Source organism: Callorhinus ursinus, unplaced genomic scaffold (assembly GCF_003265705.2).
Source record: "Callorhinus ursinus isolate GAN/ISIS: 27379988/994484 unplaced genomic scaffold, GSC_fseal_2.0 scaffold16, whole genome shotgun sequence".
Taxonomy (NCBI): Eukaryota; Metazoa; Chordata; class Mammalia; order Carnivora; family Otariidae; genus Callorhinus; species Callorhinus ursinus.
In genome coordinates, this window is record NW_027397078.1 from 6,644,292 (window position 1) to 6,716,380 (window position 72,089).

Below are 72,089 nucleotides of genomic sequence, written 5' to 3' on the forward strand. Positions count from 1 at the left end.
GGGGGGAAGTGGGAGAGGGAGAAGCAGGCTTCCTGCCGAGCAGGGAGCCTGATGTGGGGCTCAATCCCAGGACCCTGGGATCACGACCTGAGCCGAAGGCAGACACTTAACGACTGAGCCACCCAGGTGCCCCTAGCCTGAATTTTTTTTTTTTTTAAGTAGGCTCCACACCCAGCATGGAGCCCAATATGGGGCTTAAACTCACGACCCTGAGATAAAACCCTGAGCTGAGATCAAGAGTCGGATGCTTAACTGACTAAACCACCCAGGCATCCCGGTAGGACTGAAATTTTTTAGCTTTGCATGAGAAGAGTTGTATCTTCAGAATCTTTTTTTTTTCCTTAATACCAGGAATTGCTGTACTTCTCCATAGAATTTGGCTTGGCTTTATTTTGTGGTCAACCCTGAGCCATGACGCTGATCAAGCTTGACTTTTTCATTTTCATGACTTAAGACAGCTTAAAAATAAATGTGAAACCCATACAGAGAAGTTGAATCACTATGTTGTATACCTGAACTAATGTAACATTGTGTGTTGACTATATTCAAATTTTAAAAATTGTTTTTAATTGAAACCCACATAGAGCAACAGCTTAGGAGTTTGTAATATGTAATTTTCCGTTAAGCTCATCCTGGATTGATTTTCCAAAATTATTTCTGTTCTTTTTTTTTCTTCCTTTCCTTCTCACCTCGATCTTAGTAATCTTATTTTATAAACTTTTTAAATAAATATAAATCAATGAATTAATATCACATCCAGTGTGCTCAGCACATGGATGTATGCATCAAAGATGTTCCATAAATACATGTTAAGTCTTGTTTCAATTAAAGTCATAAATACTCTTCTGAATGCAGTAAGCAATGACTACCTAATAGAAGACTTTTGGGGCCTTAAGGAAAATGTTCTGCTTAAAAGATTTGTGATCATGATACCTATCTATCTCTCTAATCTCTCTATCTATCTATGTATCTATCATCTATCATGTAGATGCCATTTTCAAAATTCTCTAATACTCTCTATTAATTTTGATACGTAGACACATCTTAACTAACATTATGTATAAATATAATGCTCTCTTTACAATTTTTTCCCCTCCCATTTCATGAAACGCTTTTATTCAAAGCCTTTATATGCACCTTCAGCATCACTTACTAACATTACTGGTCCTATCATTAAAGTCTTCTGTGAAAATTTATATTTTGGAAGTTGTCCAACATACTCAAAAGAGAAGCTTATAACCTTTCATGTACCTGTTGCCTGACTTCAACAATTATCGATATATAGACAACTTTATTTCATCTATATTTCTACCCATTTCCCTTCCCTGAAATAAAAGCCCTAAAAAATCCAATTTGAATTGGATGAACTTATAATGTATTTTATCTTAAAAATGTTAGGTCAAGGGGTCCCTGGCTGGCTCAGTTGATAGAGCGTGCGACTCTTGATCTTGGGGTCATGAGTTCAAGCCCTACATTGGGTCTGGAGCCTACTTAAAAAAAAATGTTAGGTCAATCTACATGAGACTGCTGATATTCTCTCATTTTAGACTTATAGAAAATGCAGTTTCATAGGGCTCAAAACCACATGGTTCATATGGTTCCTCCTCACTCTGTCCAAAAAGGGCAGAAAGAATGTCCAGTCTAATAGCAGTGAATGTTTCTGCTACTGGAATTGTGGTCTCTAAATATCATTTCTCATTCAAAGGAACAAGGGTTTTGGGAAAAGACATTTTGGAAAAGTGTCTAATTTTAGCTCTGGGGCAAAAAATGCGAGATAAGCTTGGAATTATCTTATCATACCCTAAAGCAAGGGTGTTGACAAAGGCTATCAGGTTAAAGGACTCTGGAGCCAATTTGATGGTTTTGATGATTCTTGCACACACATGAAGTCAAGAGTATTTCCTCTTCACATTTTTAGGATGATGGCAGGTTGGGTGATTTGACTTGACCCGGCTGATCAATAATAGCCTTTGTTGGTAATTTTCTCTTTCTCATTCTCTAGGAGAGCTACCTTTCTCTAGAAGATTGGTGAGTGACATTCCATTGATGAACTTTCTTTCAGCACATTCAACACTTAACTCCAGAGAAGATCAATGGGTTAGAGAAGGTTGTAATTTACATTTCTTGTCAAAGTAGAAACATGTCTATAAGACTATGGATGTGTTTAACTTTGGAGTTATCCATATAAAGAGATAAAGGTCTTTTAGTTTGGAGAAAAGCTAAAATAAAACTGGAAGGGGATCATTATCACAAATGACTGCCAAATGCCTCAGGACACCGGGAAGCTATTTGTGATTCTAGTAATTACTATAAGGGGAATTTAACAGATCCTTCTAAGATACTATCAAGCCCTTCAAAGGGAACTGAATAATTGTTTGCCTCTGGTAAGTCTGACTTCAATTGAAAATATAGGTAAAAATATTAGAAATGTGTGTGGATGCTCCTACCACATTGGATTCCTAGCCTTTGTATATCTTAGAACCAAGTGAAACAAAAATACATGAGGATGAATCCTGAGTTTCTCCTAGGCCACTTCTGGTCAGCAGACAGACGCAGAAAAATGAAGCCCTTCTCCATTCTTGCCAGCTGGGGTTTTCTGCAATGGGCATGGGACAAATTCTCTGGACATGAGAACGAATAAGCACTGGAGGCTTTTGCAATACAAAATGCTTTCCCTTAGGGAAGGCAGAAAGTGCCCTGCTGAGAGGTGTGGAGAGAACTAGACTAAACTGGCCATAAACCTCTTTCTATGCTAGAACTAAAAACTGACCATGTTTCCCACCACCACCACCACCCCCCCACCCCAGTGCAAATAGATCTTTGATTACTTTAGACTTTACCCTATATTCTACTCCCCATATAATCAGCTCTCTGTTAATGTTACCTTCTAAGTATTTCTACTACATCATTTTCTCCATTGTTGATCCTACTATCCAGAAAAACCTTATCAATTCACCTGGCTTATCCCTATAGCCTCCCAATTCTAGCTTCTTCCATTCCTTCCATTTTCACCCATCTCCACAGTCTTAGTTTTTTCTTCTTGGGAAACAAATCTGATCATGTCATTCTCTTGCTCCAATGCTAAATTAGTATGGGTTCAAACACCGAAATCTGGTTTTAAAATGCCTCCCCACAATTTAAATTCCCAACTTGCCCAGCTTTATTTCCTACATGCCCTTTCCCCCAGTCTTTCATCTCTAACCAGGATTCTCCTGGAAATATTTCCTAACTCTAATGACTATTAGTGCCTAAATCAGTATAACAAAAGACAAGAGTACTTCACATTTCATTATAACTGCACACCCTCAGGGTAAAATTAAAAATCCAAACTCTCAAACAGAGTTAAGGTCAAAAGAGTACCCAAAACCTAGTTCTTTCTGGATCCTTCTAGAAGACTAAGATTTATAAAGAACTTTAATAAAATTAAGATATCAGGTTATTAGAGGTAAATGACATAGACATTCAAGATACACCAGAACGATCTTTTTCCCTTTCACACTCTGAACTTGCTTGCCACAAAATAATTGCTCCAACTGGTCCCTCACCCCAAGTTTTCCTCCCCACACTTAATAACTTTCTGTCAAAGTCTCACTCTTCAAGGCCAAGTGCCAGTTCCACCTAGTCCAAGATCATCAGCAAAATTAGTATTGTCAGTCTTAACAGTCCCTTGGCATTTTGTTTGCACCAATGCACCACTCTGCTTTGTTTTACTTTTCTGCTTTTTATAATTCACCTGCCTATTATATGGAGAATGTTTAGAAAACACTTCTTATCTTGTATGGAACCGCAGTACCCATCACAGTTGTTTATACACTGTAGGCAATGATAAATGTGTTAAATCTAGTTGATTGCACTGAAGTGAAAGGAGGAGAAACCAAAGAAATATTTTGCTTACCTCCCCAATTTATCCACACCCCCTTTCCATGTTGATCATATGTGAGTGACTCCTGGTAGGAAAATATTTTTTGTCTTTTTACAGATAACTCATTACTGCCTCAATGTTAATAACTTGTAAAATGTGAGGCACATTAGATTAGTCTTTTGGAGTCATCCACCTGAATGGTTCCTGTTCTTAAAATTGCTGTGTAGAATCAAAAGTAGTTGGGAAGTAGAAAGTGGTTGCTATCCAGGAATTTATCATTGATCTCTGGAGACACGCTGCATGATCATTAAGTACATGGGCTTTTTAGGGTTAGACAGATGATTGAGATCTGGCTCTGTCCCTGACTATCTGGGTGACCTTGATTAAGTTATTTAACCTCTCTGGAAGGTTAGTTTCCTTGGAAAGAGACGGAGTTTAGGGTATAGGATGTTTATTTAGGAGGAGCTTGGGATCAACATCTGTGGAAGGAATGCAACAGAAGCAGGAATGGGCAAAAAGAGGTCTATTTGCAGTGCAAACCCAATAGCAGCTTCCACCAATCTCTTGAGGGGCTTTAGAGCTAGAATGATCCTATGGAGTTGACTCAAGTTGGATCAAGATGTCAGGCCTTTATGTTCCCATGGAATCATTGGAAGTGGGTAAATATTTAACAGCTGGCTCTCTGGGCTGGGGGGGGTGTATGGACAAATGACTGATCTGTAGTGTTTGCTGATTTACGTAACGTAAATATTCCCATCCATACCTATTTCAAGCTATCAACATGAAGTCACTGTACATGGTATTGGGAAGAGATGTATACGATGGTCTCTAGCAGTATCTTCAGGCTCTAGCACATACTGAAGGGATATGACCTTGGATAAGGAATTTATTTGTGAAGTTCAGAAAATGTGGGTAAGGGGCTACTTTCTACTTCCTATCTGAGCTTCAGCCTCTCTAGATCTCCTCCCCTATAGTGAAGCTCAAGTTTAATTCCTCCACAGGTCTAACATTCCCTGCAAGGGCTGGCCAAAAGTGTCTTTGAAGGCCATCTAACACAGACTAGCTGTTTCCTGCCCCAGAAGTGGGGTTTAGAAGATCCTGGGTCTTAAAACGGTTTGGGCTGTTCTTCCCATAAGGGGACATGGAACTAAAAAAATACTTTACTATCCTTCCTGTCTCCTACTGCAGCAAGAACAAAGCAGACATTGAAATCTCATAGACATTCCTGCCACACTGGCTTACAGTAATTTTTAGTTCTCTTCGCCATCTTCTGGAATCTACTTATTTTCCATCTCTGACTATAATAGTGAATCCCAAGGTCTTTAGCAGAGTTACTACATGTAGTAAAAAAAAAAAAGGGTGGGGGTCTTAAATCCCATGCCTTCTTCTCCGGGGCTCTAATTACATTCTTTCTCTCTGAATGGGTACTCTGTCACAAGCATTTTCCTTGAGGGCCAATGTCAAGCACAGAAAGCAATTCAGGAGTGGTAAGGGACTCATACTTTTTGCCCTTACTGAAGCAGAGGCAGAAGTGCATGCTATTGGGAACAGTGACTGGGCTCCCCTGGGAAGTCCTTAGTGGCTGAAGGTCAAGCTTTATAGTCCCAGGAACAACTGGTGTCTGGACCCAATGGAGGTAAAAACCATTTCACTTTTTGACTATAACTGCTCTCCCCCAGAGGAAAATAAATGACTAAATTAAAATATTTGACAATGGCTAGGTTTAACAGTTTCCAGAATTCTTTTAACAAAGAATTCTCTGTGGACATGTTCAGAAAAGTAAAATTGTATGTTATCTGGAATCTATAAAACTAAAATAAAAGTCAATATTCTTGAACTGTGAGCCAAGAACCATGGAAGAAGACCAAATACATCTGAGAAATATATTTTGGTCATCTAATAACCAAATAAATATTTCTTATAAATCAAATATCATAGTCACCTTGCCAAAAATTAAATAAAGTGCCTCTGCTAAAATAAACAAACAACAAAACGCAAAACAAAACAAAAACAAGTGAATATTCTTGGGTAGTAAACTTGAATGGAAGCATCGTACCCACATGTGGTCTATGACATTCAAAGCCAATACCAATATAATGATTCCCTGCCCCAGAGCGTCTCTGTTCCTCTTTGAAATAAAATGAATGGAATAGAATGTTAAAACAAAAAAAGGTCCTTAAAGATATTTTATAAACAAGAAACTGAGGCTTAGAGAAGTTAAATTACTTTTCTGAGTATATTTTACTTGGTAACTCATGGCAATCCTTGTGTATCTTGGAACTAATCACTGTTCCCTACCTCAAAAAGTTACTTTTTCAGAAAAACTTGGAAAGAATGGAGAAGTTTTGACTTTATTGCTGCCCTCATGCTATTAGCAAGACAAAAGAGACCTTTATTTCCAGTTCTCAAGATTCAGGTTTCACACCATTGGCTGAGAAAAAAACTATTCTTAGTAGCCAGCAATTAGAAGCAACCCAAATATCCATCAACAGAAGAATGGATACACACACTGATGTGCTCATCTGGTGAAATATTACTCTGCAGTGAAAATGAACAAACTACTCATAAATATAACAACATGAATGGATCTTGTGTACATGTTGAACCAAAGAATCTAGACGGCAAAGAGTACACATTATATTATTTCAATTACAAGAAGTTCTAGAACAGTTAAAAGTAATCTATGATGATACAAATCAGATTAATGGTGGTCTATTGGGAGAATTTTCTCAGGTGATAAAAATGTCCTATATCTAGTTTGGGGTTTTAATTATAGAGATGTATACAATTGTCAAAACTCATTAAAACCAGAGATCTGTGCAGTGTGTGTGTGCATGTGTCTCTATTTTAAATATAGATATTACAAATGATTGAATAGAGCCATGCAAATATTCAGAAGAAGCTTTCAGTCATTTTACAACATTATATCCACTTTGATGAAAAAAAACCAGGAAAATCAATTTATAGTTGAGTAATTTTCTGCTTCTAATCCTTGTTTTCAGCCTCTTGGCTCTCCATTTTATCTCCATATGTGCTTTTGGAATTTAAATGGCTTTCCAATAAAGACATTGTTTCTATCATGTGGATCAACAGATTTTTGTATATTTGCTTATTCCTCCAAAAGTAAAGAGTATTTTAGAATGTTTATTTTTATCCCCACCCCCACCCCATCGCATGTGTCTATTAGAAATGTGTTTAGCTACAAGTAATAGATAACTTGACTAAAATGGCTTAAAGCATAAACAAAGTTTTGTTTATTTAATAAAAAGCCTCGAGGTAGGTGGACGCAGAGGTGGTCTAGCATTTTAATGATTCTGGGAACCCAAGTTCTTTCCACCCTTCTGTTGTTAACAGGATGGTGGTTTTCATCCTCAAGCTTGCTGTTTCTCCTGGAGTGGGTCACATTGCTACCCGAGGCAGGGCTTCCTTAGCAAGAAAGGTGAAATGGCTTTTGGGTGGGCAGCCACTAGCATATGCCTTAAATTTAATGCCATATTTTTAAGAAAATATAAGCCATTACCATCTACCATATGCAAAAGGAAAATGTTGTCAACAATGACCTCATTGTAGCTACTCCAGTGAACACTGCTATGATTATAATTAGACTGAGCATAGTTGCTGACATGCTTCTAACCCATGAAGGCTCCCTCATGAAATTTCAGTCCAAATCACAGCTCATATGCTCTTTCCTGTTTGTTTTTTTCTCCTCGCCAGTCTTTTCCAAAAATTGCTTGGCTGAACTTACGCATTTGTCTTCTAGAAAACTTGAGAATTAGCTTGCCTCATTCTGTTTTCTTAAATTCCTGTAGGTATTTTGATTGGAATGGCGTTGCATTTACAAATTAGTGTTGGTAGAATTGAAAACTAATTTCACTCACATGTGGAATTTAAGAAAGAAAACAGATGAACATGGGGAAGGGAAGGAAAAATAAAATAAGATAAAAACAGAGAGGAAGGCAATCCATAAGAGATTCTTTTTTTTTTAAATTTTTTTTTTCGATTTTATTTATTTGAGAGAGAGAGACAGAGACAGTGAGAGAGCACAAGTGGGGAGGAGAGGAAGAAGCAGGCCCCCCACAGAGCAGGGAGCCCTATGCGGGACTCGATCCCAGGACCCCGGGATCATGACCTGAGCCGAAGGCAGACGCTTAACCGACTGAGCCACCCAGGCGCCCAATCCATAACAGATTCTTAACTATAGGGAACAAACTGAGGGTTGCTGGAGGGGCAGTGGGTGGGGGGGATGGGGTAACTGGGTGATGGACATTAAGGAGGGCACCTGATGTAATGAGCACTAGGTGTTACACGCAACTGATGAATCACTAAATTCTACCCCTGAAATTAATAATACATTATATGTTAACTAACTTGAATTTAAATAAAATTTTTAGCAAAGAAAAAGAAAGAAAATTGCATATAGTACCTAAAGTACTAGGTGAAAGCACTTCCTCTGCAGCTTGACGGATCTCCTTATAAAGCAAGAACCTAGAAGGGGCTGACGTTGTACAGGGGTGGCATGACCAGGGGTTAACAAGGATCAAATGGTTGTAGCATTTCGAATCAGTGGAAATATAAAGAAGAATGGAATTATAATACATATTTATCAGCAAAAGTATAAAGAGAGAGCCAGGAGATGACCTAGCATTAAATTTCCCACTATTCATAGTGACTCCTTAATTGGGAGTTTCCAAAATAAAATGGGAGTAATGAGATAGAGCCCTGAAGGAACATTATTTGGCACTACAGGAACATTATTATGCCACTAACACTGATCTGCTTCAATAAACTCTGTATTCAGACATCACCGGAAAGCACATGGTAACAAAAGTGAAGTCTTGCATCATCCATAAGAGATGTGTTCTTCTTTGCAATTGATCAGCATTCTGCTTTACAGTGAGTCCCAGAATAACTCAGCTCTGCTCTGTAGCTAAGATTTATTGTAAGAATTAAATTAGATATTGTGGAAAGTGCTCGATACATTGCCAGACGTACAGTGCGGGCTTAGTATATGGTAGCTATTACTATAAATGGTGAAATATGATGGTAGATAGTATTAGCTCCACTTTATAGATGTGGATAATGAGGCTCAGACCCCTTGAATAGCTTTTTCAAGGTGTTCCAGACAATATACACCTCCTTGACTCCTAAGATATACTATTCCTACTATTCTTTGCTGCCTGCATTATCTACCAGTATCTTTACTCTGGGGAAGCCATTTCTCAGGCTTTTTTTTTTTTTTTTGTGAAAGATGATCATATCAGGGTGACAATTTTCCCCCAAATATAGATAGATAGTGCGACCAGGATGCTCTTGAGAAAATGGGGCAAACTACTTGAATTTGAAAGGTTCCTAAAAATGTGTGATCTATGGACATGAAACTCATAATAAGCGTCTCCAGCTACACTTGTTTGATTTTTAGATTGTTGTAGAACCAGAGGTTGTTAAGCCTTGGAGATCACCTAGTCCATCCCCTTTAAGTGATAGAATGATGACATCTGAGCAGATGAGTAACTTGCCAGAGTTAGCATATTGGTGGATGTGGACTAAAATCCAGGCCTCCTGATTTCCTAGGCCAGTCTAGTACTTTGAATTAAATATGATGGGCAGAACATGTGAATTGTGCCCATATATGTATGAAAACTGTAAATTTTATAGTAAAATTGGGAATAATTATGCACCTTATTGCATTTGAAAATTATTTAAAACTTAGATTCAGGTGTTAAATTTTTTTCTGTTTGTAACTTCATGTCTTTGATATAGACAATTTAACTTGAAAAGTCGCTAGTGATGAAAATAAATGAGGCAATAAAGAATATTGAGAAGATAGTTTTTCAAGGTTACTTAAATTGTAATTTATATTTTTAATATACATAAGTATTATAATAAATGCCATTGTAAAAAATTAAAACAATGCAGAGGGACACAGAGCAAAGCCTTCCTGCATTCCTACTCTATTCCTCATTAATAGCCACTTAGAACAGTTTGATGGACATTTTTCCAGTTTTTAGTCAGCTAATTCATATGTATGAGATTTAGATATTTAGCTTGGTAGGTTAGCTATCTGAATCATTTTCTACTTGTTTCTTTCTTTTTTTTTAAGATTTTACCTATGTATTTGAGAGAGCAAGTGAGAGAGAGAAAGAGAGAGAACACTAGTGGGCGGAGAGGCAGAGGGAGAGAGAGAAGCAGACTCCCCACTCAGCAGGGAGCCCAATGCCCCAATGCGGGGCTCTATCCCAGGACCCTGGGATCATGACCTGAGCTGAAGGCAGATAGATGCTTAACCGACTGAGCCACCCAGGCGCCCCCTACTTGTTGCTTCAAAAGCAATATGTCTTGGTAAACTTCGTGTCAGTACAAAGAGATGTACTTCATTCTTTTTAACTGCTGTATATATATGTAATGGCATGAATATTCCAAAATGTATTTGATTATTCCCCTATTGATGATCATTTAGGTTGTTTCTAATTTTTTACAGTTATTATTCATCAGAACTGCTGCAATTAATTTCTGTCTATATGCTTCTTTGAAGCACCTTAATGTGTTTATGTACTGCTGAATTATTCTTCAAGATTGTTTTGCCAATTCACACAAATGTCAGTAGTATATGAGGAAGCCTGACTCCCCAAAATTGTGGTAAGTCTTGACGTTACTAATCCTTAGCGTTTACCTGATGGCCAAATAATGATATTTCTTGCTTCTATTCATTTGAATGTATGTAATTCAGTTATGTTAGTATAATATTTATATTCCTTTTTTTATCTTTTACTTTTGTGTATTGTGCTTTTCATGTTATTTTATACAATATCTTTATATGTTCTTGATATTAATCCATTATATGTAACAAATATCTTCTTCCAAGTACTTGTTTCTGGAGGGAAATGGAACTTTAATTTTCCTATGATAAAAGCAGTCATTCTTTTCCTTTTTTACATCTATATCTTTCCCACTTAAAAATTATAAAAATACATTTTACTTTTATGCTTTGGTTTTTTTTAGGTTTAGCTTTTTTACCCGTCTTGAATTTATTGTTTTTCTAGTCTTTTTAAATTTAAGTATAATTAACATGCAGTGTTACATTAGTTTCAGACGTACAATATAATGACTCAACACTTCTATACATTTCTTAGTCCTCATCACAGTAAGCACACTCTTAAACCTCTTTATCTATTTCGCCAATCCCCCAGCACCTTCCCTCTGGTAACCACCAGTCTGTTCTCTGTATTTAAGAGTCTGCTTTTTCGCTCATCTCTTTTTTGCTTAGCATTATACCCTCCAGGTCCATCTATGTTATTGTAAATGGCAAGATCTCATTTTTTTAATGGCTGAATCATATTCCACTGTATATCTATACCACATCTTCCTTACCCATTCATCTATCTGTGGACACTGGGGTTGCTTCCATATCATGGCTATTGTAAATAATGCTGCAGTAAAGATAGAGGACCTAAATATGAGACCCGAAGCCATAAAATTCCTAGAAGAAATCAAGGGCAGTAATTTCTCTGGCATTGGCCATAGAAACATTTTTCTAAATACATCTCCTCAGGCAAGGGAAACAAAAGCAAAATCAAACTATTGGGACTAGAGCAGAATAAAAAGCTTTTGCACAGCAAAGGAAATCATCAACAAAACAAAAAAGCAACCTACTGAATGGGAGAAGATACTTGCAAATGATATATCCAAAAAGGGGTTAATAACCAAAGTATATAAAGAACTTATGCAACTGGACACCAAAAATCCCCAAATAATCTGATTAAAAATGGACAAAGGACCTGAAGAGACATTTTTCCAAAGAAGACATGCAGATGGACAACAGGCCCATGATATGATGCTCAATATCACTAATCATCAGGGAAATGCAAATTAGAACCACAGTGAGATATCTCTTTATATCTGTCGGAATGGCTAAAATAAAAAACACAAGAAATACCAAGTGTTGGCAAGGATGTGGAGATAAAGGAAACCTCATGCACTGTTGATGGGAATGCAAACTGGAGCAGCCACTACGGAACACAGTAGGGAGAGTCCTCAAAAAATTAAAAATAGAATTACCATATGATCCAGTAATTGCACTACTGGATATTTACCCAAAGAAAATGAAAACAGTAATTCGAAAAGATATAGGCACCCTTGTGTTTATTGAATTTATTCTTGGCATACATAAATGTGGAGAATTATGTGGTTTAGTTAATAAAGTTATGGAATTATCTTACAAAGTAATAAGCATTCAGGAGAGAAGAACTCAATTGCCAAAACAAAAATAAGAAAACTTTCTCATTTTCCAGTCAGAGGGTCTCTCTTCATTTATTGGGGAAATAAGTCTGTCCACATTTGGTATGAGGATTTATATGTTTGCACATGTTTTTCCAATCTGTTTATGGTCTCCATTTCCCAACTTTTGCGTTAATTTGTATTTAACATATTTTGGCTTTTTTTTTTTAAGATTTTATTTATTTATTTGACAGAGAGAGACAGCGAGAGAGGGAACACAAGCAGGGGGAGTGGGAGAGGGAGAAGCAGGCTTCCCGCAGAGCAGGGAGCCCAATGTGGGGCTCGATCCCAGGACCCTGAGATCATGACCTGAGCCGAAGGCAGTCACTCAACCAACTGAACCACCCAGGTGCCCCTAACATATTTTGGCTTTTAATTGATTGTCTTTCCTGCATTTTATTGAATTGCCAATTTCTCTTTGTTCATTGTTCCCCTCCAACACGTCCTTTTTCTATATTTTGAATGAAATTTTAATGAACATAAAAATCTGTCTAAACCTAACTTTACATATATTATTTTGTATTTAAATATGAACATGCAGAGTTAATCATTAGCTACGACATCTATCTATATATGACAAAATCTTAGCATACTTTCACTTTCTACCCTCCATATAACCCCTCAACACATACACACACACACACACAAACACACTTCTCATATTCAGTTGAGGTTCTTTGGAGTTTTCAATCTAGACTAATATTAAATTTTGTGACATAATGCATCAGCAAATATTTAAATAGGAGTAAAATTTTGCCACTGTGCTTGACAAAATGAAAAATAAATCTCAGGAAAGGAAGATATTGATCTCAAGAAAAAGTAAAGATAGAGTAGATCTCCTTAAAGAAGTTTTTGTGAACTGCAAACTTTCTAACTCCTTGAATGTCCAAAACACTCTTTATCTTCACACTTGAAAAAATTATTTGTGCATGCAAATACATATATGTGAGTATATGCCATATATGTGTGCACAAATATGTACATGTATACACATGTACAAGAATGTTCTTAACAGCATTCTTCATGAAAGCCAAAAAGAGAAAACAACCCAAGTGTCCATCAACTGATGACTACATGAACAATATTTGGTATATCCCTACAGTGGAATACTATTTTAGCCATAAATAAAAATGATGTACTGAAACATGTTCCAATATGGATAGACCTTGAAAACATTATGCTAAGTGAAAGAAGCCAGGCACAGAAGGCCACATATTGTAGTCCACTCATATTAAATGTCTGGAATAGGCAAATCCACTGAGACAAAGTCGATCAGTGGTTTCCAGAAGATAGAAGGAGTGTGGAAGTGGGAGGCATCTCAACGTTTTATTTTGTGGTGCTGTAAATGTTTTGGAATTAGGTGCTGGTAATAGTTGCACAAAATTGTGAATATGCTAAAAATCACTGAATTGTACAGTTTTAAATGGTTAAAATGATGAATTTTATGTTAGGTGAATTTTATCTCAAAAAATCTTCAAAAATTGCAAAATTAGCATAATATACCACAATCAGTGAAATGGTACAAATATTCAAGCAAAAATTTAATAATCTCTCCACTCCTTCCATTCTTCTGCTTCTTGAGCCTAGAAACTAATGTGCACAGCCTGTTGGGAGTCCATTCACACTTTTTTATCCTGTCCACTCAAATAGAAGCATGTACATGTGTAAACACATAGTTTTCATTATATTATTTGTTTTAACATGGATAGAATCATACCATGTGCATTATATTACAGCTCATGGGCATCCTTCAAGTCAGTAAATATGGCCCCATCTCATTCTTTTTTGACAGCTGTGTACTATTCCCTAGTGTGCACATTAGTCAGCATTCTTCAGAGAAACAGAACCAGTAGGGTGTGTGTGTGTGTAAAGAGATTTTATTATAAGGAATTGGCTCACACAATTATGGAGGTTGACATGTTTCAAGGTCTGCATTTGGCAAGTTGGAGACCCAGGAGAGCCAATAATGTAGTTCTGCTCTACGTCCTAAGGCCTGAGCTCCCAGAGAGCTGATGGTATAAGTTCCAGTCTGAGTGGTAGCAGGTTTGAGACACAGAAAGAGCCAATGTTTCAGTATGGCCCAAAGGCAAGAAAGAGTCTATGTCCCAGCTCAAAGGCAGTCAGGCAGGAGGAGTTCCCTCTCACTCAGCCTTTTATTTCTATTCAGGCCTTCAACAATCAGATAAGGTCCATCCACGTTAGGAAGGGCAATCTGCTTTAGTCAAAAGTTTATTGACTATTGTTAATCTCATTCAGGAACATCCTCATAGATATACCCAGAATATTTGAGCAAATATCTGGGGACCCTGTGGCCCAGGCAAGTTGACATAAAATTAACCATGATAGCATGGATATACTACTACAATTCATTCAACTGTTCAATATTGTGGACATTCCAGTTCTTCCTAGATTTTTCACTACCACAAGTTTAGTGCAGGGAAACACACACACACACACACACACACACACGTGTGTGTGTGTGTGCAAAGCAAAAGTTTGCTTTTCCATAGACTAAATTCTAAAACTTCAGGCTTGCTAAATCAGGGATATGTACATTAAAAAAAAAACTTAAATAGATATTGACAGATTAGTTTCCAAAATTGTTGTAGCAATTCCCACATCCGTAAGACATTATTTTATGTTTAAAGATCTAAGTCATTGTTTTGACATTCTGATGAGTGAAATTAGATTTAATTTTGGGTTTAATTTGCCTTTTCTAGGTTGCATTTACAGTGTATTTTGCCATACTTTTCTCTTTTTGTTTTATAATGTCTTTAAATTCCTGGGTTTTTTTCCATTATGATTTCCAAATTCCTGACTTCCTTAGGAAAATAATCTTCTCCCACTATAAAATTATGCACATATTCTTCCAGGTTTTTTTTATTCTTTTTTAAATTTAAATTCTGAATTCATCTGTAATTAATTTTTATATGTGGTGTGAGGTGAGGATCTAGCCTTTTCACTCCAGATGGAAAGTCAGTTGTGCAAGCATGTTTACTCAAATAAATTCTCCATATTCTATTAAGTTGGAATAAGACCTTCATCAAATATAAAGTCTTAACTTTCATTTGGATCTATCTCTGAACTTTTAATTCTATTTCACTGATCTGTTTGTTTATTCCTCTCTCATTTCAACATGATTTTGAATATAGTAGCTTTGTAGATATCTGGTAAGGGGAGTTCCTTAGCCACTACTTTTTTTTGAAGATTTTATTTTTAAGCAATCTCTACACCCAATGTGGGACTCCAGCTCACAACCCAAGATCAAGAGTCACATGCTCTACTGACTGAGCCAGCCAGTCACCCCCCCAGCCACTATTTTTACTTTTCATAATTTACTTGAGCAATCTTCGCCTATTATTTTTCCAAGTAACTTGTAAAATAGTTTTTTTATCCTAGTCACATAAAAGCAATGTTAATTAGAATTTCAATAATACTCATCATTAAAAGATTATTTACAATTTTATATCATATGAATACATTGTGTCTTCCCTTTCTATGTTGTTTTACATTCCTCAATATGATTTTATAGATTTCTTCATGTGGTTTCTATACCTTTCTAATTAAATGTATTACTAGACAATTTCCATATTAAAATGGTAACTGCCAACATAGGTAAAAGGTATTGATTATTGTGTATATGTGTATTTTGTTTAGGCTTTCACCAATTATTTTAAATTCATTTTAGCAGTTTTAAAGTCTCTTGAGATTTCTCTATATAGGAACTAACCAACTACATCTCTCTATAGTTGTTGTAGAAATAGTTTCACTTCCTTAGTCATAGATTTTTTTCATGTTTAATAGTTTACCATGGGACTATATTACTTTTTAAGTCAAAAATAAAAGTTATTTCATGAAAAAAGCTAATTTTAAAGTTGATTTGTGCTAAAAATAAAAATCATTTGCTTTTTCAGAAAGAAATAAATGCAAGGATTAATACAAGACTTGAACTTCCAAATAAATAGGATCCCTGGCACCAGTAGGAACCATCACTATTGATTTGACTTACTGATTATGCTTATATTATTTAGAGTCAGTTTTCCAGATTTTAGTAATGGTGCCTTTGGTCAAATAAAAATGAAATAGATAAAAGGAAATGAACAAAGGGAAACAGATAATACAGACAAACCAATGAATTCTAGGTCGTATGAAATATATGTAATTGTCACAGCTACAGGAGAATACTCTAAGTTTATATTGCCATTCATTGCCTGATTCCTCATGATTAAAAGCATGCATTTGTGTGATAGTAGACATAGGGTTAGAAGTCCAGTTTGTTACTATGAAATAGAGTAAAATCAGCAGGTTTACTTGAGGAGTGAAAAGAAGATTCAGACTTATTTCATCTCTGTGTAAATGACTGACCATTTCCCATCCTCTCATTATCTAAAATCTTCGGTCATGATCATCATCATCATCATTATCATTATGTTTCTAGTGGTTAAGAGAAATCATCACACTGTACTTAAAGAAGGAAAGAACTATTCAGTTTACATTTGAGAATATTCTGAAGAAAAGCCTTCATAGCTTTGAATTTAATGGATTTACTTTAAATATGTAGTCTAAATAATTCTGGGTATACTAGACATACAAAACCAAAAAATGCTAACAATTAAAAGAATAACTCCATCTCACATATAAGCAAATGTTGGCCATTTTTTGTTGTTGAAGTATAATTGACATACAATGTTATATTAGTTTCAGGTGTGCAATATAGTGATTCAACAATCCTATATATTACTCACTGCTCACCACAGTAAGAGTAGTCACCATCTGTCATCAGTGTAACTTTATTACAATATTATTAACTATATTCCCTATGCTGTACTTTTCATCTCCATGACTTATTTTATTACTGAAATTTGTATCTCTTAATTCCCTTCATCTATTTTGCCCAGCCCCCCACCCACCTACCCTCTGGCAACCACCAGTTTGTTCTCTGTATTTGAGGGTCTCTTTGTTTTACTGTTTGCTTATTCGTGTGTTTTGTTTTTTAAATACCATTCACACAGAGAGAGGCAGTGGCCACTATTTTTATGATTTGAGAGACGTCTGAGACAATAGTTCCTAATATACAGAATGATATCTCCTTCCCCATCTCCCTTCCCTATTCCCTGAGAATAGACAGTCACAACTTTAAAAATGTCCCCTACCACAATGAGTTTGTAGTTTGACTGTTACATATCTTAAGTGGTAGATTCATAGCAGTTTTATCTTATTCAGCATTATGACTGATTGTGACAAGCTCCTCAAGAAAACATCCACACACTAACAGCCAAAAATATTAGTTTATCGTTCCTCTCTACCCACAAGGTGAAGAGTATCATGACCGTTGGCAGCAATGGATGACAGATATACCACAGGCTGACCGGGGCACAGCACCTGCTTGGGTCTTGGTTCTGCTTACACTTGGGCATTGCCAGATATATGAATCATCATGAATTCTACTAGGGTAGTTCCTAAGTATCATCAGGACAACAGTTTATACCTTAGGCAACCAAAGTATTCAATGATGGGACAACTATTTTTAGGGGATTGACATATTTCTCAGCTGTTACACAGTTGTTTCCAGTGGCACATTCTATTCTCATTGCTGCCATCAACTACATGACACTTCTCTGAGTTGAAATTCTAATATTCTTCATTCCCCAAGCATACTACATGAGCTCAGTATCCTGTTCCAAACATCCTTGAGACCCTTCACAAGAGCTGCAATTAATTTTAAGAACTTTTTCACATTTTAAAATCTCTTATGGGGTGCCTCGGTGGCTTAGTCAGTTAAGCATGTTTTTGATGCTCTTTTTGGCTCAGGTCATGATCCCGGGGTCCTGGGATCGAGCCCCACGCTGGGCTCCCTGCTCAGCAGGCAGTCTGCTTCTCCCTCTCCTTCTGCTCCTCCCCCGCCATGCATGCTCTCTCACTCACTCACTCACTCTCTCTCAAATAAATAAATAAAATCATTTTAAAAATCTCTTATGCCTATTTAAATGCTGGTAATTTCCTAGAAAGTTAAGTGTAACTTCGAAGGAAAATCGATAAGCAATAATCTCACATACAGGAAACTGAGAAATCAAGTACAGATGTCCAAGGAGAGATCATACAGGATTTCACAGGGTAGCACCATCTGGACAGAATCCCACAGTCTGGAGTCTGTTCTTCATATCTGCAGATCTGGCAAATTAATTTGTCAGTCTATTCTGTGCTGATCAGGGTCTTAGGGGCAGACTACAACTAACCAGACTTATAAGAGGCTGGTGTATAAATTGAATTCAAATAAATTGATTGCTAAAGGATAACCCATAAATTAGAGTGACCACATAATTTATTGTCTAAACTGTGACACTTTTAAGATCGAAAAAAAGGGCACTATTAATAATTAGGCTGGGACAAGAGGTATAAACTGTAATTGTCTGGGACAAAACAGGACATATGGTCACTTTATCCATAACTCACTCATCTCCGTGGTCCAGTGCATTTCCTACTTTGTATTAAGGTCTCTGGGAAGCTAAAATAATAATTTAAAAGTTGTGAGAGCAGCATGAAGTTAGAGCCGAAGGAGATGGATAGTTCTGCCATGGATAAATCTATTGTAGTGGGGCAGGCAATCATAGTGCATCAGAATCTATATGTTGACCATAATATAAACATGTCCCTCAGGTCCAGTGTGTCTCCCCCTTTGGACTTCGTTTTTTATGACTTCCGGCTAGGTCCACTTTCCCCCATCTATTCAGATGGGATCCAATGTGGTTGGTTAGAATTCAACTTTCTGAGTTATAAAAAACATTCCAGTCTTGCTTCCCTGAAGAGACACCCCAGTTGCCTGGACTTGAGTATTTTCCAAATCTTAGCCACATCCACATCAACCATAGCTTAATTAACAGCAACAGGTGTTTAATTTCATTAATTAAGTATTAGGAATAAAATTATCTTCTGAAAATGAAAGCAGGGAGAAGCAAATCCATAACAATATTTCTCTGCACTGATTTAGACAAGATTATATTAAAGCCATATGTAATTTATAGCTAAAATAAAACATATTAAATGAGATCAAAGGGTTTGTTACGGCAATTTAGGTTAGGGTAATTACCACCAAATTTACTGCAGGCTTGGTTGGTGATAAGTAAAGAAGATGTACGACAAATGGTTAAACAAGTGAACCTATAATTGGAGGAAACAAAGCTTTGGCTTTTGTAAGATGTAGATGAGAATAATAAGTTTAATCAGAACTTAGCTTAGATACCAATAGCGAGCAACCTGTAAGCATGTGTTATAAATGCATCAACAAATTAGTAAAAGCCAAATCAAATGCTATTTAGAAAATAGCACTTGGAAGACATTGTGGGAGAGCATCATAAGAAAAGAGGAGCAAATTTTGTCCAAGAAACACTGGGAATATTAAGAATGCAATGGAATGTGCTGGTTAGTAGAAAATTTTGCAAATGAATTCAGAGGAAAGAAAAATGGAAATTGTTTTCTTGGTCAGAGACACTGAAGCTTACAGAGGAAGTAGAATGACTGATCTCAGTAATCAAGAAGTTTGGACATACACTGATTGTGCTTTATCCCAGTAAATCATCTTTTGAAGCCAGTTTTGAAAGGCAATGCTTCTATTCCACTGGATCCTGAGTCTAAAATGAATACCAGTGAGTGTTTGTAACCTTAAAGACTGCAAGGGGAATTAAATAGGACTGTAAGGGCAACAGTAAAAATTCCAGGGCCAGGGAGGAGTAAACTTAAATCATTGAATGACAAAATCTTACACATACAATGAGAAATAAGAAATTGTATTGACAAAGAAGAAGGTTTTGGAAGAATCTAAACATCCCTATTCCTACTCTATGACCACTGACACTAAGAGATGGTAAAACAAAAGCCCTCGTCCATGGCTGCATTGCTTGATCTTGGTTTGGCCCCCTTCTTTGTCCTATAATCCATCCATTCAGAGGAGATGGCTCAGTGCCTTTCCTTCCTTTTATTCTGGAGAAAGCTCATAGTGTGGCCTTCATACAGCAAAATAAGTATTTTTTCAACCTCATGGAAGAAAATACAATGATCCAAGCCTGTTGTAATCAAAATAGGATTGAGTTATGATGTCATAATAAGCAGTCCCCAAGTTTCAGTAGATTTACACATGAAGTTTATTTCTTGAACACATAGAGCCTATTGTAGGTCAGGTGACCCACCAGTGCAACTGTCTTTTGTGATATGACCCAACAATGCAGGCTGCTTCAATCTTGCAGTTCCTCAATTTTAATGTACCACTCCAGGCTCATAACTGAAAGGGAAGGTTGAACAGAGGTATTTCACTGTCAGTCCAGAAGAGACAACTTATTATTTCATTTTTTTCAAGTTTTTATTTAAATTACAGTTAGTTAACATATAGTATAATATTAGTTTCAGGTGTATAATACAGTGATTCAGCACTTCCATACGATACCTGGTGCTCATCACAAGTGCCCTCCTTAGTCCGCATCACCTATGTCACCCATCCCCATACCCATCTCCCCGCTGGTAACCACCAGATTGTTCTCTATAGTTAAGAGTCTGTTTCTTTGTTTTCCTCTTTTTCCCCCCTTATGTTCATTTGTTTTGTTTCTTAAATTCCACAAATGAGTGAAATCATATGGTATTTGTCTTTCTTTGACAGACTTATTTTGCTTAGCATAATACTCTCTACTTCCATCCACATCATTGCAAATGGCAAGATTTCACTCTTTTTTATGGCTGCATAATATTCTACTGTATGTATATACACCACTTCTTTTTTATCCTTTCATCAGTGGATGGACACTTGGGCTTTTCCATAATTTGGCTATTATAGATAATGCTGTTATAAACATCCCTTCAAATTAGTATTTTTGTATCCTTTGGGTAAATACATAGTAGTATAATTGCTTGATCATAGGGTAGTTCTATTTTTAACTTTTTGGGGAACTTTCATACTGTTCTCCAAAGTGGCTCCACCAGTTCGCATTCCCACCAACAGTACAAGAGGGTTCCCCTTTCTCCACATCCTCACCAACACTTGTAGTTTCCCGTGTTGTTAAGTTTAGCCATTCTGACTGGTGTGAGGTGATATCTCATTGTAGTTTTGATTTATATTTCCCTGATGATGAGTGATGTTGAGCATCTTTTCATGTGTCTGTTGGCCATCCATATGTTTTCTTTGGAAAAAAGTCTATTCATGTCTCCTGCCCATTTTTTAACTGGATTATTTGGGTTTTTTTGTTTTTGTTTTTGTTTTTTTAAGATTTATCTATTTATTCCAGAGAGAGAGAGAGAGAGAGAGCACAAGTGGGAGGGGCAGAGGGAGAGGGAGAGAGAATCCCAAGCAGACCCTGCACTGAGCATGGAGCCTGATGCGGGGCTCGATCTCACCACCCTGAGATCACGACCTGAGCCAAAATCAAGAGTCATATGCCTAACTAACTGCACCACCCAGGTGCCCCTGGATTATTTGTTTTTTGAGTGTAGAGTTTTACTTTGTTTAATTTTTTTGAGGGGGGTGGTAGGGGCAGAAGAAGAGGGAGAGGGAGAATCCTAAGCAGACTCCACGCCCTGCACAGAGCCCAACATAGGGCTCGATCTCACAACCCTGAGATAATAACCTGAACCGAAATCAAGAGTCGGATGTTTAACTGATGGAGTCAACCAGACGCCCCTTGAGTGTTGAGCTTTATAAGACAACTTATTACTTCTGCTCCTGGCCCATTAGCTAGCTGTAGATGCATGGCCTCACTAACTTCAAGGAGCTCAGTAAGGTATTGGTGAACATTGGAAATATCAACCAGGAGTTTTCCATGTGTGATCTTTGATATACTAAGGAAATTTATGAAAATGTCTCCCTCTCTCTAAAGTGATTTTCAAGCCTATTGTTTTCCTAGGAATGCAAATAAAATTTAATTTGACCCGCCCCCCAAAAAATTAATTTGACCCTTCCTGCTGAGAAATGACAAGAGTGTTCCTTGTGGAGTACTAGACTTCCCCTGAGACACTGAAGCTCCAGTGCTCCAATAGGCAGGGAATTCCAAGAGCCTAGTTGTAGAATGTACAAACACATGGAAATGTTTCAAAAATATTCCATTTCATGATATTAAAATGTAATATTAGGCCTTTGTAATACTTGGGAAATAATGTTCATTTTATGAGCAGACAAAAGGGCAAAATCATCTAAGTGTAGTAAAAAAAATCGTATTATTATTAAAAGGAATTAATCTAACTTGCTCATTGCAAAGTAAGAGAAATCCTTATATACAGATAATACATAAGCAAACAAAAATCCTCTTCCATCTCCTGTTGCAAAAACCCATTCAGTGAGTAACTATGAATCAGAAATCAAAACAAACAACTGGTATCTAAGTATAGTCTTCTGAGTATGGGGCTTTTGGGTTGACTGTATCTAAATATGTGATACTCTTTGAGGAAGTCAACACGGTTATCTCCTTCTGTTAAATGCATTATTTAGAAACAATCAGGCAGTAAACTTCTACAAAATATGCTGGAAGTCTCGATACAAGGAATGTCATTTAACCCATTTAATGAAGGTTCAGGGAAGCACTTTGAGTGCTGTTAATTTGAAAAGCAGTTTGTATACAATGAACCTCAGTAAGAAGCAGTGTTCACAGATTTACCTATAAAACCATACACCTCTCCCTCTCAAATATTTATCCTGCCAAATTTAATTGGGCCAGGCAGATAAAACTGTTCAAGCATGGAAACCAGTAATTGTTTGTAATTCATAAAGAGGATTATACACATGCAGTACTTCTAGACAAACTGCCTGTCTGTAAAAGAACACAGTTACGACAGAGGGTCCTACAAATTTGTACTTTTCACGATATGTCCTGCCAAAGGGAGCACCAAATATGCACTTTTTAATAGTCTACTTCCTTCTAGCATTACAGCAAGCATCAGTGCCCCGGAGGAAGCAGTGATGACAACTCTTGCCTCTGTTCATCAGTACAGTACAGAATTTCAGGGGTCATGTCTCAGCTGTAAGCTCACACTGCAAGTGTCAGATTTAGTTTCTAAAGCTTCATCTGCATGCCCGGCAACTAAATCAGCAAGAGTCATCTATGCCCTGGTAAAGTTGGAACAAGACATATTTCTAGGTCTTCCATGCTGACAAGTTTCCCAAAGGTATTCACTGGAACAATTGTTGAAATTGTCCTTCCGCTGTATGTAGACACAAGCTTAAGATCCAAGCAATAAGACAAGTGGTGTGTCTATGAGATTAATCCTTTCATGAATTTCCTCTAGTAAAGTTGAGCGGGGCATATGCCGAGTACCACATACTGTTCCTGGGCACATAATGGGATCAAGAGTAAAGACCCCGCCAGTGCAGGCCACAAAACAATGTACGCTTCTGACAGTAAACAAATGAGAGTAAATAAGTGATTGTCCAATACTAGTTGTTTAGCTAGAAGACTTCTCTGGAATGGTAAGAATAGAAGTGCTGTAAATAAAAATAAACAAAGTCAGTTTTGCCATTCAGGGAAATGGACAGTGGGGATATTTGCATATGGCTGCTGTGAAGCCATCTTGGGAACATTTATTGGTATGGAGAAACTAATTATATCACTGTAACACCGTGCCAAGAAATTTCTTCACAAATGTACAATGAGGCTTTCAGTAAATAAGCCATGAAAAGACCACATTTAAGGATAATAGAAAATGCCACAAACTTGAAATGCTTTGGAAGACTGCGGATTTAGGAGGAGGCTTTAGGAGAATTTACAAGAGCAGTAAACACTGATGCATTCACTACACATCTGCAGGGACTTCATTCCTCCAGACAGAAAAATATGCTTCCCACAAATTGTGACTCTATTCTTTCACCATTAACTCTAGAATTTATATAAGTGCAGGATCATTGCCCAGATCCAGCACACGGTTGGCACCATTCCAAACCTTGCAAGTAATTCTCAGGCCACTGAGGGGACCTTAACTCTGAAAGCCTGGAAATTACGCTTAATTAGTTTCCTTTTGTCATCAGTGGACAATAGATGATAAAAGGTAACACTTACACCTGTCAGGGACAACCCACCCGGGAGCAGGCTTCCTTGGAGTCAGCACTCAGAGAGGCAATCCTTCCGAGAGAGGAGTGATAAACTATTATTTGGTTGGAAGAATGATATGCATTCATCTCGTGGTCAGCCTGCATGCTTTCCAGATTCTTGTAATAATTTGCTTCCCAAATACATGGCTTCATTTCCTTTCATCATCCTCCTGGAGTGACCTTCCCTGAACTCTTGAGTGTGGATTGAGTTTCTCATCTCTTCTGCCACATCCATCCCTTGGCAAATGCTTATTTTTCTGACAGGGGGATTTAAGTTGTCTGCTCAGAGATGCTGTACAGAAATGGGTCTTGTGTCTGTACTGCAGTATGTTCTTTTGAATTTGGCTATAAACAGATATGCCCTAAAAATCAAGACAAAGGGGCAGAAGTCATAAGTCAGCTATCCAGCTGTCCCAGGACTCCTGAAAAAGAATCATCCCAAACATGACTACGATATAGAATCTATGAAATGACTGCTGTTTTCCAATCTAATTCTTGTTCATTTGGGGGGGATTTTAACCCCCTAAATCCAATGAATCTTGTTTACAAAATTAAAGATGTATCTTACGAGCCATTCAAACCCTTTCTTCCTTTTTGTTCTTTCCAGATTTGGGGCACCTGGAAGGCATGCTGGATTAGGAGGAACTTCATGAATCTGATGACCATTGGAGCCTTAACAAATCACCATGCTTTTGATGATAAAGTAGGAGAAGGAAGTCTTTAATTGGCTTCCAGTTGCTATCATGAAGATCTCTTATTTACAGGTAGTTCTAAGTGTGTATAGGAAGTGAGATGTGACTGGTCTGTAGTTAATGAAAGGTTTTAATTCCAAAATTACAGAATTCAATTAGTGTTATGAGGTAGAAATGAGAAAAGGGAAGAAAGCCTTCCCTTTTACCATTCTAAGACATGTCAAAAGATGGGCATGTCTTCCGCTCTTTACCTCACCCAGAATAATTTCTACAAACCCTTTCCCTCTCTGTTCTCCCTGACCACCTCTAAAATGTGCTCAAAATACCTGGGAAAAGACATCTATTTTCCAAGTTCCTGTTTTAATGCATAAAACTACATGTTTGATATTCCCTTCAATTTTATAAGATTTTGGTGATATTCATATTAACTTCCTAACACATCTGTATGATTTTTCAATGGCTGAAATGATCTTAGTATGCCCAACAAATTCACAATAAGGACAGTAATTTTAGCTGAGATCAAAGGATACATTTTACATGTCTTGATTAATATGTAGTTGACCAAGGCAGTACATACTCTACTTTTTCCAGGGAATCAAAGATTTCAAGCCTCTTGTATGTATTTTTAAGTAATCTAACCTGCTTGAGGTTTATTTTTTCTTGGTAACCATGTTCTCAGGTCAGTCTGGAATTTTGAACGTAAATGATGATTTTTGAGAAAATCATAAGGTGAACTTCTTGGGTAAGAACAGAGGAATCTGCCAAGGATTGGATTGCTAATTGCACCCAATAACACAAAAGTCAGGTGTGCCTGGGTTTCTAATGGGTACCCAACATTGTCCGAGTTTTTTCTCCAAATACAATAACAAGGATGGAACATCAATTTTCTATTATGAATGTTGTGGTTGCTGCTGTGCATGCTCTGATCACATCAGGCTTCTGAAGAGGGAAGTGTGAGATGGAGGTTGAAATTTAAATGGTTATATCACCTCCCAACACCAGTCCCTTCATTTTCTGTGGTTGCAGCCCGCAACTTGGTACCATCTTTAGGATTTCACTGAGCCTGAGCATCTTCTTCCTCCCATCCTCCATCCCTGTGTCCCAGAGCAACGGATTTTTCTACTGGGGCATTTTTCACTGATACAATGGATATAATTGGGAAGTCTTTGATGGAAGAACTTGAAAGAGTCATTAACTTCATTTTGCTTCATTTGTTTTCCAAGTCAAAGAATCCCAAAGAGAACTGCTGTGAAAAATAAGAGCATCTTAATTGACTGCCTTAAAGCTATGCATTTCAGACATCACAGAGGCTGAGCTCTCCCTTGAGGATGGATGGATATGAAAATTCAACTATTATCTAAGGTTGGAGTCCCGCCCTCCCCCCCACCGCCCCAGCCTGTGCTCAGGTCTGCCCTATTCCTCTCACCTCCAATCTTCTGCCTTTGAGCATTGAGTCTTTGTAATTTAGAACCCTCCCTTTTCCTGGGAATTGAAGATTTCAGGCTTCTCTTGTGAGTATTTTAAAACAATCTTATCTGTTTGAGATTTACTTTTTCTTAGAAATTTTTAGCTTGAGTAGGAGTCAAAGAAGAGTCCACCTAAATAAGTAGTATTTTACCATTTGCTTAATTAACTCATGGCAGCTTTTTCACTGGGTTCAAACACAGGTTACACTATTTACCAGCTGGGTGACCTTCAGCAAGTTACTTAATTCCTTATTTATATCATAAGGATAATAATAATACCTACCTCCTAATATTATTATAAAGTTTAAATGAGTTGATAGATTTAAAGTATTTAAAATGGTGATGGCCATATGGTAAACTCAATATGTGTTAGTGATTGTTATTATTACTAATAGGGCTATCAATTCTAAAGTTCAAGATAAAAGTCAGTTTTCAGTGTACTAGCTTTTTTTGATATTAACAAAAACTATGAACATAGGCTATCTACTTATATGAAAAATAAAATATGCACTAATATTTTAATTTGTGTTCAACATTTTTTATAAAAGAAACAAGATACAAATGAAGTTTTCTAAAGCAAGATCTTAGGAAATGAGACATGAGGCACTTCTATTTGTAGGAAAGGATGACGATAGATTAGTTAGAAAAAAATTACACATAAAAAGGTTTAGTGTAATTACCAAATGCTTAGGATTGTATGAGATAAGAAAGTTGTGTAGGTTATTAATGCAGAGTTTAGTGTGTGTGTGCACATGCATTAGGTAAGTGTTAGCTAAGCATGGGCAAGACAATAACTATTGCCAGGTACTTTCATACTTGATCTTGCTCCACAATGACACTGTGAGATCCTTGGTTATGGATAAAAAATCTAAGGCCTAAATAGGCTAGGTCTTTAAACACATATCTTCTGAATCTAGTATTCATTACTTTAGAATGAAGTCCAGTGCTCTTTAGACTCTATAGTAATTATACCCATATTGGGCACAGGGGAGAGAAAAGAACAAGATAGACGTGGTCCCTGCCTTCTTGAAGCTTCCAATTTAACAAAGAAGACAAACTTCAAAAAAGTAATTAGAAGTGTTAGAAAAAATTAAGGGAACTTCTAGGTAGCTAAAGGCAGTGGTGGCCACAAAGCTATCAGTCTCCCACTATATCTCCCCCAAACAAGATGGGAAATGTAAACCTACACAAAAACCAAGCCTTCAGCATGACTTGAAGACATAAAATGCCAAAGCTTCAAAGAAAGTGTAGATAAAACAAATAGAAATGTCCAGATCCTAGTGCAATCTTCCATGCTGCCACCTCCCATGTGCCAGCCACAAGGCAAAAGGAGAAAAACTGTGGGAAAGATAGAAGGAGAAGGCTAGGGAGGGGGCACAAAACTGATCCAACATCAGCCTCAGAAAGATAAGTTTACCTTAGTCTGAATATTCTAAGAAAGCATCTGAACAGATCAGAGCACAGATTGCAAGGGAAGGAATCCAAAAGTCCTTATGGTTTAAGGGGGCAATCTTTGAAACACATAGCTTCTAGAAGAGAAAAAAAAGCAATAAAGAAAAGAGAAACTCCCCTTGGCAATTAGGTGGTGAAAAGGAAAAGAGCTAAAGGGGGAAATGCAGGGTCCTACAGGATAGAAGAAAAAGATAAAACCAGAGGACATGTAGCCTTTCTAACTCCTACCCACACAAACAAACAGATCTGCTTAAAGTGTCTGGACTTTGTTATGGCAAGAGAAAGGATATCACTAAACTAGGAATCTTATGAAATACTCCAATACCCCAAAAAAGGAACAAAAGGAAAATCAGCAAATCCACCTAGAACTGTTTTAAAAAATCAGAGAACAAAATTTCACCCACATGTGGATAAGTTTCCATAGGAAAAATACCATATAGCAGAAGAAAATGGTAAGAAAAATATAATCAAACATACATTTGAGAACATGAAAAACCACCGTGTAAGAAATTTAAAAACTAAGAAAAGAGGGGCACATGGGTGGCTCAGTCAGTTAAGCGTCTAACTCTTAGTTTTGGCTCAGGTCATGATTGCAGGGTAGTGAGATCAAGCCCCATGTTAGGCTTATGATCTTCAGGGAGTCTGCTTGAGATTCTCTCCCTCTCCTTCTCCCTCTGCCCCTCCCTCCACTTGATCTCTTTCTCTCCCTAAAATAAATAAATAAGGAAACAGTAAAAAAAAAACAAAACAAAACCAACAAACAGGGAGATAAAAGACAGCTGACTTAATTCATGGAAGAATTAAAGAAAAGACAAAATTATCTCAGAAATAACCAATTGTAAGGTACCCAAGGAAGAATAGATTCAAGTGAAATTTAATAAGGGGCAATGAAGAAAGACAAGCAAACAATCAAGATAACGATAAGGAGATAAAGAAAGAAGTAAAATTGATCATAGAGAAAGTAGGAAAAATGAATGACAGAAAAAGTGAGAATGATTTTGTATTATCAGAGGCTACCTACCACAGTGAGTTAAACCCATTCACAACCAAATTAGAGCCTGTGAGAGATTTTGGACAGAGGCACGTAGCTTGTCCATACCAGGATTTACATGCCACAGAGACTGTCAGATTGAAAAAAAATGTTTGTGGTTTTAAGCCACTAAATTTTAGGGTAATTTGCTATATAGCAATAGATAATGAATACAGATTTTTGTACTTGGATGTCTGGTACTGCCATAACAAATAACTAAAATATGCACATGGCATTGAAACTGGGCAGTAAATTTTGAGGAGAGTACTAGTGAATGTTTAAAATGCCTTGAACACACTAAAACTTTGGACTTTGAGGAGGATGCTAGTGAGGGCTCAAGAGAAAGTAAGAAAAATGTTATTGGCAACTTGAAAAAAGGAGATTCTTGTAATGTAGTAACAGAATGTAGCTGTTGTCTGCAGTTCAGGGAAAGTAGAAAATGTGCCTAATGAACTGGGGTTATCTACCTAAGGCTGTTTCTAAAATGTTGAAGGTGCCACCTGGTTGCTTCTTGCTGTTTATAATAAAATGTGAGAGGAGAGAATAAATTGAAATACTGCTTTTAAAAAGGAGCCAGGATTTATGGTTTTGAAAATTCTCAGCCCCTACAAAGGCAAATAATTCTAAAATTAGGAAATGCCTTCGGAACAAAGATCAAATCCAGGGCACTTCTAGGAAAACATTGTCTAAAAATGAAGCCAAGGGTATGGCTGTAAAATCCCTTGTTAATACTTAAGAAATATCAGAAATATAGATCCTTAGAATTATTTCAGTCATACACAAGACCCTTTAAAGAGATTAAGGGTATACCTCACAGGTCCTTTAAATCAAAACCTTAAGGTTGTTGTCCCACAGCCCACCCTGCAGTAGCACAGGGTAGAGAAGGATTTATCTCAAAAAGATTTGTACGTGTGGCTTTTCTCTAATGGAGTGAATTCCACTGAAATTTACAGAAGATCCATATAGTTAATGAGAAAACTATATCAGCAAAAACACTGCAAGTTTGGACTCTAAGGGACAGATAGAAAACAAAATGAAAAGAGGCTCTTGGATTCTTAAAATTCTACTGGAAGCTAGCAGGCTGAGAAAAATCATTCAGCTGCAAATGCTGACTCAAAGGGTAAACCCAAAAGCTGACAAATAGCATCAAGAGCCCAAGCCTAATCAAGGAATATCCAACACTTGCTGGTTAGATTCCAGGATTTCTGTGGACCAATGACTCCTTTGTGTTTCCAATCCCCCCACCCCTTTTAAATAGGAATATGAACAGTGTTTATCCTATGCCTGTCCCACAGTTATATGTTGGGTGTGTTGTGGGGAAGGCACATGTCTCTTTAAATTTACAGATCTGTAGAAAGAGGAACTACACCCAAGTTGCTGCACCTGCACTGGATTTAGATGATGAACTTCTTAACTGTGAGCTGATACAGTAATGGTTTATACATTTTGAGGACCTTGACAGGGGGTGAGTGTACTTTGCATATGAAAAGGAAGTGAATCATTGAGGGCCAGAGGGCAGACTGTGGTAGGCAGCCTCTCAGATGTTCCCAAAGATCCCTGTTTCCTCTGGTTACTAAACTTATAATCTAAACTTATAACCAGTTTCTAATGAATAGCATATAGTAAAAGTAAAGGGATGTCACTTCCAAGATTAGGTTATAAAAAGATTATGGCCTCTGTCTCCCTCGCTCTCTATCACTTGTTCTGAGAGAAGACAGCTGCCATGTCATGAGCTACCCTATAAAAAGGCTCACAGGGTAAGGAACGGGAACCTCTAAACAACAGCCAGCAAGGTCTTAGGGCCTGAAAACAGTTACAAGAACTTGGAAGGGAATTCTCCCCTTTGAGGTGACCATGGTCCTGGCCAGCAACTTGAATGAAGCCTTGTGAGACCATAAGACACAGGATCCTAGCTAAGGAACTCTGATTCCTGACTTATGGAAACTGTGTATAATAAGTGATTGTTACTTTGAGATGCTAAGTTGTGAAGTCATTTGTTTTTTCTAGCAAGAGATACCTAACACTCATTTATTAAAAGAAAAATATTTTTAATGTTCTTAGAAAACACTACCCAACTATATGCCATGGACATGAGACATACCTACAACTATGTGATTCAGAAAGCCAAAAACTGAAGGAATAAGGTATATTAAGCAAATGGAAACAAAAAGAGAGCAGGTATAGAGATTCTGATATCAGGCATAGTTTAATTCAAGCCCCAAAACATCAAATGTGACTAAGGACATTTTTTGTGCTAAAAGCCATCATACAAAATGAAGATACAATGAAATGAACATTTATGCACTAAATGACATAGCAACCACATTTAGGAAACAAAAAACCATCATATATGCAAGAAAACATATGTAGACACACACTAATAATAAAAGACATTACTATAATCCTCAGTACAGGACAGATTACATGGACAAAAAATATGTAAGGAGATAGAATCCCTGAATAACATAATTAATAAGGTAGATGTTATGAGTGTATATAGAATTGAACATCTTTTTTTAAAAAGATTTAATTTTTAAGTAATCTCTACACAAAACATGAGGTTCGTACAACCCGGACATCGGGTGTTGCATGCTTTACCAACTGAGTCAGCCAGGTGCCCCTACAACTGCACATCTAGATGTACATTCTGCTCAAGTATCCATGAGACATTGACAAAATATGACCATATATTAGGTCCCAAGGAAAATGTCAGTAATTTCCATTTTGTAGAAGTATTACAAATAACATATCTGATCATAGTACAATAAAACTGGAAATTACTGGGTGCTTGGGTGGCTCAGTCAGATAAACGTGTGCTTTCAGCTCAGGTCATGATCCTGGGGTCCAGGGATCTAACCCTGGGTTAAGTTCCCTGCTCAGCAGGAAGCCTGCTTCTCCTTTTCCCTCTGCCCCTCCCCCTGCTTGTGCTGTCTCTGTCTCTCTCTCTCTCTCTCACAAATAAATTTTATTTATTTGCAGGGGAGGGGGAGTAACAGGCAGAGGCAGAGGGAGAAGCAGGCTCCCCACTGAGCAAGGAGCCCGACGTGGGGCTTGATCCCAGGACCCTGGCATCACGACCTGAGCCAAAGGCAGACCCTTAACAGACTGAGCCACCCAGATGTCCCAATAAACAAGATCTTTTTAAAAAAACTAGAAATTACTAACAAAACAAACAAATAAGCAAAAACAAATTGGTTCTTCCACCTGGAAATGAAAAAGCCTTCTATCAAACAACTCCTGGGTGAAGGGGAAACACAGAATGAAATTACAGAATCTTTAAAAAAAAAGATAATGAAAACAGTACATATCAGATTCTATGGGATATATTTAAAGCAGTGATTGCAGGGAAATTCATAGTTTTTAAAACAACTAGGAAAAGAATAAAGTAAACCAAAAGAAAGCACAAGAAACTTTAAAGATGAAAGCAGAGGTTGAGAACAGGAAACATGAACTTAAAAGCAGAGATTGAGAATAGAAAGCAATAGACCTCATTAATAAAACAAAATCCAATTGTTTAAAGAAAAATAACAAAACAGACACATCACTAGCTAACTTATTCAAAAACAAAAAAGATAAGGCACAGATATATAAAATAAGAAATGACAAGTAGCAACTAACCATTGAAACAGAAGATAACAATTTTTTTTTTTAATCATGAGACTACTTCAGAGACCTCTATAGAATTTGAACTCGAAAATCTAGATCAAGTGGATAATTTCCTATGGAAGTATACATTACCAAAATTTACCCCATTAGAGTTAGAAAGACCAATTTCCATTAAAGAAATAGAGAAAATCATTAAGGAACTACCCCACAAAAAAGAGCAAAACCTAGATGTTTTCCCAGGGAGATTTTATCAAACCCTTAAAGAAGATACTTTCAGTGCTCTCTATATTGTTCCAAAGCCTTGGGAATAACAGAAAACATCATAATTCCATTCATAAAGCAAAACCTGATAAAGACATTACAAGAATGAAAATTACATGCCAATATCACTCAAGAATATAAATACAGAAACAACAACAACAAACAACAAACAGATAAAATACTAGCAAAAAAACCCCAAAGATTACAGTAAGAAAGTAATATACCATTACCATGTGGGATTTATTCCAGGAATGTGGGTCACTATTAAGGAACCAGTTAGTGTTATACACCAGATTACTATATTGACAAAAACAACCCCACACAGTTATCTCCACAGATGCTGAAAAAGCCACTGACAAGATCTAACAACCATTTATGCTAAAACCTCTCAATAAAATAAGAATCAAAGAATCAAAATAACCAAAGAATCTTAGTTACTTTCTTAACTAAGGTATATCTACCTTAGTTCTAAAACCAGTGTCTTATTGAATGGGGAAATACTAAAGACATTTTCCATTCATAGCAAAGCCACGAAACAAACGAGATTCTGAAAGATGGAAGGATTTCCTGCTCTCTTTTGACCACTTCTGTAATTCAAAATTGCAGACTGGAGTAAAAGTTCCCTCACCAGTGCCTCTCCTACTTGGGGCCCAGGTAGACAGCAGCAGTTAGAGACAAAGTGCACAGGCTCTGTAGTGGATACTAATAACAATGGTTCTTAATGGCTTTGCTTGTAGAAGTACTGAGAGAGGCCATTTTGACTCACTGTGAGATGAGGGAAAAGGACAAAGCAGGAGAAAGGTAAGGATGGAGCACTAGGGAAGGAGAAAGGATGAAAGAGAGCTAGCAGTGAGAACATCCGGCTATTGGGGCGGAATGTCTGACCAGGACACGGGACAGTGATAAGCAATAATGTCAGGTCACTTCACTCCAGTGAAGGAATCCACAGTTGGCTCAGCGAACTGGATTTTCACACAGTCCAGCAAGGTCCACTTTCCTTTTGAAAGCTTCTCACAGCAATAAACGAGCTGTCTGCAAAAATGAGCTATTCTGATACCTGTGCCAGGCAGTGTTGACTGAGGCAAAGCCCTGTGATTCTGGAAGAGTGGTGGGGCTTGATCACATACCCCTCCCTATCTCCTTCTGCCTGTCCTTAGAGGTAGACCTGTAGCAACTGAGGTAGGAAGACAGTGAAATTATGTGTCATAATATTCTACCACAGAAGAGAAAATGGCACTGTTTGACCTACATTTTTTATGTTTCTCCATACCATTCATCCTTTCCTAACATAGTATATAATTTACTTATTTATTCTGTGTATGGTTTATTATCTATTTCCAGCCACTAGAATGTGAGCTCCATGGGAACTGGGGGTTTTATTTCATTTTTTTAATTAATTAATTAATTTATTTATTTATTTATTTAGAGAGGTGTGTGAGTGGGGGGCAGAGGGAGAAAGAGAGAATCTTAAACAGGTTCCATGTCCCAGCACGGAGCCCGATGTGGGGCTTGATCTCACAACCCAGAGATCATAACCTGAGTGGAAATCAAGAGTCAGATGCTCAATCAACTGAGCCACCCAGGCGCCCCTGGGGGTTTTATTATTGACCCAGCTATAACCTGGGGCTTAGATCACTCCATGTCTGGCCCGGAGAAGCTCTTTGGCGTCATTTGCTCAATGATGGGTGGTGTGACTCCTTCCCAGGGAATGAGGCAGTTCTAGTGTCCGCATCCAGGACCATGGCCAGTGTTGTGTCCCCCAGAGTATGATTTGGGGCATCATCCTTGACTGTGGGGCTTCCAAGCTTCATCAAGAGTTTCCAAAAGCTCTGTAATACCCTTTCTCGTAAATTCCTTAATTTCACCAGACTTTGTTGCTGTAGTTGATACCACTTATGAAAGGGTCCAAATACACACCTGAAATAAATCAGAATGAAAATGTCATTTAACTCAGGTTTCCTCAAAGACTCTTATTTAATTCATTAAACTGAAAATAAAAAGTGGTCCAATATCCCCCACAGTGGACAGTATCTTAGAGTCGTGTTGTCACATATCTCATCAAAGATGGTTACCACATATCTTCTTATGCTCTTTTGCAAGGTAAATTTTCCACTTCTCCTATGAATAGATGGAGGCTTTTCCTCCTTCTCTTGAATCTGGACTGACCCTGTCACTTGCTTTGATAAATAGGATGCAGTGAAAGTGATGCTGCTGTCACACCATGCAGCTTCCCCGATGACTCTCAAAATGCCGCAATGAGACTATGGCATAAAAAAGCCCATCTACTCTACTTGAGGATAAGAACTAAGGGCCCCCGGCTAATAACCAGAACCAAAGGTTAGACATGTGAGTGGGGCTCCTTGTCTTCCAGCCAATGCTCCGGCTAACAATAGTTGTACAAGTGAGCTCAGGCGAAACCAACGGAGGGACTCTTCTGCAAATTCACAAAATGGTGAGAAATAATATTTTGTTGTTATTTCAAATTGTGACATTTGGGGGTGGTTTGTTATTGAAGGGGATGAGTATATGCCACCCCAAAATACACTGCTTTGGCTTAAGGATTATTTTGAGCTGAAGACGATTGAAAATCAACAAATCCAGAAAGAAGCCTTCTCAGAGCTTTCCTTATCTACCTAAAAGCAGAGCCCCCTGAAAAGAATTCAAAAGAACTCGACTGTCATAATTCCTTCCCCAGGAACAAGAGACAAGAAGTCAGTACCACACCCAAATACCAAACAGACACTCACAAGACTATTATATCTATCTCCCATCTAGTCTCCTAAGGATCCATTTATCTTTCCAAGCAGTTGAACTTTTTCCCTTTCTCTAAGTGCCTTTCCCACTCCTCCCATCACCTATTAAGATGGCATATAAGCCCCAATTCTAACCACCCCTTTGATTTACTTATCACTGAGTACTCTTGCAAGTATGCAGCATTGCAAATATAAATGAACTTGTTTTCCTCTTGTTAATGTGTCTTTTGTTAGTTTAATTCACAGGCCTCAGGTACTGAATATAAGAGGGTGGAGTAAAAATCTTTTCCTCCCCTTACATTATGCAGCAATAGAGAAGTGATATAAGCAGAAATACAACTTATCAGAGGCAGAGCCAGTGTATCTTTGGGGTTGTTTTTTTTTTCCCAGTATTTTTGAGGCAAACAGGTATTAGTTGGTCCTGGTCAGCTAAATCATATGGTGATGGTGGGACCGAATCAGCTGAAATTTCACAAACATAATAACAGTGGAGATAGTTTTTGTTCACTGGGGACAAATTACCTATTTTATTATCTAAATTTTAAACCCTTTATTATGCCTCCCAAGAAGATGTCTGGTTGAGAAAACAAATCACAAAAGAAAAATTAACAGAGAGCACAACTTAAAAGAAAAATGGAGTGATTTTTTTTCAACACAAAAGTCAGAAAAATAGAACATTTAAGTATTGAACAAGACATTTTAAATTAAATGATGAGGCAGTGACATTTGAGCATAGACTTGAAGGCAGTGAGACAGTTTAGATGTAGTTATCTGGGAGAAGAGCATACCAGATGGAGGGGTTAGCCACTACAAAGGCCCCAATTACTGAATGCACCTGTTATATCCTTAGTGTGATTTGCTCATGATATCCATTTATGGTGAGAGCAGTGTAGAATAGCACAGCTGAAGATAAGGTAAACTTGAATGAATCTCTTACTTTCAATATAAAAGGGGATAAAATTGGACTGATAGAAAAGCAGCTTGTCCTTCACTTCTTTTTTAAAAAAATGTATTTATTTATTAGTGAGAGAGAGAGAGTGCGTGCAAGCGAGTACACATGGGGGAAGGGGCAGACAGAGAGAATCTTCAAGCAGACACCCTGCTGAGTGCTGAGCCTGACATGGGGCTCCATCCCACGACCCATGAGATCATGACCTGAGTTGAAACCAAGAGCCAGAAGCTTAACCAACTGAGCCACCCAGGTACCCCTGTCCCTCACTTCTAATAAATAAATGTTAAATACTTAAGAGGGTATCAGTTTAAATATGTCTTTGTCCAGAATCTGATTCTAATCTATGTTTTTAACTCAAATCACTCCCCCGTAATTTGAGTCTAGCCCCACACCTCTTGTTCTGAGCCCCTGTAAGTGTGAAAGCAGGTAAAACTAGCAACACCATATGCAACTGGAATCTCAAATATCAACTTATTCTGGGGGATCTGGGATCTAAGGGTTGTTGCCTCATATCCTGAAAAAAAAAAAAAGGCTCAGAGTGTTACGTTGTCTTTTATATACTGTAATAAATAATCCAGTAGAACTATAGACCTGACTTCTTGTTCACTACTAGACACACATTTAGGTCATTTTAAGAACTTTCTCCTCTAATATTTAATGCTTTAATGGGCTTAAAACCTGAAATAATGGCTTTTAAAAAGAAATTACCTTAGATAATTTCATTATGTGAAAATATATTCTATGTTGAAAATTTCAAAGATACAGAGAAGCTGAATGCAATTCTGCTACTGAAAGATACATACTGTTTGCATTTTATATTATTCCATTCTTTTTCTTTTTTTTAGAGAGAGAGAGGTCAAGCAGGGTGGGGAGGAGGGGCAGAGAGAGAGGGAGAGAGAGAATCTTAAGCTCCAGTGGGTGTGGAGCCTGACACAGGGCTTGATCTCACGACCCTGAGATCATGACCTGAGCCGAAATCAAGAATTGGATGCTTAACCGACTGAGCCACCCAGGCGCCCCAGCTATATTATTCCATTCTTGAGCATATCCTTATAAATAAATGTATGATAAAATAAGCTCAAACACTATGCACTATTTTGTAATTCATTGTCTTACTTCATTGATATATCATGAAATTCTATCCTTGTCAATAAATATATGCCTTTATTATCATTTTTAATGGCTACACGCTAGTTCCTTATTTAGCCAATACCCTATTATTGAACATTAAGTTTGATTCTGTAAATACAGAATGGTTACCGTAAGATTATTTCCATTTTATATCCATGACTATGTCTCAAAGATCAGTTTCTGAAAATGGCTTAAGGTGACAAATATTATTCACATGCACTGTGGCACATTGCTTTGCAGACTCCATTTTGCCACACCCCCAAAATTCGTTTTAATTTAGAACTAAAGTTTCTTTTTTAGAATTTAGAATTCTTAGAATTCTTTTTCATCACTGCCAACCAAATAGGGAACATATTGTGTCTAAATTTTAAAATTTGGAGTTTTGATTACTAGTGTTGATAAACAATTTCCCACAGATACTAACAATAATTTCATAATACCATCTGATATCCAAGTCCAATTAAGATTGTTGCAATTAGGGGCGCCTGGGTGGCTCAGTCGTTAAGCGTCTGCCTTCGGCTCAGGTCATGATCCCAGGGTCCTGGGATCGAGTCCCGCATCGGGCTCCCCGCTCTGCGGGAAGCCTACTTCTCCCTCTCCCACTCTCGCTGCTTGTGTTCCCTCTCTCGCTGTGTCTCTCTCTGTCAAATAAATAAATATAATCTTTAAAAAAAAGATTGCTGCAACTATCTCGATAATGTCTTCTATGGTAATTTTTTTTCAAACCAGGGTCCAGTTACAATTCATGCATTGCGTTTCACTGTTCATGCCCCTTCCCATGTTCATTTTTATAACACTGGTTATTGAAGACTGTTGGATTGTAAACTGGCCCCTGTACCAAGAAGAGGGAGAGAGCAAAGAAAAAGGCAATCTACTCCAGATCGGTAGGTGGCAGATTTCATAAGCAAAGGCACTGACATGTGAGGCTTGCCTTGGGCGGCTACAAGAAGAGTAGATCCCCACACCCACCTGCCAGAATCTTAAAAATTTATATAGGAGGGACTCCTGGGTGGCTCAGTCGGTTAAGCGTCTGCCTTCAGCTCAGGTCATGATCCCAGAGTCCTGGGATCGAGCCCACATCGGGCTCTCTGCTGAGCAAGGAGCTTCTCCCTCTGCCTCTCCCTGCCACCCCCCCTGTTTGTGCTCTCTCTCTCTCTGTCAAACAAATAAATAAAATATTTTTAAAAAATTTATATAGGGGCCTTAGCAGGGTTCAGTCACATACACATTCGAGATAGTCTCAATAACACCTTACTCTCTCAAGGTTATGTTCTTGAAGTAACCCCTAGTATGAGGACTGTGGGTAGATGATATATTCCAAAGACAGGGGAAGGAATGAGGAGCCTCTGATTGCCCAGCTCCAGGTCACAGGTCAACCTACAGTCATGTCCTCTTGGTGATCTCCTCTAACAAACATTCTAGGCCAGCTGTCCTCTAGAAGGACCCACATGGGGGCGCCTGGGTGGCTTAGTTGTTAAGCGTCTGCCTTTGGCTCAGGTCATGATCTCAGGGTCCTGGGATCGAGTTCCACATCGGGCTCCCTGCTCAGCGGGAAGCCTGCTTCTCCCTCTCCCACTCCCCCTGCTTCTGTTCCCTCTCTCACTAAGTCTCTCTCAAATAAATAAATAAAATCTTTAAAAAAAAGACGGTCCCACATGCTTCATTTGTCTGATTGTTTCTTCATGGTGTAATTTAACTTGTCCTCACCCAGTCTGTGATATAGATAAAACATTTAATCTAGAGGCTTGATTAAATGATGCTCTGTACTTCGTGTGCATGATATCAAGAATCTTGTAATTCCAGGTTGTCCCACTGTTATTGGATGCTAGGTTTGATCACTTGGTTATGGTAAGGGATTATCAGTATCTCCATTGTGAAAGTACATTTCCCCCTTTGCCCAAGTAATCTGTGGGCTAACACATTGACTAGCACCATGCAAATATTCTGTTCCTTAATAACTTATCTAATAGTCTTCATATCCACTGATGATCCTTCCTGAATTATATATTACATTGGGGATTGCAAAGTGGTGGCTTTATAATTTTATCAGTCCTTTTAAACTTCCTAGCGGGCATACTTTTCAAAGAAGCACCTTTCTTTTTCTTTCTTCATGTTGTTATGGGCTCTTGTACTTTTAGTTATTCGTTTTGTTAAATTGCTGTTATTTAAATTTTTTGATGCTAAAACTGTCCCACTTTGGGCCAGCAGAAGCCCTTTCAAGCCATCTCCTGCATCTTTTTGACATGATCCCATTTGTCTTTGAGTATTTTCTAGTTTTCTAGTACAGTGAGATGTTCTTATGCTCACCTTGCACTTTCCTGCCTCAGATCTGGAAACTGCCATCTGTGGAAGGAGAATTCCAGGTTGGAGGAACATCAAGTGCAAAGATCCTGGAGTAGAACCATGCTAATCATGTGAGAGAAGCACAAAGGAGAGCGGTGTGACTGGAATAGAGTTAGTAGGGGAGAGGGGGAAGAGAGGGGTCAGATCTTGCAGGGTAGGTCTTGTAGATCAGGGTAAACATTTCAAATTTGACTTTCAGTGGATGAGATGCCATTGAATATTTTGAATAGAGGAGTAATTTTATCTAACTTACCTTTAATGGGATCCCTTTGGTTTCTTTGTGGACACTAGACTGGGCTTGGGGGTAGGGTGGTCGAAGCGGAGAGACTAGTTAGGAATATATTTTATTTCTTTAGGGGAAAGATGAGGTGGCTTTGACAAATGATTGGTTGATCCTAAATACATTTTGAGGCTAAAGCAAAGAAGGTGTGGGATATAGGAGAAAGAAAAAAGCTAAGAAAGTTAGACATTTATAAAAATTAGCAGGATCGTGAAAAGTAAAATTACAGAAGGGGCTTAAATAAAACAGCAAATGTTTAATGTGAATAAAACTAAATTCTTTCAGGGAAGAATCAGGTAGCACTTATTATTTGCAGCTCTGCAATACAATAAATGTATGTTTGGTCTTTGTCCTTGTTTCCTGGCACATCCCTCTTAAAATCCTTAGAATCTCCTGAGTGATAAGTGTGTCTTTTGTATGTTAATGAGATGACTGCTTCTTCATCATTCCACACCCTCCCCCCCCCACCTTGCTCTGTGTTTCTCTTCCATCTGGCTGTTCCCAAGTTGTATCCTTTATAATCAACTGGTAATAGTAAATAAATTGCTTTCCTGAGTTCTGTAAGTTGTTCTAGCAAATTATTGAACCTGAGGTGGTGGGATCATGGGAGCTCCCAGTAAGTAGCCAAGTGAGACAGAAGTGTGGGTAATTGGGTGATCCGACCCTTGCAACTGGTGTTTGAAGTGGGGGCATTCTTATGGGACTGAGCCCTCAACCTATGGGGTCTTCACTAACTGTGGGCAGTTAGTATCAGAATTGAATTGCATTGCTGGACACCTAGTTGGTGTCAGAGAGTTGGACGAGTCGTGTTGGAACAGACATCACAAATTTGGTGTCAGGAAGAAAAAATGGAATTGGTCATTCCTTTTTCAGAGCATAAGTTCTGGCTGCCAATGGGCAATAGGAGCTTGCAAATTTGAGCTGTTGCTGTTTTTCAACCTAAGTGTCCTCCTGTGTCTGTCTTTGCAGCTCAAATTTGGTCCAGATCAGTATTTATCAGTTACAAGTTTACATGTATGACAAACGGTAATTTCCAATTCAGTTTTTAACATTTTTAAGAAATGTAAAATACATAAAATAAAGAACGCAAATCATGTTTTAGCTCAAGAAATAATCACTATATGAACTACCATCTATTGTTATTATTATTATTATTATTAAGTAAGTTCCACACCCAATGTGGGGCTTGAACTCACGACCCTGAGATCAAGAGTTGCATGTTCTACCAACTGAGGTACCCTGAACTACTGTCCAGATCAAGAATTAGAACATGATCAGCACTCCCTAAGTGATCTTTGTGCCCCCTCTCAGATGTTAACTCCACTTTCCTCCCTAAAGGTAACCATTGTTTTAATATCCAACCCCAGATTAATTTTGCCTGTGTTTGAATTTTATATAAATTGAATCATACATTATGTACTCTTTTATGTTTGGATTTTTTTTTTTTTTGCCCAACATTGTATTTATGTGAGTAATTCATCAGTATCATTGCACATAACAGTAGTTCATTAATTTTTATTGCTGTAGTTTGTATAAATATACTCAATTCATTTATCCACTCTACTGATGGATATTTGAGCTGTTTCCTGGATTTGACTATTGCAGTAATGCTGCAATGAGCATGAATTTTGATGCACAGATACATATTTTTCTTTGGGTATATATCTAGGAATTAAATTATTGGATTATAGGATATGTGGTACATAGTAAAAACTACTTTTCAAAAATGGCTGTATAAATTTATAGTAGTATCAGCAATATATAAGGATTCTAGTTGCTCTACATCCTCACAATACTTGCTACTTTTATTCTTCGTTTTAGCCATTCAGTAGGTAGACAGTGGTATCTAATTGTGGTTTTAATTTGCATTTTTTGATAACTAATAAGGTTGAGCACCGTTTCACATATCCTTAGGAATAAAGGGAATATATGCATTTAAAGTTATAAATTCCCTTATATGCAGAGCTTTAGATGCATTTCACAAGTCAGCTTGTATTTTAATTATTATTTAGTTTGGAATATTCTCTAATTTCTATTGTAATTGCTTCTTTGATTCATTGTCTATTGAAACTTACGTTGCTAAATTCCAAACACATGGGGATTTTCTGGTTATCTTTTTGTTAATGATGTCTGGCTTATTTCCACATACTCTGAATGAATTCATTCCTTTGAAACGTAGTCTATGGCTCAACACATGGTAAATTTTAGTAAATGTTTTCTGAGCCCTTGTAAGTAATGCACAATCTATAATTGTTGGGGTCAGTATTCTACATTCGTCAAATTAGAAGAAGCAGGAAAGAATAAAACCATAAGACTCTAGAAAATTTGTATAATGTTACACACGAGATTGACCTACTTTGGTACAAATAGAAGAAACAGAAAATATTCCCAATCACAATAACACAAAAGTTGATTTTAACAATAAAAGTAGAAAGAAAAAACTACCACCTCTAAAGTAAAATGCAACTTCTTTCCTGAACAACTGATGTAAGTTGGAAAAATCATCTCAAAAATAAATAAGTACACTTATATAACTGCTATATATCAGATAAAAATTAAAGCATTACTCAGAGAAAAAGATCTTAGTCCTAAATACTTATATTAATAACCAAGAAAAAATAAAAATAAATTAATCCAACTCAGTAGGTTAGAAAAGAACACAAAATTAAACCTAGGGGAAGCAGAAAGGAAATGAAGCAAAAGCAGAAATTGTTGATATAGAAAACGAAACCGCTATATTTAACAAATAAATCAAATAGTTTATTCTTTGAAAAAGTCAATAAAGTAGGTAACATTATTATATTAGGATAAGCTAAGCTTAGACTTTGGTTATAAACAACCCCTAAGTCCTAGTGGCTTACCACATAAATTTTATTTCTCCTGCATACAAAGTCCACTGTAGGTTAAAAGACTCTCCAAGGCAACTCCCCCAGCCCTCACACTACCTCAACAACTACTTGGGATTATGCCCCATCAACACATGCCCTCCACACTTACTGTCAGTAAGAAAGAGAATCTGGAAGCTTTCACAGGGGCTTTTCACCCTGAGCCTGGGATGTCTCCATGACTCCAAGGGAGATACATTTTATTACACTTTGAATGGGAGCACATTTGAATAGGAGATCCTGGTCTACTTACCTGAGGAATGTGAGGAGTCCAGTGGGTCTGGGGTAAAGGAGACATCCTCTAGCATGGCCATTTTCTTTGCTCAGGAAGTCAAACAGTGCAAGAAATAGGAAAATATTCACTTCCTGACACTCGTGCTTCCTAGAAAACGATTAGAAGTGAAGTTACCCCTTCCAAAGGAAGGGCTATAGAGGACATAGTATGCACCAAAGTCATCAGGTGTGCTCGGCTAGGAAGAGCACCAACACTACTCAGGAGTTGGGTGGTGGCTATCTTCTGTAGGCCGGGACTGACGTTAGGAGAACCATCCCGTAACTTGACTCACTGACAGCAGTGAGAATGATGGCCGTAGCTCACCAAAGCTGGTAGGCCTATTTAAACTGGTTTTTTTCTTCTTTTTCTCCCCTGCTGTCTCTCTCCTCTTATCCCTCCACTCAAGCTACATCGTGTCCCCATCTGGAGATAGGTCACATTTAACAACTGGCAGTACTTAGACTGTGGTCATACTGGGGATATGGCTGATTTGGTTAGAGCTAGCTGGAAGCTTTATCTTTGTCTTCTAGTACCCCAGGCCTGTTGTGTTTCAGGAGCTGAAGCTCTAGTTACAAACTGGCAGAAGCAACTTTTAACCCCCTTTCAGGTTTCAGGGAGGGGCCTCGATTTTGGTCACCTACTCAAATGAAGATTTTAATTCCTTGGGGGGGTTTCTTTGTTGTTTTTTGTTTTTTGTTTTTGTTTTATTGGTTTTTGGTTTTTGTTTGTTTTGGTTTTTGGTTTTTGGTTTTTTTTGCACTAAACACCTGGTCATCTCTGGTTTCAACCCTAAGTTCCAGTTAGCTTGTGGCTTCACCTCTGCTCTGTATTCGGGTTCTTCTTTCAGTTTTTAGTTTTTGAGATGCTTATCTTGTCTATAAATCCAGTTGTGTCTTTTCACTTTCCCTTCTTAATGTTTTATCCATCACTTCAGTGTGCTTGAAGGTCAAAGCATGTTCTTACAAAACCACCTTGACCAAAGTGTATTCCTTTTTTACAGAAAAAGCATCCTTTTCCTCTATTCTCTCTTTCTCTTTTTCTCTGTTGCAGCATTTAAGGTTTTCATCTTTATCCTTGGTTTCTCTAGTTTCACTAAGATGTTTATAGGAAATTTATTTTTATTCATCTTGTGTGCTATTTGGGATGCCTTATGCTAGGAAGACACATGTCTTTCTTCAATTTTGGAACCTTTTATTTTTTTTAAAGATTTTATTTATTTATTTGAGAGAGACAAAGGTAGCAACAGAGAGCAAGAGTGGGGAGGAGAGGGAGAAGCAGCCTCCCCACTGAGCAGGGAGCCCAGTGCAGGGCTGGATCCCAGGACCCTGAGATCATGACCTGAGCCGAAGGCAGATGCTTAATTGACTGAGCCACTCAGGCACCCCAAATTTTGGAATCTTTTAATCATTATCATTTCAAACATCGAGTCACCGCCATTCCATCCATTCTTCTAGCAGTCCTATGAAATATGTTTTTCCTTTCTTTCTTCTGTCCATCTTACTTTCCTTCTCCCATGAAATAAATTTGGATTGATTGGATTTGTACTATATGCTATGGGCAGTGACAGGCGTTGGGATTAAAGAAGCAAATATGTACATAGAAGGGCTTGAAATACTGTCTCAAAGGTATAGAGTTCTGGGAATGATTCAACCAAACACTTTGGGACACTGGAGTGGAGAAAAAAGCAGGGGGTACTCAAGAAAACCTTTCCTTCAGCTTCTACTTGCAAGTTTTTTCCCTTGACACCAATCCACAAATGGATCAACAATCGAAAGAAACTCCAACATAGATCCTTATTTTTGGTGTTCAAATTATTCATGCTAATTGGCCCAAGCGTGAAATTCTTATGCAAGTTATTCTTGGAAGGCTCTTTCTACGAGGTCTCCCTCCCCACCCGTTATGTCTGAAGCCCAGCAGTTGGTGAAGATTCCTGAAACCTGGAAGTTCCACTACTCTGGGGAGGGCAGTTTGCATGTCCTATATTTATCATTCCTATTCCTAGGCAGTATTTATGTTTTAATTTTATTGGTACCTGTAAACTAAAATGGTTGGACTTTATTGACTTTAATATAAAAGGAATGGCCAAAACATGGAGAAATAAACATTAGCACCTTTAGATCTGACAATCTACTCTGTGACTCTTTATTTTAATGGTCACCAGCTGATGGAAAAAGAAATAGAGTATTACCAACACCACAGGGATGATCCTGTGTCATTGTCACCACACCTTAGTCTCTAAAAATCCTGCTTCCTCCCCACAGATAATCACTATCCTGATCTATAATATATTAGATTTGTCTCTTTTTGAGCATTCTAAAAATGAAATCATATGGCAAGGATTTATATGTGTGTGTCTGGTTGTTTTTTTTTTTCTCAATATTATTATGTTGTGAGATTCATCTGTGTTGTTACATGTAGCAGTAGTTTCTTCCTTTTTTTGCTATATAATATATAATATAAAATACATAATATTTCAGTACGCAGATTGTAACCCACCAGTAGTATATGAGAAATCCAATGGCTGCACATCCTTGCCAATACTTGGTATTGTCTGCCTTTTGCGTTTAAGCCATCTTGATAGGTGTATAGTGTTTCATAGTGTATTTCATTGTGTTGTGTATGTGTACAGTTCTATGAGTTTAAACATATGTATAGATTTGTAGAACAACCACCATAATCAGGGTACAGAACTGTTTCATCACCCAAAAAACACTCCCCCCCCCCGTGTAGTTACAAACCCCTTCCATTAATTGCTGGTATCCACCAATCTGTTCTCTAATCCTATAATTTTGCCTTTGACAAATGCCACATAAAGGGAATCATACAGTATATAATCTTCTGAGGTTGGCTTTTTTTTCACACAGTATGAGCCTTTGATATTCATCCACGTAGTGGCATATATCAATAATTTGTTCCCTTTTATAGCTGAGTGGTGTTCTATTATGTGACTATACCACAGTTTGTATTTTAAACTGCTGATAGACATTTGGGTTATTTCCAGTTTTTAGAAATTATGACTAAAACTGCTATAACATTCACAGGCAGGTTTTTACATAGTTCTGAGGTTTTATTTCTCTCAGGCAGGTAGCTGCCTAGTTGTGGGCCTACTGGATCATATGATAAGTATAAGCTTAACATGATAAGAAAATGCCAAACCATTTTTCAAAGAGGCTGTACCATTTTCCACTCCCACCAGGTATGTATGAGAACTCCAATTGTTCTGTATATTCATCAGCACTTGGTATTGTCAGATACTACTTTCATTGTAGTCTTTCTAGTTCTTGCGTGGTGATATTTCATTGTGGTTATAATTTGCATTTTCCTGATAGCAGTGATATCGAGCATCACTTCATCTCCTTATCTGCTATCTGTATATTCTGTTTGGCAAAGTGCTTGTTCAGATCTTTTGCCCGTTGTCAGTGGGTTATTTTCTTATTCTTGAGTTCTTTAGATACTCTGAATATAAGTCCTTTAGCAGATATTTGATTTGCAGATATGTTCTCCTGATCAGTGGCTTGTCTTTTTTTATATTAGTAACAATGCCTTTTGTAGTTTTACATTTTGTTCAAGTCCACCTTGCCAGTTGTTTCTGTATGGATCATGCTTTTGGTCTTGTATCTAAAAGCTCATCACCAAACCTAACATTACATAGATTTTTGTCTTATTTTCTTCTAAAAGTTTTAAAGGTTTATGTTTTACATTTAGGTCTCTCATCCATTTTTTGTTAATTTCTGTGTGAGATGTGAGATATATGTCTATGGTTTTTTGCATATAGGCTATTTGCCTTATAAATTATTTTTTTTTCTTCTGTTTCATTTTGGATTGTTTCGATTGCTATGTCTTCATGTTCACTTATCTTTTCCTCTGCAATGAGTAAAATTTTCTTGATCCCATTTAGTATATTTAATATTTCTCTACATTATAGTTTTCATTTCTGTAAGTTCAGTTTGAGACTTTTTAATATCTTCCATGTCTCTACTTGACTTTTTGAGCATACAGAATATGCTTATAGTATCTGTTAATGTTCTTACCTGCTAATTTTAAGCATCTGTGTTAATTTTGTATTACCTTCTGTTGATTGATTATCTTCATATGGGTCAATTCTCACTGGACTCTTCTGCTTCTTTGGATGCTTGGAAATGTTTGATTAGATGCATGTGTTGGGAATTTTAACTTGGGTCTTGGATATTTTTGTATTCTATAAATATTTGTAAGCTTTTTCTACTGCTATATGGTCACATTATTTGGAAACACATGATCCCTCATGTCTTGCTTTTATGATTTGTTAAGTCTGGAGCAGTGCACACTATAGGGCTATAGGGGAGGAAAAAATAATTTTTCCTCTACCTTTCTAAGTTCTTGGCTGGGACCCTGTAACAAAAGACAGATTAACAGGAAAAAAGTTTAAAAACTAACTTAATAGAAGTTTTATGTGACAAGGGAGGCTTCATAAAGAAATGAAGACCTGAAGAAGCAGTTTAACTTGAGCATTTTTTAATGCTAGGTTTGATGAAAAGTGAAAAGTTATGGTAAAATGTGATAGGGCAAAGGGGTATGAGTTAAGTGTAGTAAACAGGGAGAAACAGCAAGAGCTGTTCCTTCAGATTCTTCTGGGTGTCCCTTGTCTGGAGATAAGAATGCTCCTTTTCTCCAGGTAAAAGGAGGACACCTTTCACACAAGGGTCTTATGCTCTGCTTCAGAACATCAGGAAGTCGGTCCTATATACCTGCCATTTTGCAAATTCCTTCAGCTTAAAATTTCAATATGCCACATTGCCATATTTTGCAGTAATGTGTCCTAAACCCTGTTGGAGTTAATTATTCCCTTGTACTCAGGCAAAATCTTTCTAACTTGTTTACTCAATGTCCCATGAATTACAGGTTTTCCAATCTGGTTAATAGAAGTAGGCACTGTTCCCAGCCTTGCATGAGTACTGTGTAGTACCTTAATCCTTCCAAATGATTGTTTCCCTGGCTTTGCATAGTTTCCTATCACACGTGTTCTGATTAGTACTCTGCTGAACACTCTATAGATCTCTGGATCTCTGGAGTTCTCACTCTCTGAATTTCTCTCCTCTCCAGTATCCCATCTTGTGAACTCTAGACATCTTGGTCTCTCTGAACTCTTAGCTTTCTGTGTTCTACCTGGGTTGTCCCTCCATGTGCCTCAGCCTGGAAACTCTCTTCTGTCAGTAACCTGAGTAATGACAGGATTCACCTCAATTGTTTCTCATCCCATAGGGATTATTGTCCTTCGTTGCATGGTATCCAGTGTCTTGAAAGCTGTCATTTCCTATATTTGTTTCTCTTTTATTTAGTTGTTTCACGAGTAAAGGTAATTCTAGTCCCTGTTAACACATCTTGGCCAGAAATGAAAGTCTTAATTTGCATTCTTTATTACTAGTGAGTTTGAATATCTTATATGCCTGTTGGCCATAATATTTCTTATTATGTGAAATGACAGTTTGTATGTTTTGCACATTTTTCTACTACAGCAATTTGTCATTTCTCATTATTTTAGAAGAGTTTCTTCTATATTAAAGATATCAAACTGTTATCTGTCATATATGTTATAAATATTTTACTCATTTGTTATTTGCTTTTCATTTTGATTTATTGCATTTTTATAATGCAATCACTTTCAGTTTTTATTTAATCAGATCCATTATTCTCTTGATATTCTTCCTGATTGATTCTGCCATTGGATAATGTACCAATATTACATGTACCCACACTGTCTTTTAATTATTTTGTGATATTTCCTAAAATCATAAAGAATCATAAGTAGGTAAGGAATCAGAATGCAGGTTTCTGGAAAAGACTGTATAGCCCAGAGCACTTTTCATGGCATTTTAAAACAAATCCTTTTCATTTCTTCATTTTAATTTACTGTTACTCCTTAAAAGCAAGTGCTGGGACTTAGCTCAAATGGGCTGAAACAATTCATATCCCCACACAACCATTGTTTCCAACAAGAGTGCACAGCCTTCCTTGGCAAACTCAAACCAAAATTTCAGCTGAGGATCTCAATCTGGGATCACAGTAGAATCTGTGGAATTATCGTGGTGGTTAAGTGGACCATTTCTAATAAGAATCAGTATGTGATTAAAAAGCAGAGTGAAAAATCAAGTTCCATTATAGATTCTTTAACTGTTATTTTTCAGGACTACTTTTTCATGCTCTGTTCTGCTGCCTACATTCTTTTTTCCTTCTGGCCCTAGAGTCCACACCTTTCTCTAACCACAAATTTCCTCTTCTCTTTAGAGATTTCTCCAGTGAAGGGTACAAGAAGATGCCACCCCAAAACATGACTCTTTGGCATATAGATTATTTTGAGCTAAAGGCCATTTATAACCAGCAGATACTGGAAAAGCACTAAAAACAGGGCATGAGTTTTCCTTTTGAAAAGGAAATTTCCATTTATAAAACAATTCCCATTTATAAGGGAAATTTCCACTTGTAGAGCTCTCTCTCTCTCCTCACCATAAACAGCAAGCCTTAGCAATGGAGAAGGCACCAACTTAAATCTGCCTGACAAACTGTACTAACCAACCCTCTTTACTGCACTTTTCCTTGTCACCTTCCCATAACTTGCCTGCTGCACCCAGAAACCCCAAACCCCTTTTCCTTTGTTTAGCATAAGAGATATATAAGCCTCAATCATCTGGCCACCTTCTTGAGTCTCATTTTTTGGTGAAACTCCTGTGCTGCATACATACTAATTAAAACTTTGTTTTCTCTTGTGAATTTGTCTTTTATCAGTTAGATTTGTGGGCCCCAGTCAATGAACCTAAGATGGATAGAGTGAAAATCATTTTTCCCCCATGCTACTCATATTTATTTGCCCCTACCTCTACCATATGCCCCTACCAATTTTAGGCAATGTATTGATAATACCTACAAAGATACAGAGAGGAAGATGGGTTCAGAAAAATATTTGAGGGTGTTTTTAAATTAATATAATTCTTACGGTTGTGATTCCTGGGACCACGAATACCTAGATTTCCTTGTGTATCAGTTATCTCTTGTGACAATAATGCTGTGTAACAAAGCATTCCACAGATGGCTTAAAACAATAAGGATTTATTGACTCGTGAAACCTTGGGTGGATGAGAGGGTTTTTCTGGGCTCACTTGGGCTCACTTGTGCATCTGTAGTCAACTACATGTTGGTTACAGAACTCAAATCTTTTGGCTAGGCTCTGGAGGTTGGCTGATGATCAGTCACCCCATTTAGGACAATTTAGCTACCTAGCTTTGATCCACAGACCTCATTCTCCAGAAGGCCGCCTTCTCATGGGAAAGGCCTATGCATGAGAGAGCTAGCAGGAACATGAAATGATTTCCCATGCCCCTGCCTGTTCACATTTCTAAAATCCCAATGACCAGAGCAAGCCATAGGGCCAACTCCAGAGCCAAGGAAGGGGCAGACACCGTACACAGAGTGGGAGGGTATTTCAAAGATACAGGGCAAAGGGCATAGATAGAGAGAGGGTATAGAATGGGGGCCATGTCACACCTTGTAATGATGACAGCTTTCCAATTTTCTGTGGAAAGAGAATTCAACCAGATGCTCTTCCCACAGACTCCTGAGTTTCTTTGGGCCATTCTGATCCCTCCTTCCAAGAGGCCCCCAGTTTGAGCACAGAGCCTCAAAGATACATTCAGAGTAGAACAAAAGGTGCTAGTCTGTTCCATTCAGGGCAGCCTTAAACTCAAGGGAGTAATTTGCATTTCTGAGGCCTTTCAGCCCAGGAATTGCTTACATTCCTAGCCCTGGGTGCTTCTTCAAATCCTTGGGAGAGGTTTTTGGAAAATACCTAGAAGTGCTGGTTCAATAGAGCTGTCTATGGGGCCTGGAAATGTGTGTTTTGGAAAGGCTTCCCAAGTGATTCTGTGGTGCACCCAAGTTAAGAATCAGTGCTTGGAGGTATCTCTTCACTGGCTTCTTGTTTATTGATTTGGTCTGCTCAGAAAATATGTTCATTCATTCGTTTCTGCACACATGGAAAGTAGAGGTTTAGCAGGGGCCTGGAAAAGTTTGGTAGTGGAAAAACAAAATAGAGCTTTGTAACTTTGGTTTTTAAACATTCAAGTAGCTCTTCAACTCCTGTCTTATAAGGACTTTCTAGGTTTTTATTTACTTGTGGATCTTAGGTCCTTTCTCACTTCAAATACATAACTCCTGTCAATTGGCTAAATTAACTTCTGTAGTCCCTGCTGGATTTAAGACATTGAAGCAGAAATCTTATTACTAACACACAGTAACAATCTAAGATCTCAGGAAATTAAAGTAATCCATCTATAAGAAGAGCAAACTGTAGCTGGGACTTTATGAATTAGAGGAAAGGCATGCTGATGAGTCTTATGGCTCTTGACAAGTATAAACTATGTCTCAAACTTGAACTTGGCCACATGATGTGTTGGCCACCTGAATGGGGAGTTAGTTACTATAATTAAAATAATAAAATATTTGTTTAGCATTTCTAAGTGCCGGATAACAGGCGTATATTCTCATTGAAAAAATTTGACAACTTCTCTCTGAGCCAGATCTGTTATTACACAAATTTTACAAATAAAGAATTTAATGCTCAGTAGTTTTCTTAAGATCCCATGACTAGTAAAAGACAAAAACAGGACATAAATAATGTGCTTAGTGACTGAAGAGCTCATACTCTTTTAACTATTTGACTATGTCCTTTTCCTCTTCTTTGGTTGTGACCCCACCTCCCACCCCATCACCAGCCTTTGAAATCATCCCTGGTGTGTTTCTAGAAAAGAATTGCAGATCTGAATGGGCTCTTGATACTTAAGTACTCTTAAGTACTTAAGCAGAAAAATTAATTTATTATAAGGGTATTAATAGTTAATTAATAAGTACCATAATTACTATTATATAAAATTAACATAATTTATTAAACTGTAGTCTTGAATATAATTAATAGTTAATGTCCAGTACTTAATTGATGTCAAACATTTAAAATGTATCAATTCATTTAATATTCACCAAAGTCCTATAAAATAGGGCCTAATATTATTTCCCTCTTAGAGACGAAGAAGCCAAAGCTTAAAATGATACTGGAACTTGCAAATGGTCTCATACCTAGTAATGAAAATTCAAATCCAGGCAATCTAATGTCATGGCCTGTGACCTGAACTACTGCAGGATACTGCCTCAGAATAATGAGGTGGCTTTGAAATCCTGACAAGAACATAGCTGGAGTGCAGGAAAAAAAATGGAAGAAAAGGCTAGTATACCAAGTCACTGTCATACCTACTCTGTCTCTCTTCATTCTTTCCTGTCTCTGCAAACCAGCTCTGTAGGTGGCATGCACAGGTGCAAGATCACCTAGCTCTGGGAGGTCCCAAACAGACCTTGTTCGGCCACTCACCACTGACAAAACCCAAAGGTGGAGAAATAAGTGGGGTTGAAACAAGAAAGGAATTTATTGCAGTGATGCCAAAACCAGGAAGATAGCAGACTAATGTCTGCAAATGCTAAAAGACTGTCTGCAAAATACTGAAAATACTTCCGGGTTTATATAAGGAAAATCTGGGGAACAGGTGAGTAGGTACATGCAGGTGGGTAGTGAGGGGTCAAATTGATCACTATCTTGAGGTCAATCACAGATGGGGTCTTGCTGGTTCGGGGCAGTCCCTGTTGCTTGAGGGGGTAGTTTCGGTTCCCATCAGGTGATGCTTTACCCTCATGTCTTCTGCCTGAGCCAAGAGATAAGCTGGAAAGAAGAACCCAACTAAAAAGTTTGAGGTCAAAATGGAGGCAGCCAAAGCCCTCTTTCAGCTCCACAGCTCTCCAGTCCACAAGGAGGAACAAGGCCAACAACAATCCCAACGATGTGTTTCTTTTTTTTTTTAATTTAATTTTATTATGTTATGTTAGTCACCATACAATACATCATTAATTTTTGATGTGGTGATCCACGATTCACTGTTTTCGTGTTTCTAACAGGTAAAGTCTCTAGACAGAATGGCCTGGCTCTCTCAAGCCACGTCTAGCATCCCAGCTTGGTTCAGCTGTCCCCTGTGGTCCCTTGAGCTGTGGTAAGGCACAATCACACTGTAACAGCATGATGGATGACCACCCTGCTGCCACCATGTGCATGAGGGGAGGGAATTTCTTAGAAAAGGGGGAGTTAGGGAGAAAACCCAAAGGAGGTACACTATAGGTCTGTCAGAAGTTAAATAGCATTAGGGATTATTGAGTTTTTACAATCATTTTGTTGATTTAAGGTATTTCTAGGAGGCTTTCATATATTTTGGAAATGATTATATTACTTAATTAGTATTGTGAAAATAAACAAAGGAAACCTCATTTAAACTGGAGTCGGGGGCACTTGGGTGGCTCAGTCGGTGAGCCTCTGCCTTCAGCTCAGGTCATGATCCTTGGGTCCTGGGACGGAGCCCTACGTCAGGCTCCCTGCTCATTGGGGAGCCTGCTTTTTCCTTTCCCTCTGCCCTCCCCCCTGCTCATGCTCTCTCTCGCTCGCTCGCTATCTCAAATAAATAAATAAAATCTTAAAAATAAATAAATAAATAAAAATAAAATGGAGCCAGGAAGCCCTGAAGGTGGAGCTCTCATGCAGGATCCTCTCTGTGCAGTGGGCATCACCTACAGGAAGAAGGAAGGTAAGAATTATCTTGAAGACGGAAGACATTTTTCACATAGGAATTTAATCTCTTGCTTTTAAGGAAAAAAATGGAAGATCCTTCCCTGCCCACTTGCAGCCAATGAGAAACCATGACAACCTCCAACTCTTGTTCTTTTCCAGTGAACTTTTGTTCAAAACAACCTTCCCCAGTTTCCTCCTAAAACCCGATAAAAGCTGACCTTGCCTTTGTCTCTGGACTTGCCTATGGTTTGCCATAGTTTCCTTGTTTCCTTGACCTGAACTGCAGTTCCTCTCCTATTCCTGAATAAACTCATTTTGCTAGTAAAACAACTGTCTATTTTATTCTTAAGGTTGACAGTATGTTTACTTATACTTGGGATTCCTTCTTGCTCTTAAGTTCCCCGGAATCTCCAAAAACAAAATTTGCTCAACTTGATCCAGACCCAATATCTGTCTTACATTTTAAGTCTGTTAAACTGTCTCAATTACTTTTGAGGGGGGAAAAAAACAGGAGATATGCAAATTTCAAGAAATTAAAAGCATTATAGCTGAATTTCATTTTATAAGATATGGAAATTCACATGAGTTTGTTTTTACAGTAGTAAATATATATGCATTATAGAAAAATATAAAATATAAATGAGCAAAAAATGAAAAGTAAAAATCCCCAGGACTTCAAAATTCAGGAGTAAGCGTTGGTTAAAAAAGAAACAACAAGCCCCCCAGGACAGCAAAGGAAGACTTAGATTCAACCTTTCCCGGAAATGTGACCTTGTAACAATCACTCTGAACTTTCCTAATCAGCGCTATAGTGAGGTAATCTGCATGATGAAAACCCTGCTGTTCCCTTTTCCCCCAAAATCAGCTCTCCTGGCCTGAAAAAATCTTTTCTTTTGTTAATAGCTTCCTTGCCTAGCCCTCCTGCCTATAAAAACCTTCCATTTTGTACAGCTCCTCAGAGCATCTCTCTACTTGCTAGATGGGATGCTGCCCAATTCCTGTATCATTTAATAAAGCCAATTAGACCTTCAAATTTGGTCAGTTGAATTTTGTTTTCTAACATATTATTAATATTTTACTGTTTGTTCTTTCAGACTTTTTGCTATAACTTGTTCTTTTTGTTTGTGATTTAGAAGTTTTAAGTCATTTTGTAATTATTTGTGCATTAAAATAGGTTTTTCCTTTGAAATAACTGCAAAAAAGTGTTTCTTTTTTTCATTTGAACAGAAAGGAAAAAGAAATATTGGTACATTTTATTTTTATCCCTTCCCCCTTACTTTTCTGCTTTTGTTAGAATAATCTGGGATATTAAACCTAGATTAGTTTATTTTATAATTGTATGTCTTTTCAAAATTGTTTCCTAACATTCCATAACCATGTTAACAATTATTTCAACACTGAACATAAATATTACTCATCTCAAGCAGCCAGCACAATTACCTTTTTTAAAACACAATTGCTTTTTTTAAAAGATTCATTTATTTGAGGGAGAGAAAGAGAGCTGGTCGGGGGGGAGGGGCAGAGAGAGGAAGAGAGAGCCCCAAGCAGACTCCCCCGTGAGCACAGAGCCCAACGTGGGACTTGATCTCACCACCCTGAGATCATGACCTGAAGCCAAAATCAAGAGTTGGATGGCCAACTGAGTGAGCCACCCAGGCGCCCCTCACAATTGCTTTTAAATCATATTTTCTCTCTATTGAAATTACTTATTGTGATACACTTTTTGGTTTGCTGGAATTTATCCTTTTTGTGAAAATATTACTCAGACTCTCTTTCATCTGGGCTGCTGACATGCCATCCAGGCTGAGAAAGAACGGGAAATTTCAGGGCCACATGAGCCACGGCCATAGCCTCATTGGCAAGCACCAGAACCATTGAGGGGGCTGGGGTAATGCTGGTGGCATGCATTATCACAGGATCCCCTTCCACAAATATCACCCAGGTTACTTTGGAAAAGTTGGTCTGAGGAATTGCCACTTAAATAGGAACCAGAGCTTCTTCCCAACTGTCAGCCTTGATAAACTGTGGACCTTGGTCAGTGAACAGACAACGGTAAATGCTGCCAAAAACAAGACTGGAGCTGCTCATATCATTGATGTGGCACGATTGAGCTACTACAAGGTTTTGGGGAAGGGAAAGCTCCCCAAACAGCCTTGTCATTGTGAAGGCTAAATTATTCAGTAGAAGAGCTGAGAAGATTAAGGGTGTGTATGTGGGGGGCCTCTGTCCTGGTAGATTGAAGCCACATGGAGGGAGGTTCGTTAAATGTTCACAAGTGCTTTAAAAACAAAAGAAAGAAAATATTACTTAGAGTTATTTGTGGATGGTACACTCTCCTAAGTTCTTACATGGCTGTAAATAGCTTTCTGTTCCAGCTTAAGTAGGCTCTCAAAATTTTGTTGAAGACGCTTCAGTGTCTTCTGACAATGAGCATTACAGAAAAAAGATCTGATACCAGCCTGATCTTTTAAAATTATTTTATCATAGGTAACTTATTTTCCCCCTGCCTGGATGAGTTTATGATTCTCTTTCTAATCTTTGTGCTATCCTAGGTTTTTTTTTGTTTTTTTTTTTTTTTCATTTCAAAGCAAGAAACTTCTTTCATTATCTTTTCTGCTAGATGGGTCACTCTGACCTAAAGCCTGGAGTTTTTCCTCTATTCATGTTATTATTATTTTTAATTAGTGCTTATGTTACTGATCGATCTATCACAGCTGCTAACTCAGAAAATGAACAGTGAGCCCCATATGCTGCCCTGGACAACTGCTCTGTCCTAGGGGATTCTGGTGGGGGGCTGGACAAATTGAAAGCACAGCTCCTGGCTGGGTTTGCCAACACTGTTGCCAAACAAACTCAGATAAGCTCATTGCAAGAGAAGCCAATACCTCAAGAGACAAGGGTTTGAAAAGGAGACAGGGAGACATTTATTTTGAGTGCTGGCAGCCGGGCAGGTGGCAGGCTCAAGTTTTAACAACCAATCTCTCCACCCACAAGATGGACACCTAGAATTTTATAGGGGGAAGTTCAGGGGGGAATGAGCAAGAAAGCAGGCAGAGAGTGTGTGGTCATGGGTGGGGGGTCAGTGTGTGTTCAGCACAGGATCATAGGCAGAGAAGGGGACATGTGGGGTGTGGCTTTCTAGGCATTCCGTTGTTATCAGGGCTTTCCTGGCCTGGCAGTTGGGAAGTTCCCGTCGTTGCAAAACATCTTCATTAATGCCTCAAGAAAGTGCGATAAGAAATAAGCACAAAGGGTTTTAGTTAGAGCCTGAGTTAAAGCCCGCTCATCTATTTCTGGTTTTAACTGTTGGAGTCTATAGTTGAGCAACAGGGCTCATGGATACATCCACGCAGATCTCAAGTAGCGTAATAATGATGTAATTCTCAAATAAGGTAATTGAGTAGAGTTTAATGAGTTACAAAGGTTTGGAAAGGGTTAAAGAAAAGCAAAAGGATGGCGAAGCACGAGGAATGAAACAGCTGAAGTTCAATGACCACCCCTGGGTCTGAAAGGGTACAGGGAAGGAGAGTTTTCTAGGATGTAGAAAAAACTGTGGGCTGCACCTGGGTCTAGCAGAGGGCTGGTGTAGGGGTTGTGACCTTCAGTAGAGGAGCATGGCCACTGTTAAGCAATGGGCGGCTGGAGGAGTAGATATCTGGGCCTTGTTCTTCTCCCATGTTCCTGTTCCCTGCCGGTGCCTCTCATAGACTGAACCCTTGAAGCCATCTTGATAGGTCAACCTCCTAGGACAAAAAGCAGGGTGGAAAATACAGCAAGTGGATCTGGAGGGACCAACAGGATATTTGCCTGAAGTTCCTATTCCGTTTAACTTGCATCATCTGATTCTGTAGAAAATATAACAGAAAAACATATCCTTATATTTTTATTCATTTTATTTATAAGCTTTATTTCCTCATCCTTTTATCTTTTCCTTAATTGTTAAAAGAACTGTTTATTCTCTTTCTTTTGCATTTTTCAGTCTGCTCTTTACCGTCTCTGTGTGTTTACGTTCAGTAATCTTAGTTTTTATCAGAATGCAGTCTTCCCCAATGTTATATTCTTTCAGTTGTTTCCAGGTGAACTGGGAGTCCCTGAAGGTTCTTGGTCTTGTCACAGGAATGAATTGGAGGACAGAAACGCAGCACAGCAGATGAGTAACACAAGTAGGAAAGTTTATTAAAGCAAAAAGTACACTTTTGAGATATGACAGCCAAGGGTGGGGAGGGGCAGAGAGAGAGAGAGAGAGAGAGAGAGAGAGAGAGGAAGGGAGAGGGAGGGAGAGAAAGAGAGAGAGCTGTGCACCCTTGGTGTTGGGTTCTATCTTTTATTGACAGGTGTTAACTAGGGGGAAGAATATTTATTACATGGGTCAGGAAGCTGGGTTTTGTGCTTTTTCTTCCTTATTTGGTCAGAGGTCTTCTGTCATGGCATCCGCCATCTTGGGCCTGTCCGGTTTGATCCAGCTTCTTGTGAACTGCTACCAGGTGAGGTCTCTGACCTTCCCCATAGCTGGCCATGACTCCTTGTTGCTGACCTACGGGTATCCTGTTAGAGCCTGACTGTCTACATTTCTTCCTCAAGGACTCTGGGCCCTTAAAATCTTAAGGGAAAATGGGTGGTGGCCCATCTTTTGTAACTACTTCATGCTGGTGTGGGATGTTCACACTGCTGGAGGGCTCCAGAAGTCTTTGCTATCTAAGTTTCAGGAAACCTGGTTGGACAGTTGTGACTTGGCCTAGTGGGTCTCGATAGTCATTTATTTGAGGGTTGTGGCAGACCACTATCTAGAGATTTACCAGGCTGAGGTGAGAGAAAATCCATTTTTTTAGTAACTTTAGGATATGAGGTCCAAACATTAGAATAAGGAGTATGGTTATTAAGGGTCCAACAAGAAGGTATAACCAGGAAAGGCCTGGAAGCCAGAAGAACAAGGAGTCTCATCAGGAGGAGGAGGTAGGGGTGGGTTTATGGGGAACTGTGGTCCAGTTAGTTACTGTCCCAATGACCTAGAAGCTTTCTTTAACCTCTCCAGATGAATTGATCCATACACAGCACAATGTGTTAGTCACTGTGTAGACTCCCCTAAGTTTTGTGAGAATGTAGTCAAGGGCCTCTTGCAGCCAAGTGGCTTGCTGCCTGATTTTCTCTATATGGATTCTTACTTCCCAGGAAGAGTTACTATAGATATAGCAGGTGGTGTGAGCCATCATATAGACTCTGTTTTGTTTAGCAAGCAATCAGGTAATTAATAAGAGGCACTTCCATGGAAACAAAAGAAAAACATAGGCTGATGTTTGGAGCAAATTATAAACCCAGTGCCTGATTCCTGAGTGCTGTCAGTGAGGAGATTTCTAAATGTCAAAGCATCCTCAGATGGAGTGGAGCAGGCAGTAGCAATCAGATGGGTTTTTCTGGTTTGTGATTCAAATGTCTTTGGTGATCCTTTTGGATGGCCCATAGAACAGGCACAAAGATTGTCTGTACACGAGTTTTGTGGCAGTTTTTCTGAAGTTGACCTGAATTTGTCCAGCTTTAGTTTGTAGGGCTTCAGGAAAAAGGACAGTTTTAGTTTTTAATGACTTTAATTCCAGAGAATGGAAGAAAATTAGAAACCATAGTTTGGAGGGGCAGAGCCAGATATCTGAGGAAACCACAAGAATTTAGGATCTAGTCTAGTTTATAACAAATAGTATTAAAATCTGGTATCTACAAAGATATGTTATTGAAACATAATTTCTCTCTGTAATCACCCTCATTTTTATCAAAAATAGCCAAATCAAGACTAATTTGTAAAACAGGTCCAGTTTAAACAAATTTGGCTGAATTAGTTACATAAGCTCAGTAAGAATAGTGATTGACCGTATAAGGTTTTTAAAATTTGCTTTATTGGAACTTTTCACAAGGAATCTCTAGATTGAACTTTTCATAGCCTCTCGAGGCCAGAGCCAAGCCAAATAATTGTCATCAGAATTGCTTGCATTACTTATAGATTTGGGTGAATTCCTCTTCTTGAGGTCCCCAAAATGTCCTGAATTTCCTGCACCCTCTAGGAAATGACATTCTTTACTCACCTGGTAGGGTGGCTGGGTACTCCATAAGCAAGATACCAGGCCAACAGTTCCAAGGGCCTCCATTGGCTCCACAAAGTCAACCTTCATTCCTTAAAGCTATCTGATCATATCTGAGGCTATGCATGTCTCTCAAATATGACATTCCAGTCAAAGCCTTGGTAATATAACCAATGTTTCCAATGGTGTCCTGTTACAGGGAGAACAGATTCTCACTGAACTTACACAAATTATATTTCCATGAAAGAAAGAATACTCACCGAGAGTTTCTGAAATTCAGGGGGTTTAGGTAGGGAGAAAAGATAAATGTTTCAATTTGTTCACAAAGGAATATTTTATCATAGTTCTGTAAGTCATAGATGTCTTAAGAGAAAACTTCCTTAAATCTAGAAGAGCAAACATCAGAGAACAAGCAATATTTCAAACAAAAGTCACAAAAAAACTATAATCATCTTCCTCAACTCATTTAGTCCTATCTTACTAATTCTTGTTCTGTTTGAATGCAGCTTTCCCATTAGTTCTGGAAACTCCTACTCAGCTTAGTTTTATGATCTTAAATATATATTAGAAATCTGTATTTGTCAAAAATCCTTCCCTTGAATCTCCTTGAAGACGAAACACATTTTGCAAGAGCATCAGAACAATAACTATAAATGACAAAAAAAATCAGAAATAGACATGGTTAAAGATCTGATGAGAGTTCATTATAATGCAGCTGACAAAGAAATCTAGTTATTTCTGTGACATGGAACATTTTAATAATTAGAATGTCAAGTGATAACCTTATGCCAGAACATATTAAAACTTTAAGAATTTCATATAATTTCTGGAACAGTTATAGCATTTATCCATACCATATACAACCTAAGGCTTATTATTATTTGTTTGACAATGCTTCCCATGTAACTTAACAGACTGAATAGGTAAGTGTAACTAGTCAAAAAGACTTCATTGACAAATCACACCTCAGGAAATTTGTTAAAACCCTCAGAAAGTTTAAAGCACTTGCCTAAATAAGATTACAGATCATTACAAATTTAATATTTATATTTAACCAAGGTGGCAATAAGCAATTCTACAGGAAGTTATATAGTTTTTAGCAAAACTTAGCTCCTTTAATATTGAGAAGTTTTAACTTTCTTAAGTAATCAAAGACCTGATAAAGACAAAACATAGAAGCTTTGGTTTTCTGGGCAAAGAATTAAAAAAAAAAAAATGCTTTGTTTACAATTTCTTACCAAGTGCAGATGAACAATCCAAGAAAACTTAGTCTCTTTAACAGAGAGAAGAGCAGAATTTCAATCATATACCAGTGTACTTTTAAAATCCACTCATTTCGGGGCACCTGGGTGGCTCAGCAGGTTAAGCAGTCGACTCTCAGTTTCAGCTCAGGTCATGATCTTAGGGTTGAGATCCAGCCTGAGTTGGGCTCCATGCGTGGAGCCTGCTTAAGAGTCTCTCCCTCTCCCTCTGTCCCCCCCGCTAAAAAATCCATTCATTTCAATTTTAGTTCTGACTGCACATACTTCTTAAGGTATTCTCATTCCTCATACCTTTTTTTAATCAAAAACACATCTTACTTTCCTTTCATACAGTGTTGCTTCCCTTATTTCTATCAGTCTTAATTACATTTATCAGAATTTTTAAAAAAGATTTATTTATTTATTTGAGAGAGGGGGGCGGGGAGAGTGTGAATGGGGGGAGGGTCAGAGGGAGAGAATCTTTCAGGCTCAACGCTGAGCGTAGAGCCCGACGGGGGGGCTTGATCCCACGGCCCATGAGATCATGACCTGATCTAAAACCAAGAGTAGGATGCTTAACCGACTGAGCCATCCAGGCACCCCTATATTTAGCAGAATTTTAACTCTTAGAACCCTTAGTGTCCAATGAAAATTAGGTAGTAACCAATTGTGAACTGTTATATCGAATTTTTATCTGAAATCTACAAATACATTTCATGATTTCGAAAAACCTTTGTTTTTTCCATAGTACAGTCTTTCTTTTCTTTCCCCCATAGTACAATCTTTCAAGAAAGCATAAAGCATGTTTACTAATAGACACAAGTATCCTATTTCTCTGCAATAACAGGCCCAAAGCAGATAATCTACATTCAGTAATTAATACTTTAGTATTCTATCTTCTTTGAAAAATACTTAGATATCCAATGAATTCAAGCCAGTTATCATTTAACTTAGAACAGCTTCAAAGTTTCAGGTTACTGAAAGTTTTGAAAGCTATTTAAAAGTTTTACCTATAAACCTTTTTGTTTATTCATACTTGTTCTTAACAATTACCCATTAAAACTTTGAGACAGATAAAATTAACCATATTAAGTCATCTTTTTGCTGACAAGTTGCAACAGAGATAACACGAGCTTATTTGACATATAGTAAACCTTGGGAGAACAAAAGTTTTATATTTAATGCTAATAACTCTAAAGACATGTTTATCTTAATGGAGCCAACACACTTAATTAGCTTTAATACAGAATATGTTGCATCTGTGTCCACCAAAAGTCAATTTGTTCCCCACTGTCAGTTGTACTTTGGGCTCCTGTGGGGAAATCTGAAGTGGATGGTTTTGAGTCCAGGGGAAACCTGGGGCCTCTTCATGCTGATTTGGGAGATGATTTAGTTTGAACCTCATAAGCAGGTAGCCCAGCAGCTTGGGGTGTTGTTTTTTCCCCCTTGGTACTAAGGGTGGGAGGGACAGGAGCCAATGACACTGGAGGTATGGAGGATGGTATAGGAGCTGGTTATACAAGCCCTGCCCATTGTGGTACCCAAATGGGAGGGGAAGGCAGAAGAGGTGAGGTGCCTCCTGCAAGGCTGGAGTCAGAGAACAGCCCAGAAGGCAGGGAAAGAGGACTCCCAGTCCTAAAGCTCCTCAGCTCCGACAAATGAACTGATCCATGTTTTCTTTCCAGCAACGAGTGAAAATAGGCAGTCCTTGTCAGGCCAGAAAAGACAGGGAACCTCTCCGAAACAAAAGGAGTTTTGGCAGCTGCTTGAGAATATTCCTTAAAATCCCCATCCTGAGGTAGACCAACCAGACAATTAGCTCCAAGTATCATAGCCATTAACCCGGGAAATGAGTGAGGGAGAAAGCCCCCCATACCACAAGAGTCAGGCAACGTTCATCCAGTCCTCTCGGGATATATTCCAGATCTGACACACAAAAGCAGAAGCAAACAAAGAGGAGACAAGTGACTTGGGGAAAAACAGAGGGAGGCATGTACACGATCTTGGCAGCAACTGTTTATGAGAGACAATGGGGGTGGCACATAGAGAACAGGACGGAACATAGGTAAGGGGGCAGATTAACAGAACAAAAGTAGAAATCACCTGAAGCAGGTGAGCCTATGGTGGATTGAGGGGTAGAGGGTGAGGAGAGGGGTGTCCTCAAGCCCTCTAAAGGGGTATGGACAAATCAGGGTTTTGGGATAGGGCCATAATGGTGTGACCGTGTGGGATTTGAGTCCGTTTTCCAGAAGGGATCAAGTTGTAATATGATGTTATAGTTAAGACTACCATTTATTTATTTATTTTGTCAGGCATCCCTGTCCTCTAGCTCACGTTGAGGCCAACAGTGTTATAAGAGAAGTGGACTTGGGAAGGAAGCATACAAGGTGTCAGGGTCAAACTGGTTCCAGTTTCTCAAGATGCATCCTAAAGGACTGTCAGATGGGATGGAGGATTGGTTACCTGTTTAGAGGAAAGATAGTGACAGTCTCCTGGGCTAGAGGTGTCCCTGCTGAACCCGAAGAGTGTCGCCTTGGATAGTCTGGACTCCAGGGACATCTCCCTGGAACCATCCAACTATCGTCCCTGGTTCAGGTGGGTGTCCCTGACCTGAAGACCTCTTCAGCCTAGCCTGCCTCCTGAAGGGGGAGCCCTTGCCCATCCTTCCTTTCAATCAACATGGGTTTCCTCCCCTGCCTTGAGATTGTATGTAAACCTGGTGAACCAGTGGTTTTTGTTTCCTTTCTTAGGCTCTTTAATGGGAGATGATCATAGTATCTCAAGATACACCTTAGGGGAGAATCTTTGGAGACAGAAGTGGAATTTTCCATTGTCTTCAGGGAGAGTAAAAAGGAGCAACTAAACCTGGGTTCACATTGTTCTCAAGAGAGGGCTCCAACTCTCTCCAAAGAAACGCGATAGAAGTCCAGGGTCCTATTATCCGGAGAAGAGCTGATTCTCTCCCAGGATCTTGATAGGACCTTAATTAGGAACTCTTTCTCAGAGAGTTCTTATGGCAAGTGGACCACGGGCACCCCCAGCCTGCTGTCCCTTCGCTCCGTCACCACAGCAATGGCTGGCAGGCTGTGGGATGACTTGGCTGACCCTGGCATCCCATGGTTTACACCTCATCCCAATGCCTGCAGTCCCAGGAATGTCAGCTTTCCTGAAGACCCAGATAGGGATGACAAGAACAGTGTCTGATACGTAACCCTGAAGTCCTGGGGCAGATTCCTTAGGAGTGGACCTTGTCATGAGTCCGAGATCGCTGAATAACTCATTCCCCTTGTTCTGATAGGCCTCTCAACAGTTGGTGGCAAACAGCGGCCCCCAGGGATGGGGGTCCCTTTAATGGTCTAAATATTTCTGGTCTGGACCTGCAGAAATCTTTTGATCCCTTCTACTTGGCAGTCAATACAGGTGGAATTAATCTCTATTTTCCAATTCTCTGAATCCCTGAATTGCTTGGGTTGAATGGCATTCAATTAAGTGGTGAATAAAGCAAACACGCAGGGAAAAGTCTCATTCGGTGGGGTCCCTCGCTAGGAAGTGAGGTGGCTTATAGCTGATTTTATGATGACCCAGGCAAACACAACAGTGGGAGTTATAGGATCTCTGTGATAGGTGGCAGAACATCTTGCAGGTCTCCTTTGCCCCACCACTGGTGGAGGAGAATGCGGAAGTAGATATGAGAGGAAGCATGGGGAGGGATCAGAGCATCCCATGACCCAGGAGACATGAAACCATCTCCAGACATAGCTCAGCATAAAGGCAAGCCTCCCCCACTCTCAAGATCATCTCTTAAAGTGAACCCACTCAGAAATTGAAGTTTTACCTTCCCCTTAAGTAGTTCTTGTCATGCCATATAGATTTTTAAAATGTTAACCAAAGTAAAGAAAAATGTCCTTGAAAATGAGATTTCTATTTCTACGTGTGATGCTGTGATATGATGGAGTTGAAGCCTAGCTTATTTTTCTTTCCTAGTTTCATGTTGGCTTATCTTAACAGGGCAAGGTCACATTTGTTGTAAGATGTGCTACATAACCTAACGTTAACTGTGTGGTCTAAAGTGTTTAGCTATCAAGTGGATTCTTTAGTAAGACCAATTTTTTTTGTCACTGAAGTGTTCTGCGTTTTTAAAAAAATACTGGTTAAAACAATTTTCACCTTCTGGGATCTACTTTATTTATTTATTTAAAAAATATTTTATTTATTTATTTGAGAGAGAGAGACAGAGATGGTGACTGAGAGCATGAGCGGGAAGGAGAGGGAGAAGCAGGCTCTGTGCCAAGCAGGGAGCCCAATGCGGGGCTCGATGTGGGGCTCAATCCCAGGACCCCGGGATCATGACCTGAGCCGAAGGCAGACGCTTAACCCACTGAGCCACCCAGGCACCCCTAGGATCTACTTTTTAAATCTTCTATCCCCTGTAGTTACCAACTGCATGTACCAGGCCTCTGGAAACTAGTATGTGAAACTGAACCGATTTGAACCAATTTAATAGGAGTAACTATCAATAGGGCTTGTTTTCCAAAGAAGAGCATTGTTGAGAGTAGCAAAATTATAAGGCTACCTAGGCGTGTTGTAAGGGTGTCCAAAAAGTAACTCAGTGAGTTTTGTGAGTAGAAATGTAATGCTCAAGTCACATTCTGCTTTAAAAGGTTGTAACAAATATAAATGAATTAGGGAAAAAAATAAGGCAAACCCGAATGCATTTGATCTGTCCAGTGCTGGCTCTGAGTCGTCCCCCTTCCAGCTGTTGTCAGATGGAGCCAATGCAAAAGGGCTGAGAGGAGTGTCTGTAGTTAGTCAGAAAAGATGAGAGAAATAAGCACAACATGTTAACACAAAAGAAAGGAGCAAAAGAAATATTTCTTTTTTTTTTAAAGATTTTATTTATTTATTTATTCATGAGAGACAGAGAGAGACAGAGAGAGACAGAGAGAGAGAGGCAGAGGGAGAAGCAGGCTCCCAAGGAGCAGGGAGCCCGATGCGGGACTTGATCCCAGGACCCTGGGATCATGACCTGAGCTGAAGGCAGATGCTTAACTATCTGAGCCACCCAGGCGCCCTCAAAAGAAATATTTCTGATGAGATACAGACAGCCTGGGAATATTGGACATTCACCTAGCGATCGGTGTAAAGGATCTCTCGGTGTGGTGCTTCTGGCTGTCACTTCCATGAGTGGCCACGAAGCAGTCTTGGTTTCTCCCGCTGCAAGTTCAAGACAACCAGGGGGGGCGGCTCAGAGCACTGGATGCTCAATCCTTACATGTGTGACCCCTGGCAGGCCAGAAATTAATTACCATGAAAGGGAGTTCCAGGGCACCTGGGTGGCTCAATCAGTTAAGCATCTGACTCTCAATTTCGGCTCAGGTCAAGATCTCAGGGTCCTGGGATCAAGGCCCTCGTCAGCCTCCCTGCTCAGTGGGGAGCCTGCCTGAGATTCTCTCTCTCCCTCTGCCCCTCCCTCTACTCTCTCTCTCTCTCTCTCTCTCTCTCTCTGAAATAAATAAATAAATCTTTAAAAAAAGAAAAAGAAAGTAAGTTCCCTTTAGGACTGCTACACATCTCTAGGAATAACCTGAGACATTTCCCAAGGTCCTTAGTTGCCTAAGAACACATTTCGGCAGGAAATAACAAGTGTCCCTTTATTCTTTGGAGCTGAAAATCAGTGTCTCATAAATGCTACCAGACTATCCAGTTCCCAGGTAGATCAGAAAGAGAGAGTAGAACAAACAACAGTGACTAAGCAACTCTCCAGTGCAAGGAGGTGAGCGTTAGAGACTCACTGATGAAGAGGGTTGCCCAATCCTCTGTTACCTTTTCCCTTCGTGGTCACCAGAAAGATGTTGCCAAGTGAACTGGGGAGACCCCAGTCCCTGGGGCCTCCACCAGGCCAGATCCAAAGGAGTGTCCTAAGGTTCTTGGTCTTGTCATGAGAATGAATTCAAAGACAGACATGCAGCACAGCAGATGAGTAACACAAGCAGGAAAGTTTATTAAAGTGAAAACTACACTTTTGAGATATGAGAGCTGATGAGCTCAAAAGAGAGGGAGAGGGAGAGTGAGAGTGGGAGAGGGAGAGAGTGGGAGAGTGAAGGAGAAAGGGAGTGGGGGGAGAGAGAAAGAGAGAGAGAGGGCTAGCAAGCTAGCAAGCTGAGTGACCTGGGGGTTGGCTTTCTGTCTTTTATTGACAGTTGTTAACTAGGGGGCAGAATATTTATTACTTGGTTCAGGAAGCAGGGTTTTGTGCTTTTTCTTCCTTATTTGGTCAGGGGTTTCCTGTCATGGCATCCGCCATCTTGGGCCTGTCTGGTTTGATCCAGCTTCTTGTGAACTGCTACCAGGTGAGGTCTCTGACCTTTCCCATAGCTGGCCATGACTCCTTGTTGCTGACCTCCGGGTATCCTGTTGGAGCCTGACTAACCACCTACTCTAACACCATGAGTACAGATTTCCAACAAATCTTATTGAAGATGCAAATTAAACTTTTTTTAACTGAACTTTTCTTGGTATAAAACAGTTTCACATGGATACACTTATTCTGAATCCCCAAGTGGCCTTTTTATTTTGCTCAAAGTACTTTTCAAAAGTCTAGTGGTTTTTCTTTATAGCCTCAGCTTTACAAAGGGAACTACAAGTTCTTTGAGTACTAAGATTTGAGATGGATTCTGTGTCAGAATCCAAATCTTCTAGTCCCAGAAATTGGGAATGTGAAAGTATTTCTGTTTCTCGTAGCTATATTTTGTTAGAGGTTGAATTAAGTTGTCTACATACAGTGGGGAGTGAGCTATGGAGAGAAAACCTCATGACAGGAAAGTTAATTGATTTTCCAAATGGTTTCTTTTCAGTGGCTGCCTGTGAGTCCTGATGGGTGCAGCTCAAACAGCCTTTGTAGGATTTAGATTGGTTTCAGATGACCTCCTCCACAGCTTAGCTCATTCACGTTGGGAATGTGGTGTTCTTGGGTCAGGACAGAACTCCATTTTCCCAGGAAGAACTTCCTTCCCAGGAAGGAGCTTGGGAACTGGCATGATGGTTGATTTTATGTGTCAACTTGGCTGGGCCATGGTGTCCAGGTATTTGGTCGAACATTTTTTTGTTGTTTTCATGATGTTTTCGGATGAAATTAACATTGAATTGGTGGACTTTGAGTAAAGCAGATTGCCTTCCATAATGTGGATGAGCCTCATCCAATCAGTTAAAGATTTTAATAGAACAAAGACTGACCTCTCCTGAGCAAGAAGGATACACACACACACACACACACACACACACACACACACACACACACAGGTTCTATTGCTTCTGTTTCTCTGGAGAACCCTGAAGAATACAATTAGTAAGAACTCAATGGAAAAGGAGCTGTTTCTTCTCTGAATTATTTTGTTTTAGTTTTTATGTGTAGACTGTGGGAGCTCAACCTTCTCCTGAGAGATTCACCCATGTTAAGAATCAATATAATACCATTTTTTACTTTTGTTTGCAACCAAGAGAAAACTGAGAGTGAATGCTATATTTAGCTAATCTTTCTGAGAAATATTGGTATGATTCCTTGTGTACTTTGTCTTTTATCATATCTACTTTCTCTTGGAAGCCCTTTTTTATAGCTTCTCCTTCTCAGAGGTGGGGATTTTCCTGGGTCTGTGGAGTAATAGTAATCACCTGCTTCCTTTATTTGCCAGCCAATCTTGTTGAAATATACCATATTTATTAGTTTCCTCAATGTAAGCCAATTTGTACAATGCATTTTTGGCCTGTTACTAATATCTGTCCTTACCTCCTAATCATTATACAGATTATGCCTTATTTTTACATACTTTTGGTCATTTTAGTAGAATTTGTTGAGGAGGGGAAGTGTCTTAGTTTAGATTTCCAGAGCACAGACCAGAGACAAGGATTCAGGTACAATGAGTTTATTTGGGAAGTGACCAAGAAGGATAGTGAGGAAGTGAGTACTTGAGGCACACAACAGAGGACGGTCAATAAAGTGTACTGTATCAGCTGCTGTAACCAAGTTCCACAAATTTAGTGGCTTAAAACAACAAAATTTATTTTCTCATTGGTCTGGAGGTCAGAAATCCAACATGGTTTTTCTGGGATAAAATCAAGGTGTTGGCAGGGCTGGGTTCTCTCCTCGAGGCTCTGGGGACAGTCCATCTTCTGGCCTTTCCCAGTTTCTGAGGCCACCCACATTCCTTGACTCATGGCCCCCTTCCATCTTCAAAGCCAGCAAGGGCTGGTCAAGTGTTAACTACTTTGACACTGACTCTTCTCCTGCCTCTCACGTTCACTTTTGAGGAGCCTTGTGATAACATTAGGCCCACTTGGATAATCCAAAAGAATCTCACTATTTTCAGCTCAGCAGCTTAATAACTTAAATTCCATCCCTTTGCCATGTAATATAACATATCACATATTTTAGAGATTAGAATGTGGACATCTTTTGGGGTCCACTTTTCTGCTAACCACAGGTACATTGATGATTGAGTTACAACAGTGGACAATTGAGGCAACTGATTTAGAATATACTTGTGGCCTAACCTGACCAGAAGCAAGAGAATGAATTCTGGGAAATGTAGTTAATCTAGCCTAATTAAGACATTACAAAGCTACCACAGTCCATTTTTGTTGACTTTGAACTCAAGTACATCTCTTTGAACCATACTTAATCTCCAAATAAAGATTATCCTACATAAAACAGAAAACATGCTACTCTTTTTCCCAGAAGAGGATAGAAAGTTTCTTTTGTGTCTTCGGGTGATGGATTCTTCTCCTTGTTGATTCATGATCCTGTCTTATGTCATGTAACTTAAAGATGATATAAAGTTAACAATTATTAATAGGTCCTATATTATATGATAAGAAGATGACAGAGGAAAATAAATTAAAATATTAAATTATTAAATTATGTGTAAAAATTAAATTAAGTATAAATATTACAATAAAGAATAAATACTCATAACTACTATAGTCCTCATTTCTGCAATGGTCATGTGGGTATAGTAGGTATTTATAACTATTCCCTTTGTCCTTAGCAAGCACCTCATTTCCTTTGGATCTTTACCTGGTGGAGTGACCCAAAATTTCATTTCTGAAGGGTCTAAGCTTTTAGGAGCCCTGCCTGAATTAAGTTGTTGTAGTTTTCCACTAACTTTAACCATAGAATGTGGGAGCACCAAGAGGCAGACTTCTTTCTCATTCATTGTCCCCACTATACTATAGTAGTGACCCAATTTCCCCTTGGTTACCAGGATTAATCACCCCAATCAGAGTAACCGTCTTCTCTGCCTATTCATTCAGTGGCACAGGGCACTCAGATTGGCCAGACAGCAGTCTCAGCTTTCAATTTTGAGAAATCATGACTGGATCTCTTGGTAGGAACATTCCTCTCTTTGGAACTAAGGCCTCTAGACCACTGGAGACTTCAATCACAGGTGTAGAAAGCAAAAATTCTGCTAGTGTATCACTTGGGACAAGAGTGAGAGGTGCCACTCCCAATTCCACACCTTGATTCCTGGATTTACAGAAATTGACTAAGGTAGAAACAGCATAATATATTGGATGCTGATTTAGATCTTATGGAGCCTCCTGGAGAACTTTGCTCAGCTTTGCAGGGTACTGCTGCTTACCTGGTGCTGTACCTGAGTCTTCAAAAGGCCATTCTGCTATTCTATCAAGCCAGCTGCTTTAAGATGGTAAAGAACGTGGTTAGACCTGTGAATTCCATGAGCCTGGGCCCCCTGTCACCCTTTACTTGCTATGAAGTGAGCTCCTTGATTGGAAACAAGGCTGCGTGCAAAACCATGACAGTGGATAAGGCATCCTCTAAGTCTATGGATGGTAGTTTTGCTAGAAGCATTTTGTTCAGAGAAGGAAAATCCACACCCAAATGAAATGTCTATTCCATTAAGAATAAAACACTGCCTCTTCCATGATGGAAGCAGTCCATTGTAATCAACCTGCCACCAAATAGCTGGCTGATCACCCTGGTGAATGGTGTCATATTGAAGACTCTGGTTTCTGCTGCTGGTAGTTTGGGCACTCAGCAGTGGCTATAGCCAGGTCAGCCTTGGTGAGTGGAAGTCTGTGTTGCTGAGTTTATGCATAAACTTCACCCCTGCCACCATGGCCACTTTGTTCAAGAACTCATTGGGCAATGGCAGGAGTACCCAGGGAAGGAATCTAAAAATACACATTTTAGTTAGTTTATTATGGTTTGCCAAAATTTTCTTGGCTTCTGAGGACAAGTCAGTATACTGTAAATCATTGTATCATTTAGGAATTACATGTGGCTGCTCATGACAATGACTTTCAATAATAGTGACTTAAAAGAACGACAAGCTTATCTTTCCCTTTTATGAAAGAAGTCTAAAAATATCCAATGCAGCAGGGATATAGTGTCTTTCTCCCTTTTGCTATGGTATCCTTAGCAAATGGCTTCTATCCTCAGTGTTGCCTTGTGATCCAAGATGGTGGCTAGATCTCTAATAATTTCATCAAATTCAAGATTAAAAATCAAGTGAAAAATACAAAAGGAATATTCACAAGCTGTCTCTTTCTCTTTGTAAGACTTTTTCCAAAATTTTCTCCCAACAACTCCATCTATATCTCATTAGGTAGATCTTAGTCACCTGACCAAACCTAGAAACACAATAGGCTGGGAGATATTTTTTTTTTTGCTAGATCTATTATCTTCCCAAGTAAAACTGGCAATTTTTAACAAAGGGAGAAAGACAGAGTGGATATTATATTAGCAACCAGCAGTCTGACATAGCACAGCCAGCTGATTTTCCATACGCCAGCCTCCATTTGAGATGATGTGTGG